The 63,973-nt window shown below is 33.5% G+C and overlaps 4 protein-coding genes, 1 long non-coding RNA gene and 2 pseudogenes across 10 annotated transcripts; 4 read left to right on the top strand and 3 right to left on the bottom strand.

Annotated features, from left to right (window-relative positions):
* The first annotated feature begins 4,825 nt into the window (after window positions 1–4,825).
* On the top strand, window positions 4,826–7,555 carry LOC120265203 (annotated as a pseudogene).
* Window positions 7,556–13,826: 6,271 nt separating this feature from the next.
* On the top strand, window positions 13,827–16,620 carry LOC120264510. Of its 6 annotated transcripts, XR_005537453.1 has the most exons (4): window positions 13,827–15,316; window positions 15,563–15,603; window positions 15,713–16,252; window positions 16,433–16,620. It is a non-coding gene; the product is annotated as an uncharacterized LOC120264510 (long non-coding RNA). The 6 variants fall into 6 exon arrangements; XR_005537454.1 differs by having other exon boundaries at window positions 13,827–14,290; window positions 15,062–16,252; XR_005537452.1 differs by having other exon boundaries at window positions 13,827–15,102; window positions 15,220–16,252.
* A 1,961-nt stretch (window positions 16,621–18,581) lies between these two features.
* LOC120265934 (flavonoid 3',5'-hydroxylase 1-like) lies at window positions 18,582–21,101 on the top strand. Its single transcript, XM_039273887.1, is given in 4 exon segments — window positions 18,582–19,012; window positions 19,014–19,061; window positions 19,063–19,524; window positions 20,334–21,101. Coding segments are annotated over 4 exon segments (1,527 nt in total). The 5' UTR covers window positions 18,582–18,625; the 3' UTR covers window positions 20,964–21,101.
* A 7,467-nt stretch (window positions 21,102–28,568) lies between these two features.
* Window positions 28,569–30,125, top strand: LOC120265201 (flavonoid 3',5'-hydroxylase-like). Its single transcript, XM_039273088.1, has 2 exons — window positions 28,569–28,580; window positions 29,490–30,125. The coding sequence occupies exon 2, from the start codon at window positions 29,493–29,495 to the stop codon at window positions 30,123–30,125; it is 633 nt and encodes a 210-aa protein (XP_039129022.1). The 5' UTR covers window positions 28,569–28,580; window positions 29,490–29,492.
* Window positions 30,126–30,548: 423 nt separating this feature from the next.
* LOC120265733 lies at window positions 30,549–38,286 on the bottom strand (annotated as a pseudogene).
* A 977-nt stretch (window positions 38,287–39,263) lies between these two features.
* Window positions 39,264–43,649, bottom strand: LOC120264296 (translin-associated protein X). The gene is given in 8 exon segments (XM_039272095.1): window positions 39,264–39,775; window positions 39,948–40,149; window positions 40,227–40,376; window positions 40,456–40,551; window positions 40,553–40,598; window positions 41,139–41,218; window positions 43,245–43,354; window positions 43,477–43,649. Coding segments are annotated over 8 exon segments (864 nt in total). The 5' UTR covers window positions 43,556–43,649; the 3' UTR covers window positions 39,264–39,674.
* Window positions 43,650–47,734: 4,085 nt separating this feature from the next.
* On the bottom strand, window positions 47,735–48,368 carry LOC120265540 (acyl carrier protein 1, mitochondrial). The gene is made up of 2 exons (XM_039273479.1): window positions 48,127–48,368; window positions 47,735–48,038 (listed from the first exon to the last, which is right to left on the bottom strand). The coding sequence occupies exons 1-2, from the start codon at window positions 48,322–48,324 to the stop codon at window positions 47,862–47,864; spliced, it is 375 nt and encodes a 124-aa protein (XP_039129413.1). The 5' UTR covers window positions 48,325–48,368; the 3' UTR covers window positions 47,735–47,861.
* Window positions 48,369–63,973: the final 15,605 nt, after the last annotated feature.

Below are 63,973 nucleotides of genomic sequence, written 5' to 3'. Positions count from 1 at the left end.
CTCTCTTTGATGATGTTGAAATAACAACCGACATGTATGTCATCAAATTCTCTCCGAATCCCTCGAGCACTCTCACGGTGAACACAAATTAAAAGCTTTAATGACCAAAATGATACAAATTAAAGTTTGATACTAAAAATGAAATATGATTATAGTATGGTACCCACAAAAAAAAATTACCCATCAAAACTTCTATTGTTTAATTTTTAATTGTAAGAAAAGATACTACGTAGTTTGGGATGTCCTGCGTTCTTTTTTCTAGATTTTTTTCCCCGTAGAATTGCTCTAAAAGAATAAATAAAATTTAAATTAATAAAAGTTTTTCTAAACCAAAGGCCTTTCGTCTAGTGATACTTGCCCTACTATAAAATATGTCATATAGAGATTTTTATTGTACATGATTTAAACATGTTAGACACAATTAGGGCTGCTAACAAGACAGGGACGGGGATTCCCAGGCCCCAATTCCCCAACGGGGGAAATTGATTCTCCATTTGCAAACATTTCTATTACATTTTAGTACTTTTATTTATAAATTTAAATTTTTTAAAAATAAATTTGATACCAATACATCTATGAAAAATATAAAAACTACTCAACATAGATACGTACATGAAAAACATGAAAACTATTCAACATATATAGAGCTTAACAAACTTGTCAAACCAACATATAAAAACTTATGTAAAAAAACTCCAAATGGTTTGCAATATAGAGAAAAATATAAAATTTGGAATTCATATAAGTATGCAGTACAATCTAAAATTAAAGTTTTTTGTATCATTATTTAGGGCTTTGGATTTTTTAATGTTGGATTATATATATATATAATTTCCATCGGGTCGGGGATCCCCAAGAAGCAAAGAGGCATTTCCCACCCACATCCCCACCCCCACGCGGGAGGGAATCGAAGAATCCTTGTTCATGTCGAGTCGGATCTTCCTTGGGATAGGGGATTCTCCACCCCATTACCATCCCTGAGACACAATGGTGCCAAAAAAATGGTCCCCAATGTGGAAGCAAACCTACAATCTAATCTCCTCATCCATTGGGTGAATGCACATGAGCCTTGTGATCAATTTTTCGTTGATGTGCACCTTTTGACATGTGGTTTGTCTACTTTGTGAAGAAAAAAAAAAATCTAACATATGCTCAAATACTAATATAAGATATCACCTATAAGGTAGTGCCATTTTATTTCCTCCCATAGTCCCATCTCCCATGTTCGAAGGTGGATGGTTCAAATCTTATTTATAGTTTGTCAAGAGTTATTTTAAAAACTAATATGAAACATTATAAAGTGAGATATTGTAAACTTACCATGGTTTTAGTTATTTAATAAATAAATTATGTGTTTTTATATATAAGTATATGGAATTTCTAATTTATCACAAAATCATGGATTTTTTTGTAACTATATAATTCCTTTTAAACTACTCGTTGTTATTATAAAAAAATTACTTAATATCATGATTATTATTTATTAATATTAACTAAATTTTTAAAAGTATCTAAATTACTCCATATTAACCATAAAATGGCGACAAAAGAGGCCGGAGTAAAAAGTAAAAAAATAGAAAGACTCCTATAAATTTTGTAACTAGAAAAAAATAGTACAGGGGAAAATTAGTTTTGCCACAAGGGACGACTTCAATCAAATTATTTATAATTTAATAAATAAACTTTTATGCAAAATTCAAAATCTAAATGTACAAGCAACCCTCCCAATCAAGCTCAAAAGTCAATCACCAGGAGACTTTTATAGGACATACAGAAATTTCAAAATCCTCAGAAAAATTGTACATGGGCATTAGTGTTTTGAAAAAAATCAATTATCGAATAAGACCTGAAAATTCAAATTTTTTTAAATTAATTTTATTTTAAATTTATATTTTATGAAAATGAGGCCACTGGGAAGGTAATGAAAAAATTACTACCATAATAAAAATAAATAAGGACGCAACATAGAAAAAAGTCAAAAAGTCTTTAGCTTAGTGATATTGTAGTCACATAAATGTTTATGTAACTACAATATCTCTTAGTTTCTCAAAATTTGTCGGCTATTCTCAATAAGGCTATGTCTCTTGATTTGGTCCAGGGTTTTAATTCTAGCTTGCCCAGGAATTTTAATCATTTGATGTTTGCGGATGACCTAATTTTAATTACTCGTGCCTCTCGAGCCTCTGCTAGGAATTGCCTCCTTTGCCTTAACATTTATCAGGATCTCACTGGTCAGAAGCCTAATCTTTCCAAGTCTGCTATCTTTGTCCCTTCCTGGTGCAATAATAAGCTAGCAAACTCCATTTCAAAAATTCTAGGGATCAATTTAGGTAGTTTTCCTTTCACCTATCTCGGCACCCCTATTTCTCCCAAGAGACTTCTTGTTAGACAACTTCAGCATTTTCCTAGTAAAGTTAGGAATATCATTCACTCCTGGAATCACTCTTCTTTAACTACGGCTGGTAGAGCTACCCTTCTCAACAGTGTCATTTTTGCCATCCCAAATTACATCCTCTCTGTTATGAACTTGCCTAATTCAATCCTCGATTGTATCTCAAAGTTTGCTCGTAACTTTCTCTGGGGTAGAAATGGCAGCAATCATGGCTTTCACACCATTGGATGGACTACTAATACTCTTAAAAAGTCTGAGGGGGGACTCGGTATTCGCAACCTTCGCTATGTTAAGCATTCCCTTATGGCTAAAAATGTTTTCGCGATTCTCAATTCGGATAAAAAAATTTGGGTTGATATTTTTAAGCTTAAATACAATGGTTGGCATCTTTGGAATCCTACTCAAGTTTCAAATCCTTCCTGGTTTTATAAATCTATCTGTAATACTGCAAATTTCTTAAAACCTAATATTACTCTTCTTAACTGTAATCCTTTAGGGGTTGATATTTGGAATGATCCTTGCATTTTTGACCTCCCTATCTCCTACAAGCCTACCTTTCTTAATATGTCACTGCCTTTGGAAAACATCAAATTTCCTGATCTTCTCAATTCTGAGAGCTTTTGTTTTAACACTTTAAGCAATCTGTTTGGAAACTCTTTGAATTGGGATCAGATTGGTAACAACAAAATCAGCAGGATGGAGAACAATTTTTGGATCTGGAATCACATTTCTTGCCAGGCTTCTGTTGCTTCAACAGTTTATGATTCTGCCGTCTCTTTAATTCCTCATCAAAATATTTGGAAGGGTTGGTCTATCATCTGGAAGCTTCCTGTTCTCCCCCGTATAAAAGTATTCATTTGGAAACTTGCTCTTGGGAGACTTCCTACTAGTGCTTACATGTATCATCTTAACTTTGGTCCAAACAGCAATTGCCCTTTTTGCGGCCTCGTTCCTGAAGATGGTGAACACCTAATTTGGAAATGCAGAATGATTTCACATTGTTGGTTCACTGTCTTGGATTTGTTGGGGTGGAACCATTCTGTTTTTTCCATCCTTAGCAATGGTTCTTGGCTTTTGGAACCAGCCCCTTCAAAAATTGATAAGCTGCGGCCGCAAGCTTTCATTGCCACGGTTGCCTGGATCATATGGAAAAGTAGATGCAACTTGATCTTTAAAAATTCTCAGGTCAATTTCAACTTGGTCGTCTCTAGAGCCTGGTCCATTTTTCAAGACTTCAACAGGACTTCTCTTAGGGACTCTCTTATCCCTCAATGCTATAACAATTTCATTACAATTTTCACTGATGCTTCATGGGATGCTAATTCTGCTTCTGCTGGTCTAGGTTTCATCATTGTTATTAATATGAACCGTATCTTACTTGCTGGAGCCAAGGGAACCACTACGAAGTCACCCTTTGAGGCAGAAATTGCTGCTATTAACCTTGCATTTCAGACTTGTGCAGAACATCGCTGGGATCCTTCTCGCTTATGATGTGATTGTCCTGGTATCATACAACTTCTCAAAAATTACAACGCATGTGTTGCTTGGCACGTTGAAGACGAATATCACAAATTGAAGCGTCATCTTTCTGAATTCCCAAATACAAATCTTGAGAACATCTCCCGTGACGTTAATGAGATCGCTGATGCTTTGGCAACATTTGGAAGGCTTAACCCGCAACTCACCCGCTTCTTTCAAGGCCTCGATCGCCCTTCATGGCTGGAGAATTTATGTGCCAGTTTTAATTTTGTCTTTTAATCATTTTGTTTTTCTTTTTTAAGCTCTTAGCTTTCTGTTTCCAAAAAAAAAAATAAATGTTTATGAGAACTTTTATTGTTCAGAATTTGAAATTTAACTGATATAGTAATACTAAAAAAAGATCCACAACAGTAGGGATAGACTTGTAATTCAATTTTTTCTTTTGTTGAATGAATGTGCATGAGATAAATGATCAATTTTTGTATTGTGCAAGTCATGACTTATCTAATTTGTAAAAAAAAAAAATAAGAAAAAAACTAGAATTTTTTTAAGGTATAAAAAAATGGTAACAATTTACAAAATCTATTTGAAACTTGCAAGCAACCTCATGATCCTTCAATTTTCCAACTTAATATCCCCTTAAAAGATGAATCACATTTTTATCCTCCGATGAAACTAATTCAAAGATCCATCTTCTTCCAACTAATAATCCCTCGAAAGATAAATCACATTTCATCCACCCATAAACTAATTCAAAACCATTTCCCCTTGTCCCATCACAAGAAAAAAATGAACCGACAAACAATCCTAGTATGACAAAGGCTATCACGCTGACTTTTTCCGAACTAACCCAACCCAACTACCCTCATTCTAGGCCTATTTAAACCCAATCCAATCAACAAAGGGCCACTACCCCAAAAGCACATCACCAGAAACCAACAACTGCAAATCACAATGGATGCAACACTCCTGCTCATCATCCTCACTTCTCTCTTCTCCCCTCTCCTTCTCCACCTTCTCCTCCGCCATCACCGCCTTTCAACCCTCCCAGTTCCACCCGGCCCAAGAGGTTACCCAATCCTCGGCGCTCTCCCACTCATCTGCCCAGCAGCTCACGTCTCCCTTGCCAACCTCGCCAAACGGTACGGCCCCATCATGTACCTCAAGCTCGGCACAAGAAGTGTGGTCGTAGCGTCCACATCCTCCGCTGCTCGCTCATTCCTGACCATCTTCGATCACCAGTTCGCCAACCGCCCAACCGCCACCATGAAAACCAAAGAAGCCGCGTACAGCGGCGATGACATAGTCTTCTCCAACTACACACCCCATCGGAAACTCCTCCCGCGGCTCGGCACCATTCACATGCTTTCGGCAACAAAGGCTTCGCCAAGTGGGCCGACGTGAGGCGCTCCGAAGTCACGCACATGCTCCACGCCATGCACGAGTCTAGCAAGCTAGCCAAACCTGTTTTACTTTCAGAGATGCTCATATGCGCCACAACCAACATCATTGAACGTGTGATGTTGAGCGAGAGTGTTTGGAAGTGTTGATGAGGAGTCGGGTAAGTTCAAGGATGTTCGAAGGAGTTGATGAGTCGGTCTTTGGGATGTTCAATATAGGGGATTTTTGTGCTGGGGGATTGGTTGGATGGACTTACTGGGCGTAAAGGCCAAGGTGGTCAAAAGCCCATCGGAAGGTGGGACGAGATGATGAAGAGGATCTCGGCTTTGCACAAGGCAGCAGCGAAAGAGAGAGAGGGTGCCCGGACTTCATTGATCTTGTTTTTTTGCTAGCGAGCTCCGTGGCGATGATGGTGAGAAGTTGTCGAGCGTGAACATCGTGGGCCCCTTCTCTCGATGACGTGATCAACTCTCATTACGTGATCCCACCACGGGCTATATTATTTTTTTATATTTGATATGGTTTTATTTGGTGGTCATATCAAACTAGATTGGCTCAGTTGCACTATTTTTTAATCATCCCATGCTTCCATTAGGGCTGTAAACGAGCCGAGCCGAGCCGAGCCGAGCCGAGCCGAACTTTGCCTTGTTCAAGCTTGGCTCGTTACTATTTAATCGAGCTTGAACTCGAGCCGAGCTTTCTTCGAGCTTCATTTTTTATGTTCAAGCTTGGCTCGTTACTATTTTAACCGAGTTTCTTCGAGCTTCATGCTCGAGCTCAACTTGTTAAGAAAATTCGAAGCTTAGACTTAGCTAGCTAACTTGATTAAGGCTTGACTATTTTTTTTAATATTTTATTTTTTTATTTAGTAAACTTATTTAATGAATCATTATCAAGTGTGACTCAACACGATTTGAGTTTGATTAAGTTTGATTATATTAATGATTGTTACAAATAAAATTGTAAATGATACTATAAACGAACTTTTCATTATACAATAAACGAGTTCTTCACAAGATTTAATGAGCCGAGTTTGGTGGTGTTCAAGCTTGGCTCGTTTATCTTATGAGCTCATTTAACTTAATGAACTAGTTGACCTGAGCTTTTAATGAGCTTAGCCTTTAAATAGTAGTTTATAGCCCTATATGTGTAACTCAAATTGACAACAATTACATAGTCACATATACACCTTAATATACATATACATATATATATATATATATAAACGAGCTCACAATCGAGCTTATAAACGAGCTTGTTCATGAGCTTTGGTCACGAGTACAGTCGTGAGCCAAAAAGCGAGCGAACTTTTGGTCGCTAAAGCTTTGCTCGCTTTATTAATCGAGCTTGAAAATGATGTCTGACTGGCTCGTTCTGATATAGATAATGCAGAGGCGAGCCTTTATTGAGCCGAACACCGAGCTACTCACGAACGGCTCGCCTCAAATACACCCCTACTTCCATTAGGCATTGTTTGACAAGTTAAGTGCCTATCCCAGTTTGCGTAGGAAATCATATATATATATATATATATATATATATATGTATATTCATTATTTTTTTAAGTATATTTTTAAAGATTAGTATTGATTTGTAACAGAAAATACTACCAAATATTAAAAAATCATAAATGGTATTTTTTATATTTTACAGAATATGTTCATAGCGGGAACCGACACTTCAACAATCATTGTTGAATGGACACTTGCTGAGTTGATCAACAATCCTATCATTATGAAACGATTACAGTCAGAGATGGATGCTATTATTGGACAAGAGCGCATTTTAGAAGAGGATGATATATCAAATCTTCCTTATCTCCAAGCTGTTTGCAAAGAAGCATTACGTTTGCATGCATCCACACCACTTAGCATCCCACACTACTCCTATGAGGCATGTGAGGTGGAGGGATATCATATCCCTGCGGACACCAGACTTCTCATTAATATATGGGCCATTGGTAGAGATCCAGATATATGGGAAAACCCATTAGAGTTTATTCCAGAGAGATTTCTCCCAGGTGGTAAGGCTGTTAATATAGAGCCTCATGGTACTGATTTTGAAATGATACCTTTTGGAGCTGGACGAAGGATATGTGTTGGAAAACAAGCTGGTATGGTTTTTGTCCAGTATCTCTTAGGTATACTTGTGCATGGATTTAACTGGAAAATGCCAAAAGGGGAGGAGATTGATTTGAAAGAGACACCAGGGTTGGTCATACCAAAAGCAGTGCCTATTAAGGCCTTTGTTACACCTCGTCTTGCATCTATGGCTTATTTCTGAAATATCATATGTTGCATTTTATATATCATTATGATCTTCCTTAAAATTCTCATTCACCTAAGCCTTTATGTATGTCTTTCTTGTTGTATCAACGTGAAATGGTATGCAATTAAATAAAGTCAAGACAATTATTGTTTAATAATAAAGTATTTTATGAGAATCAATACCATAAATTGTAGAGTAAAACAAGGTATATTATTTTAAGTAGATAATTTATTTATTTTATTATAATAAAACATTAATTGCATCAAAACATAATGATGTAGAATAAAAGTTCTCCTTCAAAATGGAAACAAGCTGAGTAAAGAATGAAGCCGTAATATATAATATATATATATATCATATTATGTTAAATGAGCATATATACTTGATATTTGTTGTGAATCTTCAACCACTGCCAGTGACAGTAATAAAATTATTTTTTTATCGTGAACATTATTCTCCTTCAACAGTTAAATTATTTTTATTAAAATAATTAAACTAATAAAAAAATCAAAATTGAATGTACAAACTTTTGCTATATATACATAAATTTATGACTGACAAGTTAATTAAGAGAGATCGCGTGCCTTTAGGGGCTGTTTACTAGGCCGAATTTGGAAATACTTACATTTGAAAATCTTTGGATTTGAGAAATACTTTGTTTGTTTTCATGGATTTGAATCTCTTTTTGTATTTTCAAATCCAAAAGTCATGGGATTATGGAATTTGGCCAAAATGACCGAATTTTGAAATCACATCCAGTGAATCCCATCCAGTAATTAATATACTAATTATGTTAATTACTTATAATATTAATTATACTATATTTATATTTTATAAAATATTAAATAAAATATAATTATAGTGTAATTAATATTATTATTATTATAGTACATAATTGATATATTATATTATATTAATTATTTTAATAAATAATCAATATATTATATTTATTATAATAAATTAATTATATATTAATTCTATTAATTACTCATAAAATTAATTACACTATAATTATATTTTATAAAATATTAAATAAAATATGATTATAGTGTAATTAATATTAGTAATATAATATATAATTAATATATTATATTATATTAATTAATTAATAAAATCTAAATTTACAAATCCCTCCAGCCAAACACAAAATTTTATAATTCAGCATTACAAATACGTCCCAAACTAAACACCGACTGACTCTCCGAATTTTTCAAAATCATGATTTAGTAATACTAAATCCAATCGCATTTTCAATTACATCCAACTAAATGCCCTTTATACTATCTCGTAGATGTCTTTTTCCAAAAAAATAATATATATATATATATATATATGTGTGTGTGTGTGTATGCATAGATGCTTCATAAATCTTATGACGAAAGGAGATAAAGAATTGATGTTCGGTTTTTTTTTTTAATAAAGATAACCAAGAAGAGTTGAATTTAATTTTATATATATATATATATATATAAAGTTATAGTCACCTCTATAATAAAAAGAGTGGCAGTTTATTTTTTTTCCCAAATGAAAAATTAAGGATTTGACTCTCATTTTAATATATATAATAAATTAAGAGTTTGTGATTTATTCAAATTTATAGAAAAATATAAAGTCAAGAACATGAGGTAATATGTCATAGATGATGAAATTTTTGAAAAATTTCTATAAAAGAAAAAAAAAAAGATTTCACTTTATATTAAATTTGACAATTTAAGTCTTATTTGAAAAAAAGAAACATTAATTTCATCAAGAATATGTGTGTGGCCTCATGATATGCAATTAATGCGCATGAAATATTGGTGGGCAATTGATTAGGGCTTTGTTTTAAATGTTGCCACCGAATGTTATAAAAAAAAGCGGTTGTCTCTATTCTGTATCACTCATTTCAATTTTCGTTTTTCCATTGGGTTTGAAAAATATAAACCCATTCATTTAATTCTCATGGACTTTTAGCTTCGTTATCTGGGTTGGATGTGGCTCTTATTCAACCATTCCTTATTCTTTGATTTGTTTGCCCATACCCCTTTCATCTTCAAACTTATATATTTATCATATCACTAGTTAGTTGTAAATGAGTGAAAAGTCATAAGCAACTGAAATTACATCTAATATATAAATATAATTACTTCAACCATTAATATATATAGTACGTGCTTGGTTCGATGCAATATTTTTTTTTTAAAGGATAAACGTTAAGGCAAAAGTAAAAGTACATAAAAATATAGAAAATAAAACCAATAGAGGAAAATCGAAACTAAAAACAAAATGTATATAATTAGAGAGCTAGAGAAACAGGCAGAAACTCAGAGGAAACTATCTTTTTATGGGTGTGAGAACACATGAGGCCACATGCTGATAGTTAGGTCTGAAATTTGTGCGTCAAGATTGTGCGTATCTCACATGGGAGACTTTGGAAACTGGATACGTTTTTACCGCGCCGCTTATGCTACTTTAATTTTTATCTTTTCGTGAGAAGAAATGCAAAAACCCAAAAGATAAACAGTTGATTAATTTTCAAATTAATAGATGTAAGAGATAGTGACCTGAAAATGAAAATGCACTCATGTTTCTTGTAAAGTAAGGAGGTGTTCATTACGGGAACTAGGGAGAAGCGGAGAGAAATGGTCTGACTTCCTCCATTTCTAATGTTCATTTATATCACTTCCCTCACTTCCCTCACTTCCAACTGAAGTGGATTTTAAATTAAACCCACTTCAGTAGTTTTTTTACTGAAGTGGGAGGGAGGAAATGAACCGATCGATAAAAACTCACTTCCCTTCACTTTGAAAGTTTTTTTTTTTGAACTCATAAAACTTCACCCAATATTTAAATTCTCAGATTCTATTCTCACTTTCTGACAAATGAACATTAGAAGTACACGAAGTGATATCATTTCTTCCAACTTCTGAAAAGCGGCATGATGTACGCTCCACAAGTGAACGGGTCATATGAAGTAATAAAGTGGTACCCCAAAGGATAGGGTTGTCGAACCATAGCAACTGTGACTCTCGATATTAATTTCTCTTCTAATATCTAGCCTGATAAAAAATTTGAGTAAAGAAAATAACTAGGAACCTAACAGGGGAAATGATAACTGATAATGGCTGGAAATGAACTAGGTGACAAACATAGAGATAGAGCAGTGCCCCAGACTAATCCCCTAGAGAAGCATGTATTGACTCTTCTACAATGACTATCTCCTATGGCTCCTATGTATGCTCTAGAAGCAATGTTCCATCTATGACACTCAAATATGTCAAGTTTTCAATCACAATTACGTGTATCATGCAAGTCAAGTTTTGCAATCACCCAATGGCAACAACTACGACACTCAAACATAAGTCAAGTTTTGCAATCACAACAACGCAAATCATTCACATCAAGTTATAAAACACAAGGTTTAACATAGGAACAAATAATAAGACTCCATAGTCATTACAAAAGAATAAGTCAAAATACATATAAATTCCAAGTTCATAGATCCAAGGCACTGGAGAATGATTAGCCTCTCATGTGTACACACAACAAGAAGAAGAATGAGAAAACAAAGAAGTAAGAGTCCATGAACTCCCTTTTGTCTCTTGAATCTCTCCGATCATTGATCTCCAGGCCAAGAAAAGTAAAAGGGAAGAAGGCTAGTCGTCTCCCCAGAGAGGAGAAAGAAGAATGCCCTTTAAAATGACCTAGATATGGCTTAAAATGTGCTTTTCGGGATCAACACGGCCTAAGTACGGGCGTCCTTAGGTCGTGTTTTTCACAAAATGAAAAGAATGAGAATCTTCTCCCAAGCACTAAAAAGAATGGACTAAGCACAGGTGTGCTTAAGCCATATTTCCCAGAAGCATGACCATGCTCTGGGCTTTGAAACTGTGCTTTTTGCTAAAATGAATTATGCAGAAAAGAAGCACAGTTTAAAATGGGCGGGGTCTAATGCTGCAGGATTAACTTAAGCATGAATTATGCATCCAGAAGAAGAGCACAATTTAAAGCATAATCACATGATTCACACCAACAAAGATTAATTGACAAAGGAAGCTGAGTAGAAGTAGCCGGTGACAACATTATGACATAAAAATTAGGGAAAAACAAAAGAACAAGAAAAAGCCAATGATTTTGTGATAAGATCAAATGATATATATATATATATATATATATATAGTTCAGTAAGTCTTGCTTTGTAATGATACCAAAATATAGCAAGTCATAATATGTTTTACAAGACTGTGATTCAAGTATCTACAATTCGAGTTCAACTTGAATTGCTTCTCTTGGGAAGTTAAATGATTTATAAATTTTAAGACAATCTAGTTGCCATTTGAACAAATGAAAGGGAAGGCAATATGAATGTAACTCACGATAACTTATTTCTGAGAAGGAATCATTTGACATCTCCATTGGCATTTCTGAATTCAGCGATTAATTTGATGAGGTGTATCAATGAAGGCTTCTACTGCTAGTTTAGTTTGAGAATGATTATGGGCTATGTTAAGGTGATTGTTTTTGTGGCAGCCATTTATACTTTGATATCCTTTCTTATATACTCCCAACAAGCATGTTTTTTAGTTGCAAGTTTCACTAAGCATTATGCAATGTTTGCTTGCATTCAAACAGGTATTGGGGGTGCAATTGAATCCGTTGCTGGTGTGATTTTTATTGATATTGGATTTTGTTAATACAGAGACCCACCACCCTAACTTCTCCATAACTCAAGTTAGAGGGACGGCTAGCTTATAAGCGATGTGGGACTATGGACCAGGTTAACTACTGCGTCCCAACACCTCCTGGACCCACAGTGGATGTGGAACCCAAGATCCTAGTCACGGCCGATCGGAACAGTAGCTCTGTAACCATGTTACAAAAAGGATCCAAGATCCTAGTCATGCCCGATCGGAATAGTAGATACCACTTGATACGAGGGTTAATAATCAAAGTATAACCGGTGCGGCACTCGCCCTACGCGAATCAGCCTGCTGCCAAGAAAAACAAACCCAAGGATGGCTAAATCGCCATAACCACGAAGGAACCAAGAGAAAGACACCAAAGTATAAGAGAGAAAAACTAAACTCTCTAGATTGAGATGGAAACTTTACAACTAGGCAAGTCTCTCTTCCTTAGAGCACACCGGCCTCTAAGCTCACAAGAAGAGCTCTCTTAAGAGAAGAGAGAAATGAGAATGAGAGGATGATCATTCAAGGAGAAGGAAGGCCCTTATATAGCCATAAGAAGGGCATCTTGGCCAAGAGCATGAAGACGACCGAATTCCCATGAATTCCAAGACCTAGGGGAAGAAGACGGAATGGGTTCTTATCCAATGGCTACACACAGAATAGCCGGGGTCCGTCGTTACTATATGTTCTCCACTCTTGTCTTCCGTCTATCCACAGCGCCAAATAATTGCTGCGCATCCGCCCCGGATGTCTCGATAATTGCTCCTGCTGATAGAGAGTCAGTCTCCGCTGGTACGCGTTTGCTTATACGAATGATGATCGATATTTTCTAAGTCTTGCCAATCGAGCGGGTCGCTACTCCGCTCTCGGTCATGAAACCAGATCATGCAAGAGTAAAATATCCAACCGTACAAATGTACTGAAACGGTCTAAGGGAATGGAAAAACCATCCCTGGCTTCACCGGCCGTGTCACTCTCGCGCCAAGGGTGTGACGCCGAAAAGCCCTGTAACAAACCTCCCCTACCGAGAAAGTCTGACGCCCTCGTCGTAGGAAACTAAGTTGCCCTGGCATCGCCCAAAGTAGCATCCTTAGCTATCCACTCCATTTGTCATCTTCAATCTTTACCTACACCATTTGAGAGTTGAAGTTGAATTCTGGATCACCATTTTGTCCGGGTGATATGGTCTTCAGTCCGCCCTCGCACTGAAGTTGAGTTCCCATCAAGAACTTGGATCCTACTTAGGACCCGTCGAGGTCATCAACGGATGACTCGATCTTCTTTGGTACCTTAACATGAAGCCGACTTTTATGTCAAATGATATGATAATTTATTGCCCTTGCACTGTCTTTGCCTTGGACAGCACCACTGGTCCCCTCTCCATCGAGGTAAGGTAATCCCGCTTGCTCTTGGTCATCCTACCTGGCTAACTTCGATTGAAAGATCTGTATTTGTTCCGACATCCCTTGCCTAACAAACTACCATCGCCCCTGCTAAGTAACACGGGTCTAGCCCCTGCCTCGCAAGGTCCTACCGTTACAAAGTTGTGCTACCACAAAGGGACTTAGTCCAAAACAAGCCAACAACATAATCATAACATAAGGACCACTGTCCTTGATACACTTGATACAGAGTTCAAAGGAAAAAAAAAAAATACATCACAACCAAAATGGAATGTATCAACATTCACTTAGACTCAATCATAAAGAAAATACTCGGTTCCCATCCCTATTGTATACCCTGCTGCTCCCGCTAGTCAGCATCAGCACTAAGTGTTGGCCTCGGCGCCCCGCCACGACACTACCCATTTAGAAGGTCTTCGAGCTGTCAGATGGATCTAGCGGAGCATAGTCCAACTTACCTACATCCGTCTCTGACTTTGCCTTGAAGACGATCGCTCTTGGGCGGTCCTCGCTTGGACCTGCGGCACAGACATCAATCGACGATGCTCCCGTCGTGGAAGAGCTAAAAGCCTAGCTGCTGTAACCCGGTTTGAAAATTGAACAGCTTGTCCTCCTTGGACATATCCGGAATATCTAGCATCAAGGATATGAATCCCTTGACGTAGTCCCTCACGGATCTGGTATGCTTCAATTTCTGCAATTCTATCCTTGCCACCCACGCGGCGTTGGCGGGGAGAAATTACTCGTGTAACTCCTTCTTGATGTCCTCCCAAGAAGAAGAAGTTGTGTGGCCCGCTCGCAGGTCCTCTACCTGCCGGGTTCTCCACCATATCTTGGCGTCTCCGTTTAGATACATTGGCACCAAAGGCACCGTTTCTTTTTTTTCTTTGAAATCCCACCGGACAGCCAATTATTCATTTGAAGCATATTTTCACTTCCAAACACAACTAGCCAATGGAGAATCTTTCCAAACACAGACTCCAATATAGCATCTTTCCACACACAAGACTCTAATGAAGCATCTTTTCAAATAGAACACAACATATATATACATATATACATCTAACAGATTTGATAAAGCAACTGTTTGGAAACTTGTCAAGTAATTATTAGAAGCTTTAGTTAGCCCAGAAACCATGGAATATCATCTAGTAGAGCAACTGAATGAATTTTGTTTTTGTAAATCTTGCACAAAGAAAAAGTTTTTGAATGTATCTCGATTTCTCAGTTTTCTATCTTTCTTCCAAGTTTGGTGTAATTCCATTTAGAATACTCTCAGAATGTAACTACATCATATCTGATTATTATATGAAATTGAGAGCTATGATATCTTATTCTACGCATAGAAATCCAATCATGCAATCTAATCAGAACAAGTGACAAATCTTGGCTGGCAATTTGATATTAATTTCTGTGTTTGTTAATTTATACCCAAATGCTTGTCATTGCAGTGGAGCCTACAGAGAGAACATTGGCTAATCAAAATAATTTTGTGAGTTCATACTTTTACTTAATTTTCAATCTTTCATTTTTTTTTCACAGTACTTTAAGAACTTTCATAGTTGTTGGCCCTGCAACTAATGTTGATAATATTCCTTACAATTGCAAGAAATATATGCCTTAATCTCACTATCCAAACTGTGATATGAAAAGGCACAGCTGGAAATGGGTATGAAGTTACAACCTAGATCAAACCTTGGCATGAGGTAATGACGAAGAGAAATCAAGTCGCCTTTCTATAACCACATCTTAAACTAGCCCATGCATTTATGTCTTCTAAGTTGTAAATTTCAAACCCAATATTTAGCTTCATTTTGTATATCAATGTTCACCTAGAACAATTATGAAAGGTTAGTGATTATAAGCAATGCCGAAGAAAATGCGGAGTTTTCATGAATTTTTTGAAATTTTTATTATAATCATTAATGCCATTGTGAATTGATGTTTTGTAGATTGATCTTGGGGAGTAGGACTTTGGGTGGGAGCAGGCGAAGTAGATGCAATATGAGAAATTTTTAGTTTGAATGTTAAAATTTTCAGTGCAATACTGATAGAGTTTTTTAGGTTTTATGGAACTGTAAACAATATTTTTTTTCTGGTAGAGAGCTGAAGCTCAAAAAAGAAGAACAGAGGAACAGAAACTAGAAACTAGAGAACAATATTCATAGAAGAACAAGCATTATAAAGCCAGAAAGGCAATTGCATCCCTTTGGCAAAGAGAGAAAGCTCCGGATTGAGGCGAGCTTGCTTGGAGAGGACATCAGCAACCAAGTTTCCTTCTCTGTTTATGAACTCAAGATGAGGATTCTAAAGTTGTTGTAGAAGAGCAATAAGTCGACGGGCTTTCGACTCAAGATGCCAGGGCACTGAGATTTGAAAATCCTTCACCAAGTTGATGAGCCTCATATTGTCTGTGAATATATAGGAAAGCCTCGAGTTTCTCTTGATACACTCATCCAAAGCCAAGGTCATGGCTGCCACTTCCGCAAGAATTGGAGGGTCCAAAGTAGCAAGATTGGAGCCTGCTAACAAAAAAATATTGTCATTAAGGGTAATTAAGTAGCCTAAGCCGACAAGACTAGATTCATTAATCCAAGATGCATCAGAGAAGATGGAAACTGTGCGGTTAAAACGATTCAAAGGTACTTCCCTATAGTTAATTCGCTACTTCTTTGCATACTCCTTAGCAAGACCCAAAGCTTGGTTAGGAATCAAATTGAACTTTGGCAAAATCTTCTTAAAAATGTCATTACAATACTTCTAGTTTGCTTTCATTTGCTGTAATTGGAATTTGGTGTTTCTTCATAACACTGATTCAACAGGGAGGAACTGGAGTAAGAAGCTGAAGGTTATCAGCCAGCATCCATTCAAGTTGAGGACTGAGGTACACAGAGTCATTTATTTATAGTGTGTGTTCTTACATCTGCATTTGATTGAAATCAAATGATATGGAGATTGGAAATCTACAGCTATATTGGCATAATGTGAATCTATAGCTATATTTTAAGTCTGACTGCTTTGGCTTCTCCTCTTTTCTTGCTTGTTCTTGCATTTGAATGGTAGAAATTAATTATTTTAGCCTGATGTTAGCTTGCTATTTTTTGCTAATACAAAGTGGATATCATGTGTCTGATAGCTGGATGAACTTGTGCTCATGTAGTAGTAATTACTTTAGATATGTTTTGACTGTAAGATTGTATGACATCTCTGATGTTGTAGGTAGCTGATTCACTTGAAAAAGGAACTAAGCATGAAGATGAGTACATGATTAGTGAAAAGAAATTTCTTGTGAACCAGTAAGGTAGTAAAATATATATGATCTTACTTTTAGATTGACTTAATAAACACTCATATTAATTTGTGATCATGTTCAATATCAAAGCATAAAAGACAATAACCAATACAATAGATATTACTAAACTACAATAGATATTACAAAACTGCTGCAATAGATATTACAAAATCAATACAATATGTATTAACAAATCATTGCACTAAGTATTATACAACCGCTGCATTATATATAACCATTGTAAAATACACCGATACAGTATATGAAGCAACCGCTACATAATTAAAAAGCGCTACAAAAGCCAATGTCAATTTGGACTGTTTAGGCAACGGTGTGAAACAGCTGTAATAACCTATTGCAACAAGAGCATATGTAGCAGTTGTCAAACTACTACAATAGATCTTATGCAACGGTTTTAAGGCCTTTTGCAGTGGTTATAAACTGCTGTAAATAGACAGTTACGTAGTGTTCAATTTATTGTTTAATTTTTTTTATTATATTATTGCTATTTGAATATACATCTCTTAAAATTTTAATCAGACAACTAAATTAATAGATTGGATACTCCCAACTTGTAATATAACTGAAAGGGAATATGATAATTGCATTTCTTTCTAATTCATTCAACAACCATTTCTAAATAATTAAAATAACAAAGAAATAGGTACTGTAAGTGTTGTTCTCAAACAGCTTCACATCCTACCCTACAAATAAAACAAAATAATATTATGAAACAATAAAAGAGAACAATTATTGTGGACATGGTTCCAAAAACGACAACAGCCATAATGGCAAATTAAAGTCGTGGGCGCTAGACTCAATGGTTGGAGCACAACTTGAGCAAAGGAATCATAATACTAATTCATTAATGTACCTATGTAGTGTACTTATAATAAATGTGATTATCATGGATTTGACCAAAGAGTCTATACCCTATAGGCAATGAGTCCAAACAATATATATATATATTGGTGTGAGATTTTCAAACATTTTAATGGGAATTAATTAATTCCCATTAAGTATAATAGTTATAATAAATCCTCAGTTGTACATTTTATTTTACAACAACACAAAGCTCATATTATTAGATAAAAATATATGAGTTGAGACGATAAATTCTTAGTTCACATACACATTCATAATTAATTATGTTTGTCACATTTATTAAAAAATAAAAAAAATCATGCATTTGCTTAACAACTCCTATAAACTTTTTCATTCCAAATATGATTAGCACTATTATAGAACAATAACAATACTCATGTTCCTGTGTTGATTATATTTACTAATTACCTAGATATTGTCAAGTAATATTACCTGGATATTGCCAAGTAATATTAATAAAAAAAGATTAAATAAAAAAATTTGTGGATATGTTGCTGGCCTCCATCTTTATTATATGGGCAATGCATGATTATTTTAAATAAAATTTCATTGTAAAACTAGTGAAATTTTGGGGAAGAAATAATCAGCTGATTAGCATTATTTTGAAGTTCAGTTGAATAGTATATATATATATATATATATAGAAAATCCAGTGAAAAGGATTTATCATATTTATTGATGGCAGTAAAATAGTAAAATATTTCACAAAATTATTGAATTGGGAAAATAGTTGTAAAAATAAAATAAATAAATAAATAAAGGACAGAAAAACTCAATAAAACCCCAACCCTAAAAACAACACTACTACTCACAAAAAAAGCCAAAACACAAAACAACAATGGTGTCACCAGATTCAGCTCTCATCCTCACCACCCTCTTCATCTTCCTCGCATTCCTCCACCTCCTCCACCGCTCTTTCCGGCGCACCACCCTCCCACTCCCTCCAGGCCCAAAAGGCTACCCAATCCTCGGCGCTCTCCCACTCATCGGCCACACACCACACGTCTCTCTCGCCAACCTCGCCAAGCTTTATGGCCCTCTGATGCACCTCAAGCTCGGCAACAGCCACATCATCGTCATCTCCTCATCCTCCACCGCCCACTCCTTCTTCACAACCCTTGATCTCCAATTCGCCAACCGCCCTGGCAAAGTCATCAGCGCCAAGCACATCAGCTACAACGGCAATGACATGACCTTCTCCAACTACACTCCAAAGTGGAAGCTTTTTCCGCCGGCTCACCACCCTCCACATGCTCGGCTCCAAAGCCATGTCCACCCTGGTCTGACATCCGCCATGATGAGATCCACCGCATGCTTCAGTCCATGCATGAGTCTAGCCAACGTGGACAACTCATTGTTGTGCCTGAAACCCTGATTTGTGCCACCACCAACATCATTGGCCGGGTCATGTTGAGCCAGAGAGTGTTCGATGCTTCAGACCCGAAGTTGGGCTCGTACAAAGAGTTGTTGAAGAAGTTGATGACTGGTGGAGGGATGTTTAATGTTGGGGATTTTGTGCCGGCGGTTGCGTGGATGGATTTGCAAGGGATTCAGGCTAAGTTGAAGAAGGGGAAGGAGATGATGGACCAGATGATTAAGGCCATGTTGGCACAGCATGCGGCTTCGGCTGATGAGAGAAAAGGGAGACCGGATTTTGCGGATCTCGTCATGGCCAGTGATCTCCGGGATGACAACGGTGACAAGTTGTCCGATGTTAACATCAGAGGTCTACTTGCGGTGAGTTTTTCAGTTTAATATTTATTATCATGTTTTGTGGAGAGGTTTAATTTTATCCTCGATTTTTTCATGTTTTGGACTTGCATTAAGATATATATTTTATTTATTTGTTTTTATTTATATAAAATTTCTTTTCTAATATGTATTATTGAATGTCGGGTAAAATATTTAAATATTTTTGTATTTTTCAATAATAATATCTAATGCCTGCACGGGCCCCGCTCCCATATGCTCCACCGAAGCTTGTGCACACCCCTGAGAATTCTAGCTGGTCCCCGCTCCTTTTGTCAAAAACAATATCTAATGATTTTTTCAATCTAATTGTATATTTTTTTATTTTTATTTTTTTAATTAAAAAAACTATGATTTCTGCATAAAAATCAATTATACATTTTATAGTTTTATAGTTAATAATGTGAATTAAAAGAAATTCTATATGAACATATGGTGAAAAAAAGGGTCATTTAATAATCATCACCTGGTATATTGTGAATTATTATTTGAATGATAAATAGGTAAATTCAGGGTAGAATTCTTAAATCGACAGCATTATTATAATATTATGTAATAACTATATAAATACTAATCTTATAAATCTTTGAGTAATTATCTCACCATAAGGAATGTATCACTATAGATGCCTGTCTCTTGACACCCTTTGTAGAGTAGGGTTTGTTGCTTTTGTAAAAAAAAAAATCATTTCAATTAGGTTAAAATATCATTGGTAAGTAGGTACTTGTTTTATGAGTTTAGCACATAATTAATTATAAAGTCTGTCTAATAATTGGTGGTTTTTTTATATGTCAAAGAATATATTTAAGGCAGGGACCGACACATCGACAATAATAGTTGAATGGGCACTTGCTGAAATACTAAAGAACAAGGACATACTTGAGAGCATGCAATCAGAGATGGATGTTATTATTGGTCGAGAGCGTGCATTGCAAGAGTCAGACATACCTAATCTCCCCTATCTACAAGCTGTTGTTAAGGAAGCACTCAGACTGCACCCTTCCACACCATTAAGTCTTCCACATTTTTCTTTTGAATCATGTGAGGTTAATGGATACTACATCCCTGCTAACACACGCCTTATCACCAATATTTGGGCTATTGGGCGTGATCCAGATGTTTGGGAGCGCCCATTGGAATTTGATCCAATGAGGTTTCTTCCTGGTGGTAAGGCTGCCAAGATTGAGCCTTATGGTACAGATTTTGAATTGATACCTTTTGGAGCTGGACGAAGAATATGCATTGGAAAACAAGTTGGTATGGTGTTTGTACAATATCTCTTAGGTGCTCTTGTGCATGGCTTTGATTGGAGATTGCCGGATGGAGTGGTGATTGATATGGAGGAGACTCCCGGTTTGGTGATACCTAAAGCAGTGCCAATTAAGGCATTTGTTACTCCTCGTCTTTTGCCCACAGCTTATGTGTAGCAGTGTATGGTTATTCATCAATTTGTTTGGGTTATTTCTTTACTTAGATTTTGTATTAATTTAGATTTGAGGTTGTGGTATGTATTATTCATGATGATTATGAGAAATAAAGTATTGATCTACGTACTCTTCTACTTGAACAATTAAATTATCTGGGTGGTTTGAAGTTTCAGTTTTAAAACTATACAATTTTTTGTTTTCATATGTATGTAATTTCTCAAAGTTCTATTGATCTTTCATCTTGTGAGCCACATCAATCAATCAGTCAATGCCCTATTTATTTATTTATTTATGGAGCTAGTGTTTAAAGTTAATTTCAAATAAAACTAGTTTATCTCAGTTTATAAGTTTCCTCTAACCATTTTTTTTTAATTACTTAATTTGATGGAGTTATTCATGGTTGATATAAGTTAAATTTGTTTTCAAAGGAAGACTTTTATTTGACCCAATTTTAAAATTTTTTATTTTGTATCTGAAAATATGTGTAATAAGGCAATCCAAATGAAAGTAAATTAAAATAAAACCTGCGAATTAATCATCTTAGCTAAAATAAATTAAGAACAAAATGAATAATTTCTAACTCCAAAACTATGTGAGATTAGAGATTGAAATTTTGATGGATTTGATATGTATTAATGTATGTCTTTATTCATACAAGTATGTATAGATAATTGTAATTAATTAAATATTAATTAATTACTATTATTTAAAAGCTTTAGCTACGTTATCTTAATTTAAACACTTGCATGTTTCTTATTTTTATACTATTAGTTTAAACATTCAAATCTTGTACAAATTTTTTATATTCAACTCAAAGTTTTAAAAAAATTAGTTATTTTTTAATTATATTCTTTCAAGGATGATGGTTTGAAGTCCTGAAAATTTCATGTATTTTTAGTTTCTCAATTTTTTTTTATAAGTTTATCAAAATTAACACATATTTTGTAATATTTATATTGATATTTTACTTTGTGCAAATTACTTGATAATAGTTAGTACTTATTAGTCTCTAAATACCATGAGATGATGTGCCGGTGATTTTAATTTTGTATTTATGACTTCTAGAGCTTTAGAATTTTACGTCCATTATATTTGATAATTTTAATTATATAAATGCATTAAATTATAATTTTTTATATTAACAACTGTTTAGTAATTTATAATTTTATGTAAATTTTTTTTTTAAAAATTTTTTTTGAAGATTTTTAAAATGGGACTTGTTTAGTGGGGTCAAATTAGTTTGGGATGGCATAGGTTTGAGTTTGAGAATTTTTTTGAAACAGGTTTGAAATTGAGAATTACATATTTTTACAAGCACTTGTGATATTTTCCTTGCAACTCATCCTAACTATAATTAATACCAGGCTAAACATCTATCAGTAATTTTTTTATAGATAAATATGGACAAACAACTTACACTTAGAGATGGCAATGAGTAGGGTACAAATAGGTATGTCAAAATTTTTATTCGTACCCATAACCCCTACCTTATACCCATATCCTCTAGGGGAACAAATCATACCCTTTATTCTACCATGAGATCTTCGACTTTCAGTTATTCAAATTATCAAATTAAATAATACTAATAATAATAATAATAATAATCATTTATAATACAATATTTAAACACATGTCCATAATTTTAAAATTACATGATATTTCATAAAAGCGTATGACTTTTAGAATGCCCTTGATACAATTGACTAATTGAAAAAACAAGTACCTACATATATATATATATATATATATTAAATTATATGATCAAACTATCGTTAAATTTTAGAAAAAAAATTAGTTACACACTTATTAATTATATGTAAAAAATTCTCAAGAACTAAATTCACCAATGTTTACTATAATTACACACTTACTTTTGCATATTTAGCTTAATAATAATAATAATAATAATAATAATAATAATAATAATAATAATAATAATAAATAGTGAAAATTGCCAAAAACACCCTTTAAATTTGTAATATGTACAAATTGTCCCTCTAAATTTGATTATCCCTCTAATATATATATATATATATAAGGGGTACAAGTTTTACCATATCCTTTTTAATGGATAAAGGTATGTGTTCATGCCTACTAAAAAAATAACGGTTAATGACTTTACCCATATTTGTATCTAGTCAAAAAGAGTATTGGTCTTTTTGGCCAATTATAAAAATGGGTATATTCGTCAGATAAAATACATATTGTCATCTCCACTGACATTCAATTGCGGTCCGCGGACGATGAAATGTTACTTTTTTTTTTATTTTTATTTTTATTCTAGAGATAGTATTAATCAATAGCCTTTACTAGACATATGAGTAGACTCACGTGGTCATTAAAGACCTCGTTCAATGAAACCAGTTCACCTCTTTGATCTTTCATATATATTCCCTCGTCTGATTTATATGTTATTGTTTGGAAATTTTCCTTATTTCATTAGGTAATTCATTTAGAAAATCTAAAATACATTAAATAATAACGTTTGGAAAAATTTCTTATTCCATTTTTTATATCCATTTGAAAAATCTAAAATACATTAAATAAGTTTTTTCCCCAAAATTATTTTTTTTAATTTATTCTTATACTTTCTATATTTTTTTAAAAAAAATGAAACAAAATTTTTAAAAGATAAAATAAAATATATAATTAAAATAGATAAAATTAATGTATTTTTAATGAATTATTAATTAAAGGTAATTTTGGAAGTTGATTAATCTTATATAAAATTATATCCATTTGAAAAATCTAAAATACATTAAATAAGTTTTTTCCCCAAAATTATTTTTTTTTAATTTATTCTTATACTTTCTATATTTTTTTAAAAAAAATGAAACAAAATTTTTAAAAGAGAAAATAAAATATATAATTAAAATAGATAAAATTAATGTATTTTTAATGATTTATTAATTAAGGGTAATTTTGGAAGTTGATTAATCTTATATAAATTTAAAAACCATCAACTAATGTTAGCGATATAAAAAGAGCACGTAAACATTAAAGGGCATTTGGTTTTATGATTGATAATGAGGGAGCGATTGAAAATAGAATTGAGAGGAAGCGAAGCAAGAACGAGAATAAAGAATATGTTTGGTTGCTAAGATATGAGAAAATAATTTATTAGGAATGAGAAAAGTAAAGAAAGAAAATGTGGTTAAGAGACTTTTAAACCCTTAATACAAGTTAATGAAAAAATGTTATGTTAGATAATAAACTATTTTGACTAGTGTTATTTTCATTTATTTAACTAAATATTTCATTTTAATTATTATATATTATTAAAATTATCTATTTAATTATTATTTGAAGTAGATTATTATCTTTAATTATTAGTTATTATTATTTCACATTAATTATTATTTATTTTTAAAATTATTTATTTAATTATTATTTGAACCAAATTATTTTTTTAATTATTAGTTATTATTTTATTTCACATTAATTATTATTTATTATTCAAATAATCTAATTAATTATATTCAAATTCAAATATTATTTTATTTATTTCAATTTAATCATTATTTATTATTAAAATTACCTATTTAATGATTTTTGAATTAAATTATTATTTTAATTATTAAATAAGATGGACAAATTTGATAGTTCACTCTAAGAAATGACCAAGGAATGAGCAATCTTCTTATTTTTGGGAGGATTGTCCACTTTTTTGCTTATTTTTCACTGACTTTTTTTTTTCATTCTCATATATAGTTATTTAAATAAAGTATTGGAATCACAAAGTAATGATTCTCATTCTACACATTGCAATCAAACACCTAATAAATTGATTAAAATGAATGTATAAATACGACGGAAAGGAATATCGAAACCAAATTTATCATCAACCACATGAGCTTCCGGGGGTTAATTGTCGCAGCTGTAGAAGTCATAAATGGTTCGAATTTGTCTTTGGTCCTTGGATACCATCATATCAAGCACACTTCATTATTTTATAATAAATGAGAATAAAAATGGGGCCGAAGTCACATGGGGTGTTGTTTGGATCCCCATAGGATGGGGTTCAATTCGGAGATGAATCAGAGATGACTAACTTCACAACTAGAGGTGGGCACGGGCCGGTTAACCGGGCCCGATCCGCCGGATCCGGTTCACTCGAGCGGACCCCGGAACCGGCCCGTGCTACGAGGAGACCCGCGGGTCCGGTCCGATTCGTGAGATGAACCGGACCCGGCCCGGCTATCACGAGCCCGCGGGATCAGGGGCCGTGGATGGGGTTTGATCTGAGGGCCTCTGCGTGAGAAAATAACGTTAACCGATTGAACACAAATTTTTCTTTCGTTTTAACTTAAAACGTAAATAAATATAAAAGAAGTTATGAAAATATTTTTTTATAATAACTTAAAAAACTTTATGACATATCAAAATAATTTTAAAAAAGATAAAAAAAGCTACATTTTTAATTTATTTATCTATCAAATTAAATTATTAGCAGCACTTTTTAAGTCTGACAAAATGTATATATCAGTAGTATTCTTATTTTTTTAAATTGAAGTTATCATCAACTTTATTTATTTATTATAATTAGGGTTGAGTTCTAGATTTTACTTTTGAGTCTCCGATGATAGGGGTTATTATTGTCTTATCATTGTTGTTATTGAGTTCTAAATCAAAATAATATGGTGTGAAGTGTGAACCATTATTCAAAGATATTCTTTTTACTAATATATTTTTTATAAATTGATTTACATAATTTAAAAACAATTTTTTTGTAATTTTATTTTTTATTTTATAAATTGAAAACAAAATAATCTAATATATATGCTAATAGAATAAAAAGTCACTTATTTAAGAGAATTTAAGAGTGTAGTACGTATGTAGAGATTTAGTGTTTATAAAGCAAAAAGACAATTAACAAAAATAATTATTTTTTAAAAAAATATTTATAAAAATTTATTGTTTGATACTTTGATATTTTTACTTAATTGATTTGTATACTTTTTAATTTATTATATGGTTTTTTTAATTTTTATAAATTAAATATATAAAATATTTTGATCAATATCCTACATCTATCTATATATAATTATTTCGATAAATATTAGAAATAAATTGTATTTTCCAGTGGTTAGGGTTTTTCTTTATCAGAGTTCGAGATCGTGGGTTGAAATCCATGGCCCAACAAGTTTTTAGTATTAAAAAAAAACAAACAAAAACATTAAACCGGGTTTTGACCCGGCCGGGTCACGGGTTGGGAAAACCCCAACCCGTAATCGGTCCGTCTACAATACGGGCCGGTTATGGGTCAATGAACCAGCCCGCCGGGTTATTGAACCAGCGGGCCGGGCACGGGCCGGTTTTCCGGACGGCCCGTGCCCACCTCTATTCACAACTATAAACCACAATAATATCAACAATAAAAGTTGCAAACATTTAAAGACATCAACCATAATGTCATGAAGTCAAATTTAAAACATCATCAATATATCTGGACCACCACTTGTGTCATCTAGCAAATACCGAGTTCAACGTGGAGGTGTTGTTTAGATCCCCATTTTGTGGACGAGGTTAATTGGGAAATGATACAGGTAAGGCACATGTGACAAATATCAACCACAATAATATAAAATACAAAATATATAAACATTTAACAACATCAACTAGAATACTCCCTCCTGGTGTCATTTTAAGGAAAATAAAAATTCAAAATAATTGTTGTTTTAGAGCTCTAAGATTTATTTATTTGTTTTTAATATTATTTTTATTCAATTTAATAAGTTATATAAATAAAGAAAGTAATATTTATAGTACAAATAAATATAAGGGGGAGGTCATGGGTTCAAAAGTCACTCACGACAGATCTGCTTATAATATCTGTTCGTAGGATTCTTATCTTATTCTCATACTGCATATATTATGCATCCAGGGTTCAGATCTTGTTGATCATCATTTTGTATTCATATAAAAAGGTGACATTATGACTATTATTCATAAGTACAAATAAATATGGTTCCAAGAGAAATATAGTTTAGTATTTTAGTTGATTTTATGTTAAATTTTAGAAAACTTAATGCTATTTTTTTATATTAAATTTTTAATTTTTTTGGTAATATTTTAAAGTTAGTAATCACGATTACCATCAATATTACCATCGCTATCGATTCAAATGTGATAATTTTGAGGGCGATAATGTAAAAATTATTACAGTGAATCGAAATAACACCCTAAATGACATGTATTTTTTTGAATGGAGGAGTATTAATATAATTCCTTCACAAACTTATTTGCATGAATACAAATTGATTGTTCCCTCCGTGTTGGAATACAAATAATTTTGAGAATTTTTTTTCAAAATAATACTAGCTATATTAATTAATTAATTTATTTTTATTTTTTTAAGTTATATAAATGAAAAAAATCATATATATATATATATATATATATATATATATAAGTCTAAGAGAAAGGTATGATTCTGAAGGGAAAAAAAATTATTTGGTTTATTTTTATTCAAATTTTTTTTAATGTTATTTTTTAATTCTTATATAAGATCTTTAAACATCATGAATTCTATAATAAAGAGATCGAATAAAATTTTACTTAATTAATACTTCTTTTTATGTTTTTCCTTATTCAGTTTGAAAATTTATAAAGTATTAAATATTATTTTTTAAAATTTATTGTTTATATTTAATGTACTTTTACAACTTTCAATAAATAATATCAACTATTTATTCTATTAAATTATATTTTAATAAAAATAATTTTAAAAAATTAACATACTTTGTTATAAATTTTAAATTGGTAATTAATTTTATTGATTTTTTTAATCTATTTAATTTAGTTAAAATAGACAAGTAAAAAAAATCAGAGTGAGTAATAATTACAACAGGTAATTACATATAACTCCCTCTATAGTTTGCACATGCCCTAAAAAACCCTTGAAGTTTGCTTATCTCTTAGAGATCCCTCCTTTTCAATAAAATCCTCAACAAGTCCAGATGCCAGTAATGGAGGTTACTGTGCAGTTAAGTGGCCATGGAAATGACCTATATGCCCCTTGTTTATCTTCATCCTTTATCTCTATACCTCCTCCTCCCTACCTCTCTCCATTGATGTCGAAACCCTTTGCTGGTATTTGATTGTCTGAGTGGGAGTTGTGTGGGCGAGAACTCATTTGTTTGCTCGAGTTTTGATGCTTGTGAGGGGGGAGGGGAAGCATGTGTATGTTGTTAATGTGGTGAGTCTGGATTTATCCTTTGATTTGGTTATTTCTTGATGTTATTAATTTTAAAAACTTGTTAGTATTTGATTGTCTGAGTGAATCAAATTTTGTATATGTTTCTCGTAATTTTGTTTGCACATGCTTGTGTATGCGTGGCCTCCTGAGTGAAGCTCTAATTTATAGCGTTTAGCTGAAAGATAATATCTTGAGATATTTGACATTATCGGAATCACAATAAATCCAAGTGTCTAGTTCATTTTAGATCTTTGGGCTCTTATGGCATCTTGATGTTAGGGTAGTGTAATCAAATATTTTTCGCCGACGACTTTTTTCGAGAGACGTTGCCAACCTTAGTTCTATTCGCACTCTCGACTTTCAACAGAAGTTCCCACAAAGTCATGTGCCTCCGCAAAGCTCAAAAACCATGTGAAAAGGTAAGGAGAAGTTACCCGAATTTTTGCAGATTGTTATTGTGTGCTTTCATGTGTATTTTTTGGGTTTCCTGTGTAGAATCCAACTTTCGGCGGTGTTTACAACTATAATGGGTTTCAGGCTTTTCTGTGTAATATATGTTTATTCTTATAAAATATTCTTTTTCTGTGTAATATACGTTTCTTCCTGTGTATATTAAATATCCTCTTTTTGTGTATTATTTGAAGTTCACATATCTCGCCCACAACAACCTCCCATGCGGTGAGAATCGTGAATTGTAGCAGCCGTCCTTCGCCTTTGAAACGAGCCACAACACAGAATATCTCTATTATGACTAACACATGCGTGAACATTAGAGAAACCCATCAATTAAAAAAAAACCTAAAATTAGACAACAACTGTTGGCGGATAGATAGATATATATATATATTATCACCTGGTAGTGGTTGAATAGATGTAGGGTCAAAGCCATGAGGTAGTGGGTGAGTAGACAAGAAATTAAAGCCCTGTGCTATTGTAGCAGTACTACTATTTAAATAGATCCCAGCTAGCATCCATGTGACAGGTTTCATTTGTTCATGTTGTGTTTAATAGAGCTAATAAGTAGTTCCTAAGAAGTAGCTAGATAAACTATCATAATAAATGCACTTCTATATTATTTATTATTTAATAAATCTTTAAGTATGAGTATTTATTGCCTATTGTCAATATATATATATATCTTAATAATATACTCATTATGATAAAAACAGCTGTATGAACATGAGAAGAGTAAAGGTGATTAAAATACAAATTAAGTATTGTCATCACTAGATGATAATTTTGATTTTTTTTAGTTATTTGTCAAATAAAAATTAAGTATGGTTATCATTAGATGATAATTTTTATTTTGATTTTGTTATTTGTCAAAGAATATGTTCAAGGCAGGCACCGACACTTCCACAATTATTGTTGAGTGGGCACTTGCGGAAATGCTAAAGAACCCTACCATATTCAAGCGCATGCAGTCAGAGATGGATACAGTTATTGGTCAAAATAGATTATTAGAAGAGTCTGACATTCTCAATCTCCCTTACCTCCAAGCTGTTGTCAAGGAAGCACTCAGATTACATCCATCCACACCACTTAGCCTACCACATTACTCATTTGAGTCATGTGAAATCAATGGTTATCACATCCCTGCAAACACTCGTCTTAATACCAATGTTTGGGCCATTGGTAGAGACCCAGATGCATGGGACAATCCATTGGAGTTTGATCCAGATAGGTTTCTACCTGGTGGTAAAGCTTATAATATAGAACCTCATGGCAATGATTTTGAATTTATACCTTTTGGAGCTGGAAGAAGGATATGCCCAGGGAAACAAATTGGTATTTTGTTTTTGCAGTATCTTTTAGGTGCAGTTGTGCATGGGTTTGATTGGAGGTTGCAAGATGGTGAGGTAATTGATATGAAGGAAACACCTGGTTTGGTGATGCCCAAAACTATCCCCATTAAAGCATTTGTAACTCCTCGTCTTGCATCCACTACTTATCTCTATGATTGAAGTTTAATTAAGGTTTGTAGTCTTATTTTATTTTATTTTATTTGTTTGTTTATTTTTTTTTTTTAATTTATAAGAATGATGAAGTCATTGAGTGATGAAAGGAATAAAATAACAAAAAATTCAACTAATTAATTTTAAAAGTTTTTCTGTTAAATTATCATTATGTATCAGAAAATTTTAAGCAATTAGATTTATGGGGATTTATATACTAATGAAATATTATTTCTTTCTCCAACACTATTTTACACAATAATTAGGCAGATTCAAATGGTTTCTAAATGAGTAGTGATGAATTTAATTTTTGCTAAGACTCATAAAAAGCCTATTAATTATTAGAAATATTTAATTTAATGTTCAAGTGTAAATTTTTAAACATAAGCAAATTCGCATATCTACAAATTTATTACATTAGGACAACGAAACTTAATCAAAGTGATAATGCACTAAGAAAGCACTAAGAAGTCACACAAGCTTTCCATCAGATGGCCCAAGACCAAGACCACAGCACAGTTTATTTAAGATAATAATTAAACATGTCTAAGCATGTAAAAGGGAGAAGTATCCTAAACAGCATCTGATTCCCCAATTTATCAACAGGAAGTCAGTTTCCTACCCAAAGAGACTCATATTACATATGAGCAATGAGAAAGTCTACTAATATTTACCAAACAATGCATGATCATCTTCTTTAACCTTTCATGGAGAAGCCCAAGCAAAGTAGTTGCAGACGGCGCGCCTTGATGCGGTCCAATTCCCACACCCGAAGAAACACCGTCCTTGCGATGGTCCAGGCTTGCGAATAAAAGACTTGCTGCTCATCACGCCGCAATGGCAGTAGTTGAACATTTCTCTACTGATAGGATTGATGAAAGGATGAAACTGCGTCATCGGTCTTGGTGCCTCTTTCAGTCTCTGAGGTTGCGGGGTTTGGTCGATAGGATGATTGTTGAATGGCTGGTGTGTCGCGAATGGGCAGTCTGTAGGGATGAAATGGAAGTTCATTGGTAATGGAGAACCTGAATCCCCGGTGCATGAGAAGGGCAAGAAGGCGGGCTGTGTTGCGAGCATCATCAAGAGGCCGCAATGCGGGCGGCCCTCCCATGCCAGCCCATAAGCTGAACTGCTTCCTTCAGATTGCAGCGAACCCGACCGAACATGTCTTGGAATGGAACTTTTAAATTGATCCACCTGCGCACAAATGCCGAAAGTCATCAACTGAAAAATCAAGAAATCATTAAAGAACTGCGCCTAATGCTAAATTGCCTAAGCCTCTATCAGAAGTATACTAACATGTGCATGTCTAGGATACTATCTCAAAGTAACAGAAACAACCCAGCCATGTAGTAGAAGTTGCCAACTACGATTTGCTTCTATTTGACACCAATATCAGAGAATTAATGCCTTCGCCATCAATATTTCACATAGAATTTTCAATAAGATTGAGGATGAAAGAACAAAATATTATCATTGTGACAACTAACCTTGTCCAAAATAAACCTTTTCCCTCATATTAAATGGACTTTTCCTGATGAAGAACAGTATGTACACTTGATAACATAAGGAGCGATTCTCTCATAAATTTGACTAATATATATGTCTTATTAATCATGTTGATTTGGAATTCATTAATAATTGTTGTTTCCTTAGCAAAGTCTTTTTAATTTGTCCATTCATATAGGTTTTAGATGAAATTCTAGCATGAAATTTTCTTTCTGACGAGATCCACAGAAGACAGGAGATGTTTATTCACGTCATCTCATAACAACTAGTGTCTTAAACTATGACTAGCATATAGATATATATATATATATATCAACCCTGTCTGCTCTGTAGCTGAGCTTGTCACTATAGTACTGTTATTGGATTCTCCATGTTTTCTTTGATAGTCCACCATTTGCATTTGGGACTTCAAATGGTGTTAATAGGACAACAGAAACATCTTACATCAATTGAATCATTACCATACCATATCAATAAATTTTTTAGGACAAATCGTTGCGGAAGAAAAAAAACAAAAGGCAATACTGAAATGAAAGTGTACTTGAAGATGGAAATGACAAATGATAATCATGTTCACCACCAATACAATGTTCTAATTTGTTGTAGCAAGAACACTTGTAGAAAACTTGGAAATATGATGAACAATTTTATATGGCGAGTTAAAAGCATGAATCAGGTACTAGTATGGAAATCAGTGATACTACATGATTCCATAGGCTAGCTGAAGACAAGATAGCATCCAGACAAGATTCAAAGGATAACCAATTAAAAGTTGGCCATTCATTTAATGGTTGTTTATCTGTTTCAATTAATAGTTATTTACACCATGAAAATTTGACACTATAATTTTATTTTATCTAATATTGCCGTCTACCATTACATACCATAATCGCATATTTGTATATAAATGCAACAATCTTATTCCCGTCTAATAACTAGAATTCCAATTTTAATCCTTCAGCAATTTGTGAATCCCATGCCAGAAATGTGCTCAACAAATGATGCTGTGCAAGTTTCTCTTGCATTTAAGGATGTAGAAGTAGAATCCCAACAATTAGGTAATGGGTTCAAATCAACCAAATCGAAAGTATGAGGCCTAGATGAACACCCTTATTAAACTTCAATTTCTCATATATCTCATAAAATCTGTAATTACATGTTAACCACTAGCATTATAATAGTCAAACAAGCATAAGATTAGAAAAATTGGATGATGGCCAACTGAAGAATACGGCCATGTCATTTCTCGTTAATACCACTTCTCTTTTGTTGACATTTATTTGAGAAGAGGATGACATTTATATTGCGATCCACATAAACAAACACAACAGATACACAGAATCATGAGAAAAATCAAGCATTCCACATGGCAAAAATCTAAATGTCCCATATTGGATAAAAAGATCACATGGGAGCACTTACCTATTGAAGTATGGAGGCTTTGGGATCCTTTTAAACCGACACTCAGACTCTAACATAGTGCGACAATCCCAATCACCCCATGTCACAACAGCAAAGCGTTTATGCTTGATGCCATTACCTTCCAACCATCTATCATGCATGCCTAGAGCTACATTCAGAGGAACACCTGTATCCACCTGAGTACACGCAATGAAACCAGCTTAGCAAATTTCATTCTAAAAAGGCAAAACAACTATATGTGGATATAAGAGCACCACTATTCTGCAACATATGCTGAAAGAAGAGGTTCTAGTATTATAATCAAATGACAAAAAGAAATAAACTCTGTTAGGTTCTGAAACAACAAACTATTAAATAACTCAATAATAATAAAAGTAATATAAGAATTGAGTTTAAACTATTATTCTGGAGAACAAAAAGGTCAATTATCATTAAATACACCTTGTAATTTAGACCAGGATTTATTTGGAGGATCCTCAAACAACTTATGGATGTCACAAAAAAATGCATTGTAGATCCATGGAACAAATCACACAAATGCAAACAGTTTAGCGCAACGAAATGTTTCAGTCAAGGATGTCACCATGTCAGAAACATGATGAGGCAGAATGGCTCTGTTTAAAAGCCTGAAGAGACAAGAACTATGTCATCAAAATGCAGTACCTTGGCCACAATAAAATTATGAGTGTGGTGAAATCTTTAGAAAGACAATTGCAGTTGTGTGGCAATAACTTAAGATGGCGATCAATAAAGCTATGGAATCGCTTTCAGTGACAGAACCCAAAAATCTCTGTTCCATCAAAAGTGGAACACAAGAGCCTAGATAAAGTCATAGGGCAAAAAATGACTCTGATCTTTTATCTATAAATTTGACTTTTCAAGAAAGCTAACTCTGTAGAAGCAAAAGAATACATGTCTCATATTAAAGGTAAAGAATATTAATTCAAATTCTTTACAAAGAAAAAGAATATTTCAAGCATACCATGTTTCTAAACAGTATGCAAAGAAACCCACGTACATAGAGATTCACAGGTAATTTCACAATGTCCTGAAGTAGAAATTGACCTCAGCTAAAGTTCTGCCTACAGACCTAGCCACAACAATATTCTTTGGTTTCCTTTTGCTTTTCAACTTCATAGTTACCTTTCCTCAAGGAAATTAGCATTAAAGTGGAAGAAAGAAAAGCAAAAAAAGTGCTAGAGATAATGGAAATAAAAAACAGGTATTAGGATCCAAACACTTATGCAGAAAGCAAGACATGCTGATCTTATTAATTTTTCTGATTGATCACATGAGCAGAACATAAGACAAACACCTGATTGAACAACTGCTGTCAAAGAAGAATAATGAAACATGCCACATTCGGGAAGAAGGTGCACTGGTATTTTTGTTCCTAGTAGTCCTGGATTTATCAGAGTATGTGGTCCATGAAACTTGCACCCTTTTCCCAAATATCATGTATGCAAGCATCTAGGATTAAATTAATGATCAGGTAAAGACTCATTAATGTTCCATATATGACTTTCTGTGTTCTCATTTGAATTTCTACCGAGGACAGAAGAGCAATTTTTTCTCCATATGCAATCTTTTAATGAACTAGATGACCAAATTCTCTTTTTTTTTTTCAAACCCAAACAATAATCAAGGTAGTTTCATTCTCTGCATAATTTTGTGTATGCTTAATGTTGTTCATGTCTTGCCCAAAAGATTATGATTCAAACTTCTGACTACAGCATATATACTGTAAAGCCAGCCAGCATGAGGCACCAACAGCAATTCTGTAATAATCATGAACAGCCACAGAAAAATAAATACGGATGGCATGAAGGTGTTATCAAGAATTCAGAAAATGGTAAATAAAAAATAAAAAAGAATTGTAAGTAAATATCACAGAGCAAATAAAACATGTAATAAAAATATGATTGACAAAAGAACATACAAATAGATAAATATATATATGTATATATAAATCCACATGAAATACCATGACTTGAAAATTAACAAACTACTTAATAACACAAAATGCATGGATGAAAGGATGTAAATCCATGAATACCTGAATTTGCTGGATACCAGTGAGTTCCTTGCAGAAATCAGTCAGATGCTGATGGTAAGCAGGCCGAACGTAAGTTTGAAAGAAATCTTCTAGATGTCCAGTCACACTATTAACTATAACGGATGGAAATTCAATAATTTCTTGTGGACTAGGTTTCTTTTCCTTATCACAAGTTGCCTCAAAGTCAATAACCACAAAATACTCAAATTCTTGAAATTGAAGGTCACGTTGGTACCCTTGAGTAAACATTTTCAGTGGCACATACTGAAATCTATTTTCAACAGGAAAGAAATAATCCCTGTTCATTTGGTAAAAATTGTTCTCAAAGGTACCCATTTGACTCTGTGGTACCTTGTGAACATCAGAATAAGTATTTGGCATTGTCCAAAACTCTTGATGATAACAGGGTCTGACATAGGCATGATTTAGAGGTGTATAAGAAATCCTGTGAAATGAATTATTTGGTTCCATATGACTTGGGTAGACATTCATTTCTTCTTTCAGCTCATGATCTTGTTTAATGGCAATGCCACTTCCTTCAGAACCACAGTGATGACTGTTAAATTGAAGACCCTTAGTAGATGCCTCATTTCTTTTGTCCATTGACTCTGTAATCAAAAAAGAAAATAAGTAAAAGACTAATGAAGCCCTGAAGTAGCAGAAAAGATGACATTTAATTTCAAGGGCCAACTCATAAACAAAGGGAAAAACAAAAAAACAACTAGAATGATAACAATGTGATCTAAAGCAATAAAAATTTGACAAAAAGCACACAGAACAAAGCAAGAAGAGAGTGCGATTTATGTCTATAGAATGGTAATAGTTTATGTAACAAAGAATTCATTTAATATCTGCAATGTCAAAGACAATACAAACTCAATTTGAATGCAGATCCTAAGAATAACAAACTATATCCAAGAAGAACCAAATGCTGAAAACAGAAATCAAGAAAAGTATTGAATCAACATGCCCCTTCAAGAATTTAGAAGAACTATTAAAAAAATTAAAAACACAGAAAGGAAGAATATGATATATTTATGAACAAATAATGTTTTTATTGGTCAAACATTCACTCAATCTAGATTGTAGGGTAAAAGACATATGAGATGATCAATATCCATTACACCCCTTAAGACATGAGCAAAAAGGCCATAGTTAATTTGAGGAAGAAAAATGAAAGCTTGTAAGCTAGAGTCTGTTCAAAGAAATCATAAAGTTACAAACAATCAGTAGAAACTATCAAAACCACAGCAAGTTACGGGTAACAATCTTACAATCATGTGAACCACTGCGATGTTTGGCATCATTTAACAGATGAAGAAACTTTATTTATACAAGAATAGCTAGAGTTTCACTTCAGCCAAAAACCTATGTGTATGTTTTATGTAATTCCGCTCCTGTTTTTTCTTTAAAAATGTTTTAAGATAACTTGTGAAACCATGACAAAAATCAGTCAGGATACACACCCCATTGTTATCTTCATGTAGAATATCGGCTACCCAATTATTTTCTATGTTTAAGAACTAAATGCCAGACTTATTGATGCAGAAATTATCAATCATTAATTCAATCAGGCATCTCAGACCTCTAACTCAATCCAAAACGATTTAGCATTTGCTAAACATCAGTAAGCTTCCTAAAAATGTGAAGCACAAAGAATAACATACAGATGTAGGAATTTGATCAATGTTTTAGTATAGAACCTCACTTTAGGATGTTTTGAGCCTTGAAAGTTGCTGTCATTACTGAACACAGTCTGACTGGGTGTTACAAGATTGAAGATTCACAAGTGGATCGCTTACTGGTGGAATTCAATAATGTATTGCATTATAAACTCATAGCATCTACCAAGCACAAAATCATGATTCACTTGTCCTCCTCTTATACCAGAAAACAGGATCATTGAATTAATTCTCTTTGAAACCAGATATGAAAGCTTTGTGATACAGGAACTTTAAACAGGTAAAGCACCAGTGAAGGGGTGAATGGAGGTCATGAGAGCATCATGAATGGAGCAAACAGAGGTCATTATTATGGGGAGTTCTATCATCAATATGCAGCAATTGCAAGGCTAATGCCTTTCGGATCTGCAAAGTTCTATTATTTCACCAATATGATTAACCATAAGAGTAAATAATGGGAGACCAGAGAATCGGGAACAATCATGGTTTCACGGCTTTAAAGTGGTTTGTCAAAGAGAGAGTATTAGGGAAGACCTCTAAAAGAAAGTTCTTGTTGAACTCAAGGCTAGCATTTGAACACCTCTGAAATAAATTCCACTTTTCTTCTTATGATGAAAGAAAAAAAAAATTTCCTGCCAATGCACAGAAAAAGAACTTGTGCTCATGCTAAGGTTAATATATAGATAGATTTGTGCATATGAATTATTGGAGCAAATAACGAAACTAGGGTTAAGAGTTCTATAGAAACCCAAAGGAACAAGAAGTAGAATTCGTACAAACTGCTAGATTATATCATTTCATCATTTGTATAATTATGTATAAAATCCTATTTTGCAAGGCTGAAAGCAAATTGTTTCATATGCTTAACACTAGACTCCAGACCACAACTAGGTCGTGCATCTCATTAGCACATACACCTAACAAACGACAAATCAGTAAGGAAGACAACAGAGCTCAGCATTCCCAGCAATGAGCCTCAATCCTCCAAACTTCCAGATCAAATCCAAAAACAAACCATGAGAGATTCCTTTCAATCCCCAAAAAGCAAAATAACCAGAGATTCGCTCCAATTTCCAAAAAGCGACGGCCTTTGCATGAAAACTTCAAGCATTAAACTAAATTTCGAAGATAAAACTAATAAATTCAACACCTTTCGCCCAAAAACAACATCAAAATGGAACAAAACATGACCTAGATCAAAGAACCCACAAATCCCTTCCCCATTCTAATCAAACACAATAAAAAAACACCAAACAAGGATCAAAAACAACAAAACAACAACAATGAGAACCAAAAAAAAAAAAAGTACCTTCAGGGTCTGGATCGTCGCTCATGATCTCAAAACCAGAAATCCCCAATGATCCCGAATCAAAAATTCATACGTGCATGCAGAAAGAAAGAAACCGATTTCGAGGATTTCGAATGGAATCTGGAAAGGACCGAGATAAAAAGGAAAGGATTGAGATTTTTTATAGTTTTCCTTCTTTTTTTTTCATAAATTTAAATTTTTATTTATTTGGTTTTTATTTTTATTTTTATTTTTCCAATCAATTAAATTATTTAATAAGTCCGGTTCTTACATGCGCGCGTGACAGCAGACGAGAGACGAGAAGCGGTGAAAGAGAAATGAAGAGGTTTCTCTTAGGATCCGCTGTTTGGTTCTTCACAGCAATTTTTGGCACGTGGCGGTATTTTAGTGGGTGAGAGTTGTGTTTGGTGTTATGTGATAAATGGGGCCCACTAGTGGTGGTGATGGATTTTGGAATTGGTAATGGAGCTCCGAAACCCGATAAGAGGTCACTCTTATCGGGTTTGGGCGGTGAATCTTTAGATTCGGATAGGGCTTGGATTCTGTTGATTTTAAAAATAAATAAATAAATTCAACAGAATCTTCGATTGAACTGTTTAAAAAAATTATGTTAGTTGGTTTATCAATTCCAAATAAATTTAAATTCAAAATTTATAAGACTTAAATCTTAATTTATTTGAATTTCTCATTGATGGTTGAAATTTGAATTGTTTCTCACTATATAGATGAGGTGGTTCAATTATTACAGATATTTATAGTGTTTATCAATAATTATGGGCCGTTTTGATTTTTTTTTTTTTGGGGAAAATATATTCTATATGAAAATTTTTCTAAAAAAACTATGAATTGGAAAAATAAATCAAAAAAAAATTAATAATCTTGATTAATTTGATGATTAATAGCGTAATTTGATGGAATCATTATAAATCTCATTAAATATCCCTTCTTCAAATAAATTGATAAATTCTCACATAATCCAATCAATTTTATAAAAACAAAAAAAAATGCTACAATATTCTCCAAGGACTTCAAAGAAAAGCAAACATTTTTCAAAAAAGGATTTTATCCCAATTAGAATTATATTAAATAAATAGAAAACAAAGTCCCATAATAAAAAAAAACATGGTAAGAATTCACAACCATCCATAAGAACATCATTGAGCACACCATTCAATACCAACACTTCAGAAAGTTGATTAAGGAAAAAAGTGAAAAAGTTCAAGCTAATTTGCAGCTTTGCAGAGAAAACTTTAAGGTTTCAATGCAATGAACCACATGATACAGTGATACAGTACCATATTCTCACAAGCATCATTCTCAAAATTTCTCCAATGTTAGCATCAGCCCAACCACCAAAATACATTCTTGAGAAACAAGTAAAATGTTTGTAAACAGAGAAAGGGAAAGGATGAAGAAGCTTCATAAAAGAGCTGCCAGTACCAAGTGAACAGAATGCAAGTGAAATTCAAATTTCCAAGAGGCATAGAATGCCAAGCTTGGCAATGGCATTGGTATCAAAGTCTTGATTCAAAATTATATCAGCAAAGACTAAACAATGCCTGACAAGTAGAGTTTCTTATTCATGGTTCGAAGTCGGCTGCACCAAAGAGGGAGAAATCGGGATCATTGGTACCTAGCAATGGAATATACTCTGATCCTCGAACATGTACACTGTAGCAAGCTGCAAATGCACCATAGTAATGTGGAAAAAATTATATTCTCATTACTTATCAAAGAAATCCTTGGAAATTTGAACTTGACGAGCATGTATGCAAGCTGAAAAATTACCAATAGCTTGACATAGTATTGAAGAAGTTTTAATAAGCTTCATAAAGTGAGGAGAGGAACCGTACCGTTTTCAATCTTCACTACACTTTGAAGCATAGTTTCCATTTTCTTCTTCATGTCAGCATTGTCCTCCATAATGGGTACTAGAAGAGTTAACTCCCGATAAATATCCCGTACGAAGCTGCATATCTTCTTAGCATATTCAACTTCTCCATCTGATATTCGACCAATTGCTAGCCTCATCAGTTCTCCGGTGAGATCTGCGATCTGAACCAATAAATCCTACTTGAGTGTTGTCTGTGCACAAGAAAATCAAAAATTGAAATGGCGAATTTGACAGTCACCCCCAAAATGTAGTCAAGGACATTTATCTGCAAGGGTTCAATAGATGGATCACTAAGAGGGAGCAAGCTAGCGTTGATCTCAGAAAGGTTCAAGAGAGTTCCAGTCTTGCAAAAGTTGCAAAGTGTCGCAGCTTCGACATACTCTTGAACCTGCATTGAACCTAACAAACCTTATATGACAGTAAATGTGTTTAACTAAAGATTAAAATAATGTTCACAAAAGCTCAACTCCAAAAGTGTATGCTCTTCTAAGCTTCCAAAAGTCGGTCCCTTGCAATTCCTTAACTAGCTTTGACATATATTGCTTGGTCACATTTGCAAGATCGATTTTCTGCATTAGCTAAAACTTCTTCTTTATTTCCTCTGCTGATCCTGAAGTAAGGAGAGTTTGATTAGCAGAAAAGGGTGCAATTATAAACAAGTGAGAAGATATGGAAAAAAAAATGTGGGGCCATTAGAGGGGAAAAAATGTAAAACATGACAGACTATTACCAAAGAATAATATAGTACATTTTGAATACAAACATACCAAATTAAAGGCTTAAGGACAGAATCTTGGAACTCTGACAGTCTAGGAAAACAGTAACTAACTCATAGGTCATAAAATAGCCTTCTCTACATTCTAAAAGTTATCAATCAGATGAACATAAATTTAATTCTAGAAGTATTGTGAGTCATGCAATGGCTGGATAATCTACAGATTAGTCTTCCAGTGATTGATTAAAAGAACAAATTCTCTGAAAGAATGATTGTGGCTATGAACTATCATAACACATTAACTGGATAAATTTGATCAATAATAGAAAGTCAATTTCTAGTTGATCTGACCTTAATTTATTCAAAAATCCATTCAAACAAGTGTTATTTAAATAGAGGGGGAAAAATCATGCATACATTATTTCATTTGCTTACCGGTGTACCTGGAATATGACCTTTTTGCTATTGATTGTCACATCACGACTTGCCTTTACAATTCTCTCCCGTTTATCATTCTACAAAATGAAGCAGGCATCAAGTTAAAATCTCAACATTGATCAAAGTAAAATAATTTAAACTTAATCCAATACAAAAGAAAATGCTGGAACTTAAAAAGAAATGCCTTGCGCCTTTGCTAGAGAAATGGATAGCTATGGTTGACAACATGCACATTCTCATCAAGAAGAATACCTTGATTAGAAAATCTAACATAAGTCAAACAGTATACCAGAGGAGTCTGATTTCTTATAAAAGCAGTTTCAAAATACAATGATATTTCTGTATCAGTTGATCAAACAATAAATAAAACTAAAACAATTTCTTATTGATCTTCTCATACTTTACTTACAAGATATATAAAAACATAAACCCATATAAGATAAAGAACTAACAAGATATCAAACAAAATAATAATATAATTACCAAAGTAACTAGTCAAGGATAAACTATTCAAACTATGCCAAGTTAAGCTGATAAGAACTTGGTAACAGTTAATGTATAATCTTTCACCCTTGTAATACTCTAGTTAAGATCAGGAATCAATCACATAAAAGAAGGTATCACCAAGTTGGATGAGCTTCAAACTATTATCATAAAACCTAAATCAATCAATTACATAGTAAAGAGAAGGTTTTAAAGCACTTGAGCAAAATAAAGTTGTTCTTTGCAAGCTCAAGTTTTGAAGCTTGAAGGGCATGCATCCCTACTGTAAGCTCTATGTGCATCAGATACAGATATCAACATTCTTGTCCTTTGGAGAAGAACTGGTTTACAGTTAATAATCAAAAGAGTAAAACTGGACTGAAGGATGTGATGGACCTTTCTACAATTTGGTTGCGGTGGATTAGATATTAGAGAATATGATAATATTTACTTGAATAATCACACTACTGAATGGCGAAATGATGCTTGAAGAACTTTTTTTTTGTTGAATAAAACTTGAATAAAAGTATGGCCTAGAAAAGCATGCCTTTAGCACCTAGCTTTCTAATTGGTAGCAGCTGATCTTTATGGAAACAGGAAAGGAAGAAACCATACCCTATTATAAGTTAAATGGAAAGAAAAAGCCTTGGATTTGCAATTGGGTGTTAACTGAAGAATGTAAGGTAAAATGAACCATAAGGTTTATTGAAACCACCACAGTGTTGGTGGCTCGATAAAGAAAGTTTCAAGTTTCATATCTCAGGCCAAACACATATCAACCACCAGATAGCACACTGAACAAGTCTGTGCGTCTTCATTTAAACCAAATGCCAAAAACAACGATGACTTGAACAGAAAAACATATACATGCAAAAATATAGTAGTTCAAGTTGTTCTTCTCTGTGAGAGGACAGATTTCAGTGGCTTTTAATCCCAAATAGATTGCCCACATTTGGTGATGCTTAAAAACATGTCAAATGTTAACCTCATCAGACAAAATACAGACTAATAGCAAGATCATTTGAGCATACATTTGACAAGGCTAGAGTCACTAGATTAAACATTAAATTTTCAGAGGAACACTTCACAACTGATTATGTGATGAATATAACTTGCAAAGACCTTTAGGCATAATCAAGGATGGAAAAGGCGAGCCGCATGTACACTAGCTCTAATTTTTCAGCACACCTATCAGCCACAACCACAGAAAAACAATATACCACTACTAATACATACAAATCTCTAAGTGTTCTGAGTGTTCTGAACTATCCACAACCAAAATTACCAAACGTGTGCTTTCAAAACCATTTTTGAAATTAAAAAAACAAGGGATTATTATTCTCAACAAACCCCATTAGAAAAATGGATATGAAGATATCCTCCTCCTATAAACATTACTTTTCTCATTAAAAACATTACTCACGTCCATAAGCAAGCCTTTCTGTAGCAAAAATTATCACTTTGCGTTTATAGATAAAGACATCTCATATGATTCAAACTCATTATGCTTTCCAAGATCTAAAATCAAGTTTTCAGAAATCACAATGCTAACAGTCAAAAAGCAACATTTGACAGAAAGACAAAAGGAAAATCAAACAGAAAGAGATTCATACTACATACAAGTTCATTGAGATACTCAGCGTACTTAGAGAATCCGTCTTGCATGGCGGAATCAACCATCAGTGTCCTAGGCTTCTTGGAGGCGCCCTGAAGAGTAGCACCAGCAACAACTGCAACAAAGAACAGGGAAGGGAGGAGAGAAGAAATTGAAAAGACCTAAGAAGAGAGAGAGAGAGAGAGAGAGAGAGATATAGAGCGAGAGAAAAGAGGAGGAAAGGAGGAAGGAGAGTACTTTGGTGAAGACGATGAGGTTTGGTGGCCATGAGCGACGAGGAGCAGACGAGCCTGGAGCAGCCGCGCAAGCAGAACATGTGTCCCCGTTTGGGGATCCTGCGCGTGGCGAGCCCTGCGAGCTTAGTCTTCTCGGCCTCAGCGCGCACCCAAACAACACTCGGTCTGATCCGGTTATTATTAGACTTTTTTTCCCCCTATTATTTTGTTGAGACGATGAATTAAAAAATTAATGATAATTTAGTCAATTAATATCGGATTTCTGCATAACTGCATAAGGTATTTATGTTTCAAACTTCTGTCATAGCCTAATGTGAGAACTCAAATATTGTAGAGTTTTTATTTATGCTTCACATATGTGACAGATAATCTTTAACACATGATTTATCCATATTAATATATATATATATATATAAATCAAGTTTTATTAGTATTGTTTGGTAACATTTTAGCGCGTTTATAACACTCAAATAAATCAAGTTGGTCTCTCTGTAGACGCAAAAGAAACGAAATTTAAGGGGTTTATATTCAATTTTTTCGTGGATATAACTAGAATTTCAGATTTTTTTTTTTCTCAAAATGTACTGACAACTTGTGAAATAATGTTATTTACTTATGATGTTTATATAGTTATAAAAAAAAATAGGAGAAAAACATATTTATACTTGATATTTTTTTATAATTCTTTTTTACCGTGGATAAAAATAACAAACAAAATAAATAAGTTCGGTTTCTTATTAAAAATTACCCATCATTCATTATTGAGAAGGAATGCAAGAGGAAAAAACCCCCTTAATATCATTTTTAGTTTTGTTGATTTGCCAGAACAAAGCATATATATTTTTCCGTTTCTTAACCTATCAGAGCCGACTCCTTTATATAAAACATTTCTTTCAAGAAAAACCCAAAATCCATGCAAGATAGGACACAAATGTGTTGAGATATCAATTTATACCTGTGCATATTCCCAATTTCCCTTAAATAAAAAACACTTACAGTTTATTTGTAAAATATATATATATATATATATATAGAAACAGGTGGCTCTGAAGATGGTGTCTGGAGAGTAATAGCTGGGAATTTGATTTAATGAAATGCAGCTCCAGTGGTTGCATCCAATTGGGAACATCCATGATTCGCTAAATCTAACTTATAAGAATTCATCAGCAAACTAATAAAGTAATTCACCATATTTCTAACTTATGGTGCAAAAAATGAATCCAATCCCCTGTGCATGTTAAAAGATTCTTCAGACATCACTGCCCCAAGAAGGCATAAATCTATATTACCATTCTCTGATTGTGCTAAAAAATTCTTAGCCACCCACTCAAAATGAGGCATAAAAGCACAGAAAATCACAAGAAAAAGAAAAATTAAGAAACTGCAATGGTGAGGTAAGATAACTTTAACAAGTTCAACTTGCTACTTAAGTACTAAAACAAGACAGAAAGGCCTTCACATTTGAAGTCTTGAACACTACTTAGTCCCATTAAAGGTTGGGCTTGAGAAAATATTCACCTGCAATCAACCTGGAATTTCCATTGAAAATCAAGTCAGTCTGCAATCTTGATTTGATATATCAATAGCATCAAGCTTCTAAAACATTCCATGTAGACCTACCATTCTGGCATGCATCATTGCGCCACTCATCCCAAATCTTTACTCATTTGATAATTAGAATGTTCACTCAAACAGCGAAACAAATATAGAAACTATTCCTTCATGAAGTTATCAAAATGATCCTGAAACCCACATTTATCTTAGTTCTGCCTCTTTCCAGACACCAGACCACATTACAAGAAATTAACAATCATCATGTGGGTCACATTATGAATTTTTAATGCAAAGCAAGCCGCTTAAGCTTAGTCATTCGTGTATCTACAAAATGCTTGACAACTACAATTGTGGAATATATGCTATTGCCATTATACTGACATGAATTGGTAGTATCTCATGCAGCATTAAGACTTTACTGCTACTCATCAATGCATAATCATATAAGACATCGTCAGAATTTTTGGTGGTTTGTGATTGCACTTAGGGGTGTATTTGAGCCGAGCCGTTCGTGAGTAGCTCGGTGTTCGGCTCGATAAAGGCTCGTTCGTGTTTAGCTCATATTGTAAACGAGCCAAGCTTGAACATCATTTTCAAGCTCGATTAATAAACGAGCCAAGCTTGAGCAGCCAAAAGCTCGGCTCGTTTTGGCTCGCGAACACAGCTCGTGACCAAGCTCATGAACAAGCTCGTTTATAAGCTCGATTGTGAGCTCGTTTATATATATATATATATATTACATTATATATATGTATATGTATATGTATATTAAGGTGTATATGTGACTATGTCATTGTTGTCAATTTGAGTTACACATATAGGGCTATAAACTACTATTCGAAGGCTAAGCTCATTAAAAGCTCAGGTCAACTAGTTCATTAAGTTAAATGAGCTCATAAGATAAAAGAGCCAAGCTTGAACACCACCAAACTCGGCTCATTAAATCTTGTGAAGAACTCGTTTATTGTATAATTAAAAGCTCGTTTATAGTATCATTTACAATTTTATTTGTAACAATCATTAATATAATCAAACTCAAATCGAGTTGAGTCACACTTGATAATGATTCATTAAATAAGTTTACTAAATAAAAAAATAAAATATAAAAAAAAAATAGTCAAGCCTTAATCAAGTTAGCTAGCTAAGTCTAAGCTTCGAATTTTCTTAACAAGTTGAGCTCGAGCATGAAACTCGAAAGAAGCTCGATTAGAGCTCGAGCTCGGTTAAAATAGTAACGAGCCAAGCTTGAACATAAAAAAATGAAGCTCGAAGAAAGCTCGGCTCGAGTTCAAGCTCGATTAAATAGTAATGAGCCAAGCTTGAACAAAGCAAAGCTCGGCTCAGCTCGGCTCGTTTACAACCCTAATTGCACTTGATAAGCTGCAAATTATGTTACATCGTGTCCTTGATTTTGTATGCACTTTAGACACATTGCTAATAAAACCAAAGTTGTGTTTAACATGTAACACAATCAACCATGAAATTGATAAGACATGTTCTACCAAATTGTTTCACAGTTCTAGATCATCATTGAAAACTATAAGGTGATATTAATCCTCTTCAGAGTTCAGACATTACAAATTTTGAAGTACAACTTATCTATGGCTCCAAACAGCTCTAGGTACATATCTTAGTCCCAAAAGGGCACAATTTTAATTTAATTTTTACAAGTACCAAGCATCACTCAGTCTACTTGCTAAAGGGGGATTATAACTTTAATTCTTACTTGGAGGGAAGTGGCTCACCTAAGAACTGGAGGAAACAACAATATATGTCAGGCTGCTGCATATCATGACAAGTTTTCTTTGCACACCAATAAAATAATGTTAGCAACTTACATGAACAAGCTATCTGTCCATGAAATCAAGAGAATGCAAAAACTCCATATAAGTCTAATTAGTTCTTTGAAGTACCAGAATTGAATTAACACTGGGACAACAAATATGAGCTAGCTAATGATTATCAAACACCACGCAAGTCACATGATGAGTTACGATTCCAAATAGGGAAGGAAAAGAGGGATACACTATGACCTATCATATACTCAGTCCAGAAGAGGATTTTTACTTGATATGACTTCAAATGATTTTTGCTGTCACTATCCAGTCCACAGATCAATTCATCATGGTAGGCTAGAAAACCTTTTAAAGAAGTTTCCCAAAAACAACAACTCCAATGCAAAATAGTGTAAATACAACCATACACCAACCCCACCAAAACACCTCCATAGATAGCTAACACTCAATAACTTCGATCTAATTAAACCGTGTCCGATTACATCCTGGCATTTATCATGCTTCAAGTTACTGAGTGAAACTCAAAGTGGCGAAAAATAGAGAGAATCTTCAGCCATGGCATTTTACAGACTCTTCAAACTCAAGTTTCTATGTCACAATCAGTTCACTTTTCTCTTCTATCCTTCCATAACTACTTAAAATCCAATGTTAAACACAATAATCTCAAGTAATCTGTTGAATTTCATTTATTCAGGTGAAGGTGTACATAAAGGATCAGAATTTGCATTGACAAAACAACTTACAATCAGTGTATAAGAACATAAAGTGCATTGATCCTATGATTGTAATTCATCAACACCAAGAATTAAACCATCAAGAAAACATCCCAAAGATAAACAGTGAACATCAGCAGCAGCTTTAATCAAAGTATTTATCACTGCAAACAATAAAGGCTAAACATTTATTTTTAAAAAAGTTCAAGTTTTTTCGAGTGTGAAACATCAAACAAGTTTTTTCCACAATGCAAATTATTGCAACAAGACACAGGGGCCTCCTCTCTAAGAACAGAGAAGGATAGGAAGAAGAGATGTAATGGCTAACCGGCCATGGGATGATTGGCGATATACTCAATGGCGAGAGGACAGGAGTCGATCTTGTCAGCCTCTTTGTCTGGGATCTCAAGCTTGAACTCCTCCTCAAGCGCCATCACGATCTCCACTACATCAAGGCTGTCCAGCCCCAAATCCTTCTGGAAATGCACCTCCGCTGTCACCTGAAGAAGAAGTACTACCAAATCATGAAGATCATAACTCGAATTCAATCACTGAAACAAGGATTAGGGTTAGGGTTCAATTGCAAACCTTGGAAGGGTTGACCTTGGGGAAACTCTTAACGACGTCGAGCACCCGATCCACCACTTCCTCTCGAGTCAGGTGGTCGTCGCCATGGCCGGACATCGCCCGGATAGAGCTGAGCCATGAGGGTAGCACAGGCTGGCCTTGTGACCGGACAGGGAGCCGGATGTGCCGGAGAATCGCCGGTCTCAACGACGCCGCCATCTCTCTCTCTCTCTCTCTCGCGTCGTTGAGAGGTATAGAAACTGGGATTTGAGAGGGTTTATCACCGTCTGATCCTCTGATCAGATTCTGTAACATCTTCGGACGGCTGAGATGAAAACAGAATAAAGACTTACGGCCGAGGCAAAAATAACTGTACGGAAAATATAATTGTGACAACAATTGATGATATAGTGGTAAATCATCCTAATATTATTATTATGCAAATACTATATACATACCTTAGAAACATTATAGTGGTACTGTTTAATTACTGTTTATAAAGCCTTGTTTGGATTGGCTTCTAGGAAGCCTAGAAGCATTTTTTTATAAGTTACTCGCTCCTGAGCAAAAAATGTTTGTATTGGCTTTTCTATAAAAGGGAAAGCTGTTAAAAAAGCCCAAATTCAGCTTTTTTGAGAAATTGGTAAAGGGGTGCTTTTAAAAAAAAACACTTATGAAAAGCTGTTTTTGGTGTGATCCAATTGCCAATTTACCCTCAACAAATAACGAAATTAACGCCCTTAGTTCTGACACTCTTTTCCTACCTCTTGCTTCTACCTCTTTCATCAAGCCTTTTCATCTAGATAGAGGAGAGCTTTGTGATCGGACTCTAGTGATGTTTTTGCGAAAATTAAAGGTAGATCTCGTGTGATTTATCTTCAGTTGTTGCCCTTCTTTTGCTCTTTCTCTCTCTCCAAGATCTCTTCCGTTCTATCGATCCCTCGATGCCCTGGTTTCTCAATTGAGCTTCATTCACAGGTCCTCGGCAGTGTTGCAAATTGGGGGTGCTCTAATGCTTGGATCTGTGGTGAGTTGTCTCTCTTTCTTCGTCGCTCTAGGGTTGTGTGATGATAACTCTTTGGCTAACTCTTTACAAAAATATATATTTCGCCATGCTTACAGTTCTAACACAACTGTGACTTAGTTTGAGAGCTATTTTGTGTTAGAGGGCCCATATTCTTTAGGCCCATATTGTTTCAAAACATTCCTACTAAAAGTTTAGTACCACATTGCCTAGCTACAAGGAATTCATCCACTTTATATATAGTTTGTCATCTGTAGATTGGATTCTTTGTTGCTTGTGATACTCTGAAAAGCAAAGGTGAGTTCTTTGAGCTAATTCTTTTGCTTATGAGAATCAGGCCCAAAGTTTGTTGCCAAGTGGTTGGTTAAATGTTCTGTACTTGAGATTGTAGTTTTTCTTTAGAGTATAATTAAATACATATTGATTTGAATATGCTCTTGTGTATTAACATAAATTCAAAGAATACTTAGTTCTTATGTTTGCTTTTGCTCTTAGTTTATTTATTATCAGACGAACTTCAAATGATTGGGTATTTTCCAAGTCTCTTCACTCGTTGCCTCTTGGTTTTTTTTATTCTTTTCCGTGGTGTGCGCTTTTCTATTGCGTTGGATTTTCTCTTGAATTTTAGGTTGATAATCAAGTATTGTTTCAGAGTTTGCCATCTTCAATCTTATGACCATTTGTTGGACCATAAGAACAATCAAATTCTCAAATTTTAGCTGATTATGTTGTGTTAGATTGCTCATTAGTTACAATGTCAAGTATGTTTGCAATTTGATTTTATGATTTTAAAATTGGATTGCCTTTTGCTGCTTTATATATATATATATATATATACACATGCACATATAAAAAACTTCAAATTTACATGCGCATTCAGTTTTTATTATATTAAATTCTCCTGTAACATTAAGATTTTTGCATGTATATATAAATTCTCTTGTGACATTAAGATTTCTGCCTGTATATATATTATGCATATTATATTAAATTGTCTCCATGAAGTGGTTTTGTGTTTGTGTTATAATAAGAACTTGTGGTTGAGAAGATGCACTAATTAAATTATTGTGCAACTTAGTTGACTTCAAAAACAAGGTCAAGCATTCATGTAATGTTTATAGATAATAATTTGAATCTTCAATAAGGATAAGTCATGGCTTGCTTTTGTTTAATAATGGATGATATAATTCCATGAAAACATTCTACATCCTTTATTTTTGTGATTAAGTAATTAAACTCCTTATTACAATATATATAGTGAATGGTTCAATATTTTCTTTATTTTATACTGTTATGCCCTTTGATGAATAGCTTAAGTTTGATCATTGAATTTGTAGTTGTTAATTCATAGAACTCTTTGCTAGCAGCAAAGCTAGGATTTTTCGCATGTGTTCACCCATGAACTTCTCAAAATGCATATAGAAAACTCAGGCATATGTAATGCCTCGTATACTTCTAGATAGTTAGTGCACATTGCTATAGCCATAAAAATGGCATTGGGTGGGATGACTATGCTTAATTGAATGGCTTTGTTTTATTATTGTTGTTGTTGTTTTTTTTTTTTCAGTATTTGAACCTCCTAAGCTTGTCATGTTTCAGCTCTACCTGCCAAAAAAAGTGCAAGATATCACATTCCACAATTTAGGATGTCTCGTGCTTTTAGGCCTCCAAACAAAGTATTCAACTATCATCACTCGAGTTTTGAGAAGTGTTATAGAAAGAACATTTGGAGTTTGCAAAGCAAGATGGAGAATCCTACAAAATATGACCAAGTATACTATGAAGGTTCAATTCTGAATTATATGGTCATGTTTTGCTCTCCATAATTTTATTCGTAGAATGGGTAATAATGATTTGGATGTTCTTGAGAGCCTTGAAGACATCAACCAAATTCAAGAAGGAGAATGTGGCTTTCAAGATGATGATAGTGAAAGTTCATTTGTATGGCAACAACCTACCAATGAGGACACTCAAACAAATGATCACACTTAGGAATAATATTCATGATCAACTCTCCAATTAATGTATGAGTTAATTTTATAGTATTTATAACTTATTATCATTGTTGTGGTGGTGTTAAAAAAAAGAATATTTGTCTCCTATCTTTTGTATAGATTGTAATTTAATGTTTGTGTTGTTAGTTGTTGCTAAACCTTGGTGTTGTTCTTGTTAATTCTTCTTATAATTTAGTTACGACAATATTGATATTATGGTTGTTGTGAAGTTGAAAATTTTAGATATATATTTTTTATTTTATCAATGATGTTGTTGCTATTGTTGTTGTTGTTATTATTGTTAATTTTTGTTGTAAGTCACCAAATCTCAAATTTTAATTATATATTTTAAAATATTTAATTATTATAAATATCATCATTAATTTTAATTAATATAATTAAATATTTAAAATAATATCTAAATTTGATAATTATTTGATTTAATTAATATATATTAAATAAATAATCATTTCAAGTTTTGTTTAGATTTATTTGAATTTTTCTAACCCCGATGCCAGCATTAGAATTTTAGTTTTTTTTCTTTTTAATAAGAGAATTCTAACCCCGATACCGGGGTTAGAATTTTCATTTTTTTAATAACAATAATTGTAATAATAATAATAATAATAATTTATTGATTTAATTAATATATATTAATTTTTAATAAGGGAATTCTAATCTCGGGGGGTTAGAATTTAGGGGTTTTTTTAAAGGTATTTTAATAAGGGAATTCTTACCCCAATGTTGGGGGCTAGAATTTAGGGGGTTAGAATTTTAGGTTTTTTTTAGATAAATTATTTATTAGTCCCTGAAACTTTTCAAATATACCATTCATTCCTTTTGACTAAAGGCCATACTATCCAGTCCCTCCTTTTAATTCTTTTTCCACATTGTCCTTGTCGTTACTCTATTCAGTGAAATATTCTGAAATCCCGAAAATACCCTTGCATGCTTTTGAGAGGAAGGGGGAAAAATGACGCTAAGTCTTATCAAAGTATGGTTGTTTGTCCTTTTCGTCTTGTAGAAGAAGGTTCTTGTTCCCGTTGCTTTTATACTCAATCTTTTTGTAAGAATGGACTCAGTCACTTCTCAATATGAAGACTAACTTAGCGGGGAGGAAAGTCGATCATGGCCTAGGTGTAGAAGACTGGCAGGGAGTGAAAGCATGCAGTGGGAAGAAAGTGCAAACAACAAACGTCTTGTAGTGGTGTTTCTTTTGTGTAACTTATAATGTATATGCTAATGAACATTTTAGTCCTTATCTCACCTACATTAGTTGTTGTTGATGCAAATGGATACATTTTATAGTATTGCGCAGCATAAGGGAGAGAGTTATGTATTACACTTCACTGTCTTAACTATATGGGGGTCAATAGTAGATGAAATACACGAACGGTGCAGCCTTGAAGCTACCCGTATGAGGGTGAAGTATTTAATGCCAGATGGCACAAGACGACGTCTTGCATTAGCTTAAAAAGATTGATGTAATCAGGGAGACTTTGTCACAAAGCACTGCATTTAATCAATACCCCATGTAGTTATCAAGTTTGTTTAGGGGAGCAATATCTAACTCTTCGAGCAATTTTGAACCCGACATGTTCGCAGTTGGTCAATGTTATCAAAGTGAAACACAATTCAAGGAAGCCTTGTGTGACCATGCTATCAAGCGGAATTTAAACTTTTAGTTCATAAAAAAATAAAGAGAAAGTTACTGTGACATGTAATGCAGATGGTTATGAATGGCGTGCCCATACCTCAAGAGATGGCAACCTGCCAACGTTTAGAATCAAAACAACCCAAGGGGTGCATACTTGTGGTGGAGGTATCGACACAACTGCATATCCAAAAACATCAAAGAATTGGGTTAGTAGGCATGTAATTCAAAAACTCCGGGATCATCCTCTGTACTGTGCAGTGGATATATAATGGGATTTATTGCATGAACAAGGTTTTCATTTGTAATACAAACAGACCTGGATGGGTAAAGATTTTGCACGAGGAATTCTCCATGGAAGTGATAGAGCAAGCTATGATCCATTGTTATAGTACGTGGGAAAGTTAGCTGAAACTAATCCAGGAAGTATTGTGATCATTGATAAGGATGGTGAGCGATTTAGACGTGGTTTTTTCTGTTTTCGGGCTTGTCTTGATGGATTTTGAAAGGATGCAGACACATGCTATTTCTTGATGGAGCACACTACTTGAGAGATACTGTGGCATACTCTTAGGTGTAACAAGTAAGGATGCAAATAAAGGATTATTCCACTTGGTATTTGCTATCATGGATAGTGAGACTGATGATAACTGGATGTGGTTCATATCGACATTAGGTGATGCATTGTATGGTGAAGATGACTATGACAAGATCATTATGTTCATATTCGATCGATCCAAGGGCCTTGTGAATGCTATTGCCAGGGTGTTTACTTCTTCCTTATATGCATACTGCCTATGACATCTTCAAGAGAACTTCTTAAAATCAAATAGCCAACTAGGAAGGGTATTAAAAGATGAGTGCTGGAGCTTGATTGTACGTGTAGCATATGCATACACATCTTTAGAATATGGCGATGCTATAAACAAAATCTTGCTCACCTGCACATCTTTAGAATATGACGATGCTATAAACAAACTCTTGCTCACCTTGGCGCATGCCCATAACTGGTTGTTGCAAAAATCAGACTTAAAGCATTGGTGTATTTACTTATTCCTTGGATGCCGATGGGGTGAGATGTACTCGAACATTGCTGAATCTTTCAATGTGTGGATAAGAGAGGCACACCACCTTCCTATATGCAATATGGTTGACTTAATCAGGTCTACTTCCTAACTGTATTGTTGAATAGTTTATTTATTCAGGATCACCATTAGGTGTCATCAACTTTACTTTTTTTTGTATACTTATCACTCTTGTTGATTACTTGCCAGGGTTTTAGATTACTTTTGAAGTTTCATCATTGGTATTTGTCTTTCCTGGTTAATATTATTGATTATTCTTTATTATATTAATTATGTGTTTATTAAATTATTATTTTGTTTAGTTATGTCCATTACTCTATGGTTACGAAGCCATTGGATTTAGTATTGTTTTACTACATGCAGAATCCACACATCTTTGTTTACATTTGGTCTAATTAATACTTGTTATAGGTATAAGGTAATGAACATACGGTATGATCGGCACTAACAATGTGAGAAATGGGGCATCCATCTTTGTCCTGTGGTTTACAAGAAGATCGAGGAAATGATAGAGGAAAGTAGGTCCCTTGTAGTTAGCTACTCAAATGGGGAACAATATGAGGTTATATGACCACTATAGCAACTCTGTTAATTTATGTGATAGGACATGCTCATGCCGACATTAGCAAATTTATGGTCTATTGTGTCGACATGCTTGTGCATCGATCATGTAGACTAATACTAACGTTACCATTTTTGTGGATGAATTTCAGACAGTCACTTCATATAAGGCAGCATACGCAAGCCCAATATTTCCCATACCAGACGATAACAAACCAAAAGATGATTATAGACCTCTACGTCTTTGACCACCTATTGCAAAGAAAAGACATGGGTGCCCAAGACGCAGGAGGATTGAATCATAAGCATTCAACTTGAGGGAGTTACATTACAGTCATTGTCACGAAGTCAGGCATAATAGAGCTAACTGTAATGCAGTTATCGCAAACTAAAAAAATGTGACAAAAGCTAAACATTTCTTTTTGGAAGTAGTATAACATCTCACATTATGAAGGTTAATGGAAGAAAGTTTTTGAACACTATAGCTTAATATTTATAGTGACAAATAAATATTAAACTTGTTCATGTAAAATATGATGCTACTGAGTCATATTTCATTACATACTGTCGAAATGTAAACGGTAAAGAACAATTCTAAACTTGTTCATAAAATTGTAAATGTATTCATATAATGACAAGCATTATTCACAGATAGTAACCAACTACCAATGATTATGGATAAAGTATGAGTTCGATAACAATTTTAAAATAGTTTATGCACAATCTAATAATTATGGATGGAGTACAATAACTGTGTATAAAAAGAAATACACAACATTTCATTCACATACAAGACACATAAACGACCATAGCATCCTTTCTTTTATTGATCTATAGTCCCGAGGTAATCATCTAATGCGATCTTGTGGCTTTGTAGCTTGTGATTTTGCAGCATCTGTTGTGACTATGAAATTCTCATCTGGTTTCGTAGAGCTTTCGTCATCTTTGGTGTGTTCATCTGAGATGGGGGCAGGATCCTCCTTCTTTGGCGGGTTACAGGTAATACCATCTACTAATATTCATGAATCATACTATAGGCGCACCTGTGGGACGTCACCGTGGAGAAGATAGAGCTGATCTACATGTAATATTTGCTCTATTAAATACATAACATAGACGGAGCAATCCACATTGTCTTTCCTCTATTGTGGATAGTATCGCACATGTGATAGATGGTAAGACTTTGTTTCGGTAATGTCTAGCTTCAACTATAGGTATATGTCAAATAATGTGTGCTACAAGCAAGATGGTAACCAAATTATGCAAATGGAATCTCAAAACAGATTAGGATATCAAAGTTCAGAGATTACCATAGCATTTGCTGACTCATCATATACAATGCTTACAAGTGAGAAATAATGAAAGTATTCTTTTTTTGCCTTGCCCAGCATGACAAGGTGGTAGTGCTTGCTAAGCACAAATGGCATAATCACCATTTACACATTGGGATAATCACGCATATCAGGGGCAATCAAGTCATCTATCCCCTTGGGAGAACACTTTTGTTTGGATAAGGCAAGGATATGCGGTCTGGTAATGGTAGCAGATATCTTGTAACGACCTGGGTGCTTCTTCATTGCATCTAGCAATATTAAGATGAAAACATCGACGACGTCATCTGACACCAATTGCTTGCCATCTAAAAATGCATACAAATGTACACGACAAGTATGGCTGTAGCTATTGGCCTAAACGATTGTTTAGGTATTAGTAGGTAAGACAATTTATATGCGATTAATATCCAATAAAAATATTTAAATGCAAATATATATTAACTGTAAATACATCATTAAAAAAACTGACCCAGTACCTAAATGGAAGCACAAATTGTGATAAAAGTAAACTGTAATCAAAATAACTAAATACTTATGGAGATACCACTTGGTTTTGTAATAATGATAGCCTGTAAGCATGAAATATATGAACTTCAAATGGGAATCACACATGAATGACAACAATATTGCATACTATTTCAAACTAATGGGACTATTTCAAAGTTAGATAGCTCTCACATGTTAATTTGGGTATTGAGAAAAACAGACAGAGTCATCTTTTCTAACTGATCAAGGCGTGAGAAACATGTAGGCTGTTTCTTGGGGGGGAGGGGGATGAAATCAACCTGTACATCAGGTATGACTATCTGCCTTTCCATGACGCTGTTGTCTTAGGCTATTTTCGATTTGGTACTAACTGCTGATTTGAGTGCTTTCATTTCATTGAGCACCTATATGAATTTCTCATCATCTATAACCTTCCTGTCTGGGTTAGATGAGACAGAATGACTGGGACTTTGTCGACCCTTCGTGAGAAAGGCCTTTGCTATTCTTGATTTACTTAAGTATGATGCTTGCACGCAGTAGCCAAATCCACTAGGTTTCTTTGTGTTCGTACACACTGATCTTCCAAGACCAATAAAGTCAACTTCAGCCTGGTTGGCTTGTGCCAAGTCGGAAAACTGGCAAAATATGACAATCATTAACAAAAAAAACTTATAATCCAAAGGAAAACACCCGCAATAAAGAACTAACCAGGGCCATAGCAACAAATGAATTATTAACAATTTATTTAATACTCGAACAATGAAAAAAGCAGTAATATAAATGGGTTTGTACATCAGAGATCATATTAGAAGGGTAATAAATACTTTAATATAAAATTATCTTAATTGTACATAGGTTAAAGTTAATCGAATAAGTTGATCTACATACATATGAATATGAACATTTGTGGAGATTCTTGTACAATTACATATAATTCTAAAAACAAAATTCTATAGTTACTTACTTCTGTTCCCTTGAGTGACTCAAGTAGCGCAGTGACACCGCCATATTTCCTGTAAATTGTTTTGGCTGTAGTAGAGAATCCTTGGTGTTTTCCAAAAATGCACTTTCTTTCTACTACCTGTTACCTATTAGAACCAAACATTCAGTGCAATGACACAACCTCTTAGGTATCCTATCACAGATGGCTTCCCCGCACACCTAAGCTTCACTCATGTAGCTGCAGTAGTTGCATCATCCATAAGCCATTTGTGGGTTTCTTGTGCCCATGTGTATTAGTTCAATTTGGTTAAATCATTTACGTAATAGACTAACCAAGAAGGTGCTGCACATGATGTTGTGGGAAAAAGCAATGATCCCAAGATGTATACCAGAAGTAGTTTGACAAAACTCCTCTCTTTGTCTCATTCTTTCTTATCCACTAATTTCATTAAAGTATGCATTAGACAGTCCTTGTTTCTATCTACTCCTTTCTTGAAGAACTGCTCCTTAAGTGCGCATCGTACCTTTTTACGTTTGAACTCTATGGCCTCACCACCACAAAGTAGGCCCAATATCAATGCTATATACTCTGGTTTGAATTCTCGGACTCTCTTGCCATAATCCTCTTAACTGCATTAACAAAGGATTTCCTTATAATCAAGAGATGAACAATTCTACAAAAGGTTTCAATAAAATACTAAAAGTAAACAAAAACTCTTGTAAATATACTAATATACTAAGTTAGCATTCAAATTTTGTTGATACTATGTAAGAACACATTAATGTCTACTTCATATGTTATAACTACACAAAATCATATGATAATGAACAAGATGATGAATTACATTATTCCAAGCATATGTTTTCAAGAGAAAAATTCAAATATGTCTTTAAACACACTATCATCCTCTATTAACCCACTTTATGTTAACAAGTTCTTATCTCTAATGAATTGACGGATAAATTGCACACAACAAATGGAGATATGCACAGAATTTGAACATGGATACATTGAGACAATATGAATTCCTTTGAGCCTTGGTATTCTACTAAAATCCATTAAACAATGAAACAATTAAACTTTTCACAACGATCTTAGATGTGTACAACATTGCCATTTTGATTCCCATGACAAAAAAAGAAGATAACAACAACATTGCCATTTTGATTCCCATGACAAAAAAAGAAGATAACAACAACATTGCCATTTTGACTAATTCTTGAAGAATTTGAACACAAACTACATGAAAATAAAAAGTATAATATTATTTTCTATTATCTTCTACTGGAATTAGGGCACAACAACATTATTTTGCACAGATTGCATATGCTTTTGGAAAAAGTGGGTGTTGGCTGGCCCTGGATGTCACTGGGCCCTCATACCTCTCGGGCATAGGGGTATTTGTAGGTTGTCTCCCCTGTGAATTGCTTCTCCCTCGCCTTTCTTTGCTTCGGCCCCTTCTTCCGCTCTTCTAATCTTAGGATACCCGAAAACCAATTACAAACAATGTCACTCTTCTTCTCTTCGTTCCTCTCTATATCTTCTCACGAGATTGACCACTCTAGCATGCAATTCTCCGGCTAGCAAGAAGGAACTCACAGAGAAGGGAACGATTTCCCATAGTCTTCTCGAACGATGAAATGATTCGATGTGATCCATTAACTGTTAGTACTTTTTAAAAACTGATTACTATGATCTAAGGGTATTGTTGTCAATTCCTATCAAATTTAACCCGTTAGCCTGGTGTTGGACTCAAAAACTCCACTTTTCAAAAAGTAAGGATTTATGAGGATATGTGAAAATCAAGGGATCTTTTGCTCAAGTGGAAAAACTAGAGGGATTCTTTAAACAGTTTTTTTAATAATAAAATAAAAATAAAAATAAAAATAAAATAATAATAATAATAATAATAATAATAACAATAACAATAACAACAATAATAATAGTAATAATAGTAATTATTATTATAATTATAATCATAATACATTAAGTTATAATAATAATAATACATTATTATTATTATTATTATTATTATTATTATTATTATTATTATTATTATTATTAGTGTTTTCATTATCATTATTAATAGCAATGTATAATAATAACTCAATGAAAGCAAAATGAATGCCCATTTTAGTAATTTACCACCTCTAAAACCCTTTTTAAAAATTCACATTCAAACAACTTCACACATATAAAAGTACTTATCTATTAGCTTATCCAAATATAAAATACTAAAAATCACTTTTGAAAAAAAGAGCTTCTACAAATTAAAAAAAAAGTATAAATATCAAAATGGTCCCTCTATTTTTTGTTTTACACCATTTTAGTCCCTCTAATATAAAATCCGCCCTTTTGGTCCTTGTATTTGCACATTTTCGTCCTTTAGTTAATGGATAAAAAATGTACTTTTATTTGTTATTTACACATGATGACTCATACCGACTGAGGCAGTTTCATTGATATAGTATATATACAGCCACGCAATCGTGAGCAACATGAAAAAAATGAATCAGCACACAATCAGTACATACATGCGACTATTGGCACCAATGGACATTTGATGCAGGGCCTCACAGAAGATTTGATCGCTTTTGAAAAACTACATGTCATACAACTGGGTCCCTCCATTTTTAGCTTTCGCCCGCTTTTAGTCCTCTCAATATAAAATCCAGCCCTTTGTCCTCAGATTTTACACATTTTCATCCTTTTTAGTCCCTCTAATTCATCAACTGGAAGGACCAAAAGGGAAAATCCATCAATTAGAGACCAAAAAGACAAAAATATGAAAATACGAGGACCAAAAAGGCGGATTTTATATTAGAGGGACTAAAAGGGCAAAAAATGCAAAATAGAGGGACCATTTTGATATTTTGACCTAAAAAAAGGGTAGTTTTTCTTAAAGCCAATCCAAATCCTAAATCTACATGGGAGCTGCCCCACTAAAATTTCAAATGTCCATTATGCCCATAGAGTCATTATTGTATGCACATGTACAATTTATTTAATTTTTTATCATTTTCTCACATTAAAATTAATATATATATATATATATAATAAACTTTGCCCTCCACTGAGTTTGAGGTCATGCAATGTAGTTATTATAAACTTATTGTAAATAACAAATAAAAGTACATTTTGGATCCATTAACTATGTAAAAAAATTATTTTTATCTTTTAACCCAAACATGAAAAGTTCCATCATGGTTAAAGTGTTTGTTTGGTTATTCTGGCGCATTGTTGCATTGCAACCCTTTTTCAAAAAGAAAGTCAATGCGCACGTTTAAAAGCACTACAAATAAATTGCCATATAGTGACGGTGTAAAATATGTTGGTAAAAGTCAAAAAAATCCTAGTAAAGGTCCCAAAAACCCTATACCGACAAAGAAAAATAGCTATTCCAACACTTATTTTTACCATCAAGAAAAAGCCTTGTAGGTATAGACCTATATCAAATCGGATATAGCTTTGTTGAATAGATTTATTAGTTTTACCAACGGAATATGATTGTAACTATTGGTTATCACTCGCTGAGATAGCACTCGCCAAATTACTTATCCTATACCAACAATAAAAACACTTATTATAACAAATTTTTTTACAATTAGTAAAAAGTCTTGTGCACATACATCTATAGAATCGTTATAGCTTCTATTGGAAAAGGTTCATGGGATTTACCAACGGAATATAACTGTAACTATTAATCTCACCGTTGGTAAAGCATCTCATATTTATTTACCTTATTCCAATGATAAAATGTATATTCCAACATTTTTTACCGTCAATAAAAATCTCATAAGCATAGACCTATACCAACGGTTACAATATTTGTTGGAATAAATCCATTTGATTTATCAATGACTACAACATTCGTTGCTATAGATGTATATTCAAAAAGACATGTTTAGCTTTAGCAATGACTATACCATCTGTAAAAAATTTTTATATTAATAATTAATATGTCAATAAAACTATTATTGTTACCCCTGGAAATATATTATGAATAGTTTAATAACTCATACACAATTAAATTAATTTACAATAAATTAAAACAATCAATGCCATTAAAAAAACACAAAAACATTCAACTAAAAATAAAAAAGAAAAACTATTACATCACCACAAACATATATTTATAAGGTATATGTCCAAAAATAAACCACCATTCAATCTTGACAACCAAGAGTTCTTCCCTCAATTTCAAATCTAACACAAAAATAAACTACTTTCATTTCATGTCTAACAACCCAATAAAGCAACAAGAATTTTCCCAAGTAGAACTGATGTCATCTTCTAAACGGCTTCACCTACAAGATCCATTTTAAAAAAAATTACAATTAATAAGATGTATGTAACAATAAAACACTAATATAAAAACTTAAAATAATAAGCTGAATAATATAAAAAATCTATAAGTAAAATAATATACAACATGTCATGCCTTCTTTTCATTTGGAGACAATAAGAGCTTACTTGATGCATTTGGATTTACTTGATGACTTGATGCATGAGAATGATTATTCCCACACGGTGTTTGTTGAGCACTAGAAGCATCAGGTACCTACAAATTATATAAAATAGAAGTTAAAATGCTTTACACAACAATAGCTAAAAGGATTTGCAAACTAGTAATAACTTGTAAAGATTAAAAACAATGATATATATCAAAGACCATTAAAAAATTACCAACAATACCATCAAAATCCTACAACAAACCAAAATAAAATTTTTAAATATGCAACCATAAAAAAAAAAATGAACAAAACTAATATATGACAATAAGGGAAAATAAATGTATTTAAAAACAATGATAAATATCAAAGACTATTAAAAAATTACCAACAATACCATCAAAATCCTACAACAAACCAAATTAAAATAATTAAATATACAACAATCAAAACAAAAGATTAAAAAAACTTATATGTGCCAATAAGGAAAAATAAATATATTTAATCCATAGTGTGACTATAGACTAACAACAAATTTGCTACTCTAATATATATATAGCTAAATATACATAGTATCACATACCTCTCCTTTGACTATGCGAGTCACAGCATTTAGGACCTCCATGTTCTCATTAGGAAATTGTTTTTGAAATAATGAAATCACAGTAGTTAAAGCTTCCTTTCAATCCTTGAACCTCAGCCTTCAAATCTTGTACTTCATTACGATATATGATTTGAGAACATGCAAAGGATCGACTTGCTTTCGTGATGAAAGTAGAAATTGTTCCCATACAACGAATACACCTCTTTCTCTCGTCCTTTAACTTGTGAATACACATCATTTTTCCCATGAACACCTTTTTAGGATCTTGTGAATTACTTTTCACTAAATCCTTTATTTATAAGTTCCTACAATATAAATCAAAAGCATAAAATCAAAAAAAAAAATACTTGAACCTTTATTTCCTTGACATCCATAATCCTACAAACCATTGATTTAGTATAAGTGTCAAGTTATTAGAAAACACAACCATTAATTAAAAATAGCATGAAGTTAAATAAATACCACAATGTAAGTCGCTCATTCACAACACTTCCATCTTTACTGAGTACTGAGAAAGCGACATACATTTCAAAGACGTGATGATGGAATTCCATTAGATTCTTCGTACCACAAAATTACTTTATTTAAGTAGATATAACAAACTCAATTTCCCAAAACCCATAACATTAGTCAAAAATTCAATAAAAATTTAGTAAATTTATACCACGACTTTGAATAATAGTAGGGAATGATCTTTGTTCCCGCATAAATGGGGTTCATCAGATTTTGAACGATTTGTTCTATTTGTCTCACTTTGTTCCTATACAATTTTTGAGTATATAGAATATAACATAATGTATCATTATGTTTTGATTATCAAACCAATATAAATGGTATATAAGTGAAATATATAGATATACCTTCGCTTTGTCATCAACCAATAAGTAGCAATTACTAAAAATTGTTGTTTGTCTACTCGAGGATCATCAATCTTTCGTGCCATTTCCTACTGCCTTGTGTTCATCATAATATTTTTGACTTCAAAAAATTCTTCCATTGCCTCCACTTAGTACTCATATCTAGTAATTATCCAACTCTTAACCATTTGAGTTGTATTTTCATTTAAAGACTCATCATTCTCATGTGAATGCAAACAACTCAAATGTGAATTTTGGTCTAAAATTTTTAAGAAAAATAAGAAAAAGTATTAGTTGAATGCTAATATATTGAAGTAAATTATATCTTGAACATAATAAGATTTAATACTCGATTACTTCTCCATATTTCTTCCTTTGTAGAATCTGGGAACTCATGCCGAGTTGTGTAAGTAATAGGTGCAAAGTTAGGTATTCGCGATCATACTACCGAGTAAATCGAGTTAATTTAGTAGCTTCTTCTCCAATTGGTATACGGTGATCGTTTAACTTGACAACAACTCATTTTTCATTATTCAAATCCCAAATATCAGCCATACGTGTAGGACCTTGAACTTTTTTTGGCTTAGCATTACCTACATAAAAGAGTAACACATTTAAGTCACAGCTTAGAATATAAATAAGTGAAAAATACATTAACTAATGCGTTAGAATTTATACATGAAGTTGATGGTTGTTCAAATTGTTGTCGAGGTTCATTTGGTGAAAAGCTCAGCTCCTACACAGATTGTTGTTTGAGATAATGAGCATGATTCGATTGTTGTGAAGTAAGTGCGATTTGCTTTTAGTGATATTTTAACCGCTGACGCTTTCCCATCTTCCAGAATATTAACGTATAAATTAATTTCCTCATAAAA

This window comes from Dioscorea cayenensis, chromosome 7 (genome assembly GCF_009730915.1).
Source record: "Dioscorea cayenensis subsp. rotundata cultivar TDr96_F1 chromosome 7, TDr96_F1_v2_PseudoChromosome.rev07_lg8_w22 25.fasta, whole genome shotgun sequence".
Taxonomy (NCBI): Eukaryota; Viridiplantae; Streptophyta; class Magnoliopsida; order Dioscoreales; family Dioscoreaceae; genus Dioscorea; species Dioscorea cayenensis.
Note: the sequence above shows the minus strand (reverse complement) of the source record. Positions and strands in the feature narration are given on the sequence as shown.

Coding starts and splice junctions, on each gene's coding strand:
- LOC120265201 (XM_039273088.1), top strand. CDS start 29,493: ATGTTCAAGGCAGGCACCGACACTTCCACAATTATTGTTGAGTGGGCA.
- LOC120265540 (XM_039273479.1), bottom strand. CDS start 48,324: ATGGCGGCGTCGTTGAGACCGGCGATTCTCCGGCACATCCGGCTCCCT. Junction 48,039..48,126: donor CCAAGGTCAACCCTTCCAAG/GTTTGCAATTGA, acceptor CTTCTTCTTCAG/GTGACAGCGGAGGTGCATTT.